At 43.5% G+C, this 68,652-nt stretch overlaps 1 protein-coding gene across 1 annotated transcript; it reads left to right on the top strand.

Annotated features, from left to right (window-relative positions):
- The first annotated feature begins 11,983 nt into the window (after positions 1 to 11,983).
- On the top strand, positions 11,984 to 41,577 carry TM4SF4 (transmembrane 4 L six family member 4). Its single transcript, XM_040428025.1, has 5 exons — positions 11,984 to 12,373; positions 23,122 to 23,211; positions 33,438 to 33,574; positions 35,814 to 36,003; positions 40,943 to 41,577. The coding sequence occupies exons 1-5, from the start codon at positions 12,200 to 12,202 to the stop codon at positions 40,958 to 40,960; spliced, it is 609 nt and encodes a 202-aa protein (XP_040283959.1). The 5' UTR covers positions 11,984 to 12,199; the 3' UTR covers positions 40,961 to 41,577.
- Positions 41,578 to 68,652: the final 27,075 nt, after the last annotated feature.

Below are 68,652 nucleotides of genomic sequence, written 5' to 3'. Positions count from 1 at the left end.
CTGGGGTGGCTCAAAAAACTACATCAAAAACTTCATACACCTTCACATGCAGAAGTACAGCAATATATTTGTGTAAAAGCATTGTTTCTAGGAGAGAATATCTCCCACATACAGAGCCTGATGACACATGGTTCCATGGCACAAGGAGTCACTGCTGCTTCATGCTCCAGAAGGGGCTCAGTGTACCAACCTACAGTTTCATGCTAAGGACCTGTCACATGCATAAGGCCCTACACATGGTGATACCCAAGTGACCTCCATTGTGTACACATTGATTTATACATTTGTATTATGAAATTAGATAAAACTGTGTTTTCTTCAATTATAGTTGTATTTTTACACGGATGTTAATTACATGACGCATAAGGCCTCATTTCACCCATCAGTAAAGTACGGATGTCTGCTGTTTATGTTCTCCATGGATAGCACTTGTGTCCTTTGATTTCAATGTGTTTATTCACACATGCTTGTCCATGGGTCAGTGGAAAAACAATGGAGACATGCACTTCTTTGGTCCGTCATGCAGACCAAACACGTCCATTGAGGTCTGTGGATCCGAGAAAACCACTGACAGAACATGAATGTCAGTGGTTTTCACTGATCAATGGAAGGAGATGCTCTGGAAATCCATATTCAGCCTATCAGTGCACGTGGAATACACATAACCCATGGAAGGCAAACATACAGACCAAACACGGACCGTTCACGGATATTGTCATGGAATGACATGAATGTATGAATGAGGCCTTAAGATGTGTTAAGATTATGAAGAATTCTTATTTAAATATTTTTTTTAATGATCTTATCTGAAATGTTGCTTGTGATTAGAAGAATATATTTTTCTTTTTAGAAACTATTTAGGAAACAAGACATTATGGGAAGAATGCGAAATATATCAAATCAATGAAAAGTCTACATTTGACACACAAGTTATTATCACCTGGAATCTTACCCTCTTCTGCATTCTCTTGATAATTGGTGGAGTACAAGGTGTTCTCTGTGCAATTCAAGCTATCAATGGTCTGATTGGGACAATCTGCGGGGACTGCAAGTGCTGTGGATGCTGTGGCGTAAGTTGATACCATTTCCACCATCGGTCCATAAATAACGGACCACACTTTATGCCTTCAAACTTGTCATCACCTACACATGTATTTTATTCAAGCTACTTACTTTAACTAGAGAAGTGATATTACAACCATGCTGATCTACTGCTCTCATTTTCCCAGCTAGGTCTGTCATCATATAAGATACACATAGGGGGAGATTTATTAAAGCTGGTGTAAAGAAAAACTGGCTTAGTTGCCCATAGAAACCAATCAGATTCCACTTTTCATTTTCCATTTTCATTTTCCATAGAAGCCCTCAAAAATTAAGGGTGGAATATGATTGGTTGCTATTAGGGGTGAGCGAATCCCGCTTCAGATCCAAGATTCAAAGTCGATTTGTACCCCAACTTCATTTTAATGCCGTACTGAGACCTGTCTCTGTACAACATTAAAATGTATGAAGCCCGAAGTCTCGAGAACTTCGGCCTTCGATTCAGCAACTTTAAAAAACATTTTAAAACAGCAAAAGAAAGTTGGCTTTGCTACCGAGGTACCAGCCGGTACCGAAGCCGAATGGGGGATTGCTGTTTTAAAATGTTTTTAAAGTTGTAGAATCGAAGGCCGAAGTTCTTCACCAAAGTCTCCTGCGACGAAGTTAAGCACCAGTCTTGATAAATCTCCCCCATAGTGGAGATTGTAACCTTTATGTTATGTGGAATGAAATGAGAGATTGTGCCTATGGATTTTAAACTCCACAATATCCACAATAGTCCCACAGTGCCCATGGAAAAATACCAGCCACACTGACTCGTTCAAATACCAGGCTTGCAGGCTACAATAAAGTGTAGCACATGTAGTCCATGCATGTTTACAACAATGGCTGCCTGCTGGGACATCAGAAACCTTCAGTTTGTTGGTTGCTTCTGCACAGAACTCATAGAAGTCATGGTAGATGTAACCCCATGTGGATAGAACAAGTCTTGGAAGGCCATATGAGTCCTAAAAGCTCATTATTTTATGTCATTAAATTACAAGCAGGTTTAATATATTTTTCTGTTCTCTTTTACAGAATGATGGACCTGTTTAACCCCGATTTCTTTTTTATATTACATCGCTTGTACTGTCCAAAACAAATGTGACCCACAAAAAGAGGAAGACGAATGAAGAGTTCCAATAACTTTGACTGTACTTTCTTTTGTAAAATAAAAAAGTAAAACCTTATAAAAGAATGAAATCACCACTGCACGAACCACATCTTATATCAGATGCATGATCGTTCATAGTAAGGGATGTTATATTCCATTTATAAGCCATTTGTGCCTTAGGTTGTCTCAACCGGACAACTGATCTAGTAAATAAGTATATGTATGTATGTATACGTTTCTACAATTTGAAACTCAAACCTTGCCTGAATAGGACATTAAGAACAAAATAATAAATCTTTATTGTTAAATTTATCTAAAACTAGGAATCACAAACTCACACTTTTATAGAAGTGATTCAGGCTAGGGTGTAACCCCATTTGCGGGGGAGGGGTACTCTATATTGTAATCCTCCTATCTCAAAAATGGATATGTTGAGACAGAGAGGCGCACCTCTCAGCACCCACTGACGCTGTCTAACACTTTGTTGAGCATTAATAAAGTGACAGTGTTGCTGCAATACAGAGCCAATTGCTCACGGATGTATACAGCAATTGCTATGTTGTCCCTGAGCGCATTAATGAGCAGCACTGCCACCATAGCAAACAAGCAGTTGCCCACTAGTGTATGGAGCAATTACTATGTTGCCAGAAACTGCCTAATCCATCTAGCTGTTTGGGCTAAGTATCTTGTCTCCCTATATAAGCATGGTAATTGCAGTGCCTATACAGGATTTTCCACCCCTGCCAGCTAGCCCTCAGTCTTATTTCTCCTGCTCAACGCGTTTCCATGCGGTGGGGAGCCCGCATTTCATTAGGAGCAGGTGCAGGATTGTTTGGTAAGTGTACAACACTAAGATACTGCACAGAGTGGCGTGCGGTTCGGCAGCATACCGGCACTATGACGGACCGTAAGGTATGCATCCATCCTGGTCATTAGCTGACTGATTCCAAAACCACTGCTGGTGGCCCTATTTTTTGCCTGCAGAAACTGCTGCTGGGAAATGCAGTATTAAGCCAAAATAAGGCGTGGAACATTAAAAGAGTAATCATACAATAGAAAGATTTAAATCTATTCCCGATTTTGGCTTAAAAAAATCAGATATGTAAAATTCTGATCTAATTCTAAAGTGTGAATAAGGTCAAACCTTACAAGTGACTGAACAAATCTCTTCCAAGTGAATGTGTTGTGGCTAACAAAGGGGAGTCCGGCGTGGGTTGTGTTGTATAGCCCTATGTTTTTGTTTGTCTTGGTCTAGATTGAATATTAGTACAGTCAGGCAGATTTAGGCCTAGTTCACACGAACGTTTTTTTTGCGAGTGTACGGGCCGTTTTTTTGTGTTCCGTATACGGAACCATTCATTTTAATGGTTCCGCAAAAAAAAACGGAATGTACTCCGTATGCATTCCATTTCCGTTTTTCCGTTCCGTTGAAAGATAGAACATGTCCTATTATCACCCGCAAATCACGTTCCGTGGCTCTATTCAAGTCAATGGGTCCGCCAAAAAAACGGAACACATACGGAAATTCATCCGTATGTCTTCCGTATCCGTTCCGTTTTTGCTGAACCATCTATTGAAAATGTTATGCCCAGCCCAATTTTTTCTATGTAATTACTGTATACTGTATATGCCATACGGAAAAACGGAACAGAAACGGAAACACAACGGAAACAAAAAACGGAACAAAAAAAACGGACCGCAAAACACTGAAAAAGCCATACGTTTGTGTGAACTAGGCCTTACTTGTACTGTAGAAGCACTGAACGTTAGCAGTGCACATGTATTGAAGAGCACGGCATGGCTGTTGAACATCAGCAAGTATTACAGAGCATTTTACTTCCAATTTTCTGGGCCCTAAAAATACAACTTTTCTGGCAACTATAAAAGGTAACAAAGACTCTTGATCTATATGGTGCTCAAGATGTACGCCATTCTTTTCAATCCTCTTACACCAGAAACGTTTTTCAAACCAGCACGTGGATCTTAATATTTTTGTAATTGCGTGTAATTAAAAATGTAGTATAGCCACTGACTTACTCACTGAAAACTCTATAACTGTAGAATATGTATAGCACCACCATTTGCTGTTTTTCTAATTTCTCTGTCCTCCTGCTCACTGACATGGAAGCACATGCTCAGTTCCATCCATCAACTGCCACCAGCTGCCAGTTTGAAATAAATCTAGCAGAGCAATTGGAGCAATGAGTGGGGGGGGATCTCTGGATCCATGTGCGGTACAGGGCTGATTCTAAGTTTATTAGAAAGAGGATGCCATGTAGTGATGAGCGGCATAGGCAATATTCGTTTTTGTGATATTTTGTGAATCTTTCGCATAATATTTGCAATAAATTAGCGAATTCTAGAATTCGTGATCTCCAGTCATTCGCAATTGCGCAATTAGTCACTAATGATGTGCACAATACATGCAATTTCAAATTTTATCAGGTCTGAGTAGATATTACTGATTGGTGCACTAAGTATTGTTGTGACATCACAGCACTATGTCTGTAGCATGTATGTATGGACAGCAGAGAAACAGTAATTCCTATCACACTACCTAACACCCTGAACTGGAACCTATCAGCTACACTATATCACTATCTAACCTACACTGACTATCTCCCACTGACTATCTGTATTATATATATGAGCTAACTAACTATCTAATGTAATTGGATAAGGCTACTTTGACACCTGCGTTAGCTGCGGATCCATCTGGTATCATCACCGACGGATCCGCACCTATAATGCAAACGCTTGTATCCATTCAGAACGGATCCGTTTGCATTACCATTATCATGATAATGCAAACGGATCCGTTTTGACTTACACTGAAAGTCAATGGGAGGCGGATCCGTTTTCAATTGCACCATATTGTGTCAGTGAAAACGGGTCCGTCCTCATTGACTTGCATTGTAAGTCAGGACGGATCAGTTTGGCTCTGCATCGTCAGGCGGCGTTTTGGTGTCCGCCTCCAGAGCGGAATGGAGGCTGAACGGAGGCAAACTGATGCATTCTGAACGGATCCTTATCCATTCAGAATGCATTGGGGCAGAACTGATCCGTTTTGGGCTGCTTGTGAGCGCCATGAAACGGATCTCACAAGCGGACCCAGAAACGCCAGTGTGAAAGTAGCCTAAGTTCACACGAACGTGTGTGATCTGTGGCCGTATTGCGGTCCGCAAATCGCGGGCCGCAATACACGGCCACAGTTCCGTGTGAATTCCGCATCACGGATGTGGACCCATTCACTTCAATGGGTCCGCTAATCCGGAATCGCGGAACGGCCGCACGGGACGGGACCCCTCGGAAGCACTACGGAGTGCCTCCTGGGGTTACGTCCCGTTCTTCCGTTCCGCAAAAAGATAGAACAAGTCCTATCTTTTAGCGGAACGGCCGGATCGCGGACCGGCGAACAAGCATTGCGGCCCGCTATTTGCGGGCCGCTTCACAGGCACGTTCGTGTGAACCCGGCCTAAGGAATAGGATCCAGATGAAAGCACAGAGCACAGCAATGACACTGCTCTTTCTCAGAACTGCAAAAAAATAGCAGAAAATGGCTGCTGGGGAGGTTCTTATATAGTAAGGGGTAGGCAGCTTTCCTATTGGTTGCTAGGGATGTTGCTAAGCTCAGACAAAGACATTGCAGCCTTCTCATTGGCCCACAAGCAAGAAGGGAGGTTACTGATGAAAAAAAATCGAGAATATTTGCGATTACGAATATATAGCACTATATTCTACATCTTCGACGAAGACGTTTATACATAACATTCTTCAGCTGTCAGGGCATGCTGGGAGATCCACAGGTTGGAGGCTAGTGCCTTAATGTTTTTACATGGACAGATGAATTGCCCCTGACTACCGCTGATTGATCATGTAGGAAATCAATCTGTTTTCACTTATTTTTATTTTTACAGGGTATCTGTGCCCGAATGATTGTTCTTTTAATCCTTTGTTTCAAACCCTTCTTCTCATAGATTACATTAGGGAAATGTGCTGCCGGCAAACAAACATTTTTATGTCCTCATAAAAGAGGAGATAACCAACAAACAAATGTGTTTGCTTGTTTGTTGGCTGATTGCTGAGCAGTGATTGAGAACGAACATTCAGCTGATCATAGACCTATGTAAAAGGATCTTTAGGGTATCACTGCATTCACAGCATATTATACATTTTGCCTTAAAATAAACCTCTCAATTTCACGAGGTTGATAATTATGCATGAGGGCTATTAACACTCAAACAACATGCAATGATATTAGACCACTTACAGGTGAAAGGGGTTTTCTAGGATTTTCATATTGATGGCCAATCCTTAGGATAGGTCTTCAATAAGAGATTGGCAGGGGTCTGACTCCCGACACCCCCGCCAATCAGCTGTTTAAGAAAGCTGCAGAGCTCACCGATAGCAACTCTGCTTGGTATTACAGCTCTGTCTCATTCACTTAAATGAGTCTGAGCTGAACTTTGGTCATGTGGCCGATGAACGTGACATTGCATGGCCTATAAGGAGGCCTAAACGCTCATGGAGCGACGTGGTCTCTTCATGCAGCTGATTGGCGAGGGTCCCCTGAGGATAGGCCATCAATATGAAAATCCCAGAAATCCCCTTTAATCTTTTTAAAGTCATATAGCCAAAGCCAAACTACTATGACTGTCAACACTTTTCATCAGTCAAAGGATAGTACATCAGTAAATGTTCCTTTTCATCATAAAACAACCAGGAATATGACAATTTGCAAATGATTCAATTATTAGAATATATATGTGTTGAGAATCTACTTTGGTAAAGTTTAGTTTTTGTTTCCAAAGACTTTTTACGTCTGCTATTTATTAATAAGACGGCTGTAATAAGCCTGTGTTCTGGAGCAGTGTTTGCCAAGGGTATACCTACCTCAGAGACAAAATATGCCACAGGGTGGTCCACAAAAAAGTAGCCAGTCTCCAGCGATAGTATGACTAGATGAACAAGCAAGTAGATTGTTTTTTAAGTTACCTGCAAGTCACAAAAGATGTGGAAGGTGGTCCCCGTTCACGTCTCTACATCTTTGGGCACGTCGGATTATGTTGGCTGATGCTGCCTGCAGATCTTCAGCAGTGATGCTGCAGAAGAAAAAATGTCCTGCTTTTTCCAACAAGATAGGGCAACATGCCGCACCTCAGGGAACTCACTGGCACGGGTTCATGAACTGTTTACGGAGGAGTGAACTTTGAGCAAGGGGTTATGGCCACCACCTTCCCCAGAAGGGCATGAAGAGCATAAATTAGAAAGCCTGTACCAGCCACTTTTGTCCTGGGTGGAAAACTAGACACTATAACTTGAGCCGATTTTGATGTCTGCTATAGAGCTCTTTCTAGTCAATTTATACCCCTGGTGCCCATTAGTGAATAAAGGGGATGCCAGAGCACAAAGTCTGTGATGTGAAGCTTTAACCAATAGGAAGTAATATGAGAGAAGGGGCGTCTTTTTGCCACCTGTGCAGTAACATACCCATATTGTTTTTTTGCCGTGGCGTTAAGAACTTATATTGTGCCGAGCACATTGGACATTTTCATTTGAGGAATCAGAGGTACAGTATCAACAGCATTGCATCGCCCTCGAAGATCCATTTTAACAAATTATGAAAAAGTGCCTGAGGTTTACAGGTACATGACAGTGAAAATACATGTTACATAAGTGTAGAGAAGAAGAACTGCAGGTTGGGCCACCGGAGCACGAGGGAGGAGAGGCGGGTGAGCAGTGCCCTACAGACAACGCAGAGCAGCGATGAACGCAGGCCACCGATATGTTATGTTAGTATTAAAACTAGGAACAGAAAAAGTTGCTATAAATAATAAAAGTATAGGGGGTCATTTATGACCAGATATACGCCACTTTCGTGGCTTATATTTGGCGCAGATTCTGTGGGGAAGGGGACTGCCCAGTAAGCCCATCTCATTCATTATTTTCTATGCCTGGTTTAGGAGTAGAAAATGGTCTAAATGTAAGATAGCTATCCCCACTTACTAAGACTGACTCCAATCTTTCTCTAAAATCAATTAATTATAAATCTTACTATCTGTTGACTCCTCCTCACTGTGAACACACTTACTGACACTAAACTATCTGTATTCTGTATTTTAATATCTTTCTTTACAGTATGTCCTATCTCTCTTATGTACAACCCCAGAAAACATGCATTTCCTGGCTGGGATGTTATATATTGGCTGTGGCAAGGCCACTGATTCATCACTGCATCACATCTACAGTCCTTTATGATTGGCTCTAGCTGCCTACAGGGCATTATGGGCAAGCCTGCCAGACCGGGGTGATTCTTCTTCAACTTTTTATCTTCTTCATAACAAATCTGTTTTGTGTAGAGTTGATTCACTCATCTCTAGTTGTTTGGATAGTGTAGGGAAAATTCCTGCCCTCGCTCCAACGCTGGCTCTAGCTGGGCAAGCACAGTCACAACATTGCACTAGCACTACGTATGCTGACCAACATGGAGCCCAGCACTGCTCTGATTAATCAAGCATTGCTACTTTCCAGAGGGAGACGTGAATAGTTGGACATGCCAGGTCATGGTAACACACACTGCCTTTTGCATGTACCTTGCAATTTGAGTTAAAAGGTATGATTTGCAGGTAAGATGTGACCTGGAGAAGAAGGCAGAAAAGAAGTAACCAAGCAGAGAAGTGGACAAGAAAGAAGAAACACATCCTTGTTCATGGAGCAGCTCCTGGTCAAGCAGAAGACAATTTATTGCAATTCTCTGCCTCCTCCAACAACTACTAACCCTGGCAAACATCACCCTGGAATCACCACACTTAGAAGATGTTCACCCAGCTAGTTTACCCCATAGCAAATATACAAATCACACACATGGCACTAAATTATGGTTTTGAGAAATATATCTCTTCACAAATATCTCCTTTATGCCGTACATAAAATCATAGTTTGCCAACAGCACATCGCCCTGTGCAGACAAGGATGTGCTGCCAACAAACAATGAATCTGTATGGGGATGAACAATCTCAGTAGTGATCACTTATCCCCATACATGTAAATGCAGAGATTAGGCAATTATCGGTTTGTTTCTGATAATTGTCTGTGCATCAGTTGATGTAAAAGAACCTTAACGAAAGATGTTGGTGTAACTGAAGAGAATCTGCAAGTCACCCAAATTCTGAATATCAAGGAAGCTTCACGGAAGAAAAGAGTCAGTTGACTGCTCTTTACACAGTCAAAATATTCTGTGGTTGTATACCAGTCCCTCAAAATGACATTAATCCTCCAACAGTCACTTACCACCCTAATAACAACCCCAGAAGAGGATAAACGGTGAGGTGGTGTATCAGTCCATGTACTTTTGCTGATTCCTCAAGTTTTCCATCCAGTTTGCTCAAGTAAAATCACATATCTTGCTAAGCTTCTACCCAACCCAGGGTTTCCATCCCTGAAGAAGCCGTAAGAAGAGCAGAACCCTGGTTCAGGTCGAAGCTCAGCAAGATATGTAATTTTTTTTAAATGTACAAACCACTAATTTGTCTCCTTTATTCCTTCCAAGCACCAAAGACCTCAGCTTAGAATACACACTAAGTAGTATAGGGTGGGAAACCTGAGGAAAAAGTGAAAGTACATAGACTGCTGCAGCACCATACCATTTTCCCTCCTGCACGTTTTTCTTCAGGGTGATGAGTGACTGTTGAAGCATTACTGTGATACCAAGGAACCGCTGGTCAGACACAGAATATATTTTATTTAAAAGGATTGGCCACTTTCTGGTTACTGCTGATCAGTGGCGTAGCGTGGGGGGGAAAGGGGGGGGGGGGGCGTGGTGGCTGTTGCCCCGGGTGCCAAATTGCATGGGGCGCCAGGCAGCAGGAATTTCAATGAGGGCCATGTTATGCCTCATAGGCTTCAGGCCACTTGGTCTCCCTCCCACCTCTGCAGCTGACAGAAGTTAATTTTTAACTAAATTTTTTCAATCCCTGTCAGCTAAGGAGTGGGAGGGGTGTGGCCTAACAGAATCAAGGGCATGGCTTAGTGGGACCTGGGAGCAGGGTTTTAAGTTCGTCTTTTGAGGGCGCACATTTTAGCGCACGTGCGTGTCGGGCCCATCTACCAGGCGTCAAGGTGGCTTCCGCAGATGGGTCCCTAACACTAAATATACTGCCTCACTTTGGACTTACCTAAGCCTGCAATTTTCAGGGCAGTTTAGGAACCAGCTACATACGTACTCTGCTCAGAAGTCCCAGGCAGATGGGCGTGTTCAGTCTAAAAGAGGCGCTACCCTCAATATATTGCAAGAAAATTTAGACTAAAACCTTCAGAATCACAGGTGTATATCCATGAAGCAAACATAATTACAAAAAACAAGATGGCTGCACACCGTTATATATACAAACAATAGAGCTAAGAAATGGGGGTCATTCTAGATAATTTTCTTGCAATATATTGAGGGTAGCGCCTCTTTTAGACTGAACACGCCCATCTACCTGGGACTTCTGAGCAGAGTACGTATGTAGCTGGTTCCTAAACTGCCCTGAAAATTGCAGGCTTAGGTAAGTCCAAAGAGAGGCAGTATATTTAGTGTTAGGGACACATCTGTGGAAGCCACCTTGACGCCTGGTAGATGGGCCCGACACGTATGTGCACTAACAGCTTCCATTACTCATTTATAGTCAGTATTATATCTGGTGGCATTAGAGGCAGAGCTTGTTAAGTGCGCATTTACATCCCTTTCTTCCCAGAATTCCAGAGGAGCATGTATGGCCTATAAGTCTCCTCACGCCGACTAAGGTGTTCTCTCCCCAAGGAGAGATAGTACCCCCCCAAGTACAGGGATAATGTACACAATAATTTCACAGTACAGGGATAATGCAATCACTAATGTCACAGTAAAGGGATAACGCACATAGTGATATTACATCAAAGTGAGAATGCACACAGTAATGCCATGATATTGGAATAACAAGTAGTTTCACCATAGTGGGATAATGTAGACAGTGAAGTTACAGCACAGGGATTGTACGCACAGTGATGTTACAATACAGGTATAATGCACGCCATAATATTATAGCACAAGAAAATGGACATAAAGAGAGGTCACCATGTTCACTGTAAAATCATAGTATCGGAAAAAAGCACATGTTGTCCCAGTACAGGAATAATGCGGTGATGTCACATCACATAAATAATACAAAAAGTAATGCAATGGGATACTATCGTAGAAGACCCCTTCAGTTATTCACACTCCCCTTCCAATCATTTTTAGTCAGCAATAACTGCACCATATGTATTAAACAGGTCCCTTAGTTATTAGGCCCTGGTAGGTAGGTATTTGTATAGAAGTGGCTGAGCATGGTTTTTGTGGTGCTGCGTCCTTCTTTCATCACTTGTCAGCACACATCAAAGAATATTATATGAATGGCAGATATTCTCTAATATGGTCTTTGAGCCATCAGTTGTTGGACATCCGGGCATAAATCCAACCACAAGTCGAGAGCTTTCTGACAGTGTGACATTGGCATTTTAAGTTTGTGTTGGGCATTTTTATTCATAGTTGTCCAAGGTAAGAAAGACTTTCACTAGCCATCAAACCACCCACAGAAGTAACCACTGAGATGATTTCACCGTTATTAGAAAGGGAGAGGGCAATCCCTCACAAATTCCAATAGTTAATCATTCATAAAAGATAAAGGTAAGAAAAGGTTATGTATGTTGAAATTTTGGCCTGTAACATGGGAGGTATTTCAATACCTGTATCAGGATAGGAAAGACAGATCAATGAAGGTATCTGTAGAATATTAACAGAGAATATCAGTTGTCATGGCAAAATGTAAGGCTGCTACATGCGTAATTTCATTTATGGGATTCCATTGACTGTGGTCATATAAATGACTAGGTCGTTGAGACCACAGAGAAGGAACATCAGACCAGCTGTATAGACGCATCTCACTGGGATTATTGGATTCTACCACCGGGCGTACTTCAGACACTCCAGTAACAGACATTGCCAGCATGTGTTCTGGGGGTTGTGCAAAATGCCTGGGCATTGCCTTGATTCCCTTAGCTATTTTATGTATTCTTGCCAACATTCTGCTTTTCTTTCCTGGCGGGAAGATTGCCGAGAGCAATGAGCACATCTCAAATGAAGTCTGGTATTTTGGTGGAATATTGGGATCTGGGGTTCTGGTGAGTAATATGATGTCCACCTCCGTATTTAACTGTCTATGTTTCCTTAATATGATGTCATGAAACCTTCCAAATCAATGAATTTCTATTTTTTACTTATGATTTGTCTCTCACATAATTGTGAAATTACAGTATGGGCAATGCACAGGCAATTATCGGGAGCGAACCAAATGTTCCCGATGACTGCCTGATTGTTAGCGGAGGTGATAGCTGCATTTACATGCTGCAATCATCTCCTTTGTATGGGGACAAATGATTGTTGCTGCAGTTGCTCATCCCCATGCAGAATTTTTTGCCTTTCTATTTATACAAATCATGATTTAATGTACCACAGGAAAAATGCAATCTCCTGATAAAAGAGCATTTGTTCATTCTCCAGGTGATCAGCGGCGCCATTTACACGGGACAGTTATCAGGAACAAGCTTCAGATGAACGTTCATCCATAATTGTCTCAATAATCTGTCCGTGTAACCGGCCCTTTAATTATTCAGTATAGTAGGCTGGTGATTCTGTCTTGCGGTGGAATTACCCAATACGTAAGCTATCTGATGATTAGGTTAGATCTTTCTACCTTTCATTTTTAAATTAGTTTCTGATTCAGGCTATTATTCATTTTTTATTTTTCTAGATTCGGCCAGCGCTTGTTTTTAGCTCTAATTTCAAGAGCTGAGTTTAGACTGAATTGTGTATATAAATATGGGAAACAATTACTAGCATTAAAGGGGTTGTACTTGATAACTAAAAATAGGAGTCAGCAACGGTAAATGTCATAAAATAACAAAAAAGTTATAGTCACTCATTTTCTCTCCTATCGCTTCCAGCCTCACGCTTTGGTCCTTCCTGCCAGTGTTTGTTTTCCTGGCTGCAGCGTTGACATCCTGTACACAGCGTGTCACTGCTATGGCCAATCTCTGACCCCAGCAGTCACGTCCAGTTTACCATGCAGCCAATGCAGGGGACATCACCGCTACAGTCAGAAAGATGGCGTTAGTGATGCAGGACCAGAGCGAGATGCTGGAGGAGGCAGGGGAGAAAAGGTGGTAGTATGACAATTTTTGGTATTTTATCACATTTAGGCCTCATGCACACGGCCGTTGTTTTGGTCCGCATCCGAGTTTTGGCAGGTCGGATGCGGACCCATTCACTTCAATGGGGCCGCAAAAGATGCGGACAGCACTCCATGTGCTGTCCGCATCTGTTGCTCCGTTCCGTGGCCCCGCCAAAAAAATATAACATGTCCTATTCTTGTCCACGCTTTGCGGACAAGAATAGGCCTTTATATTAAATGCTGTCCGTGTCGTTCCGCAAATTGCAGAATGCTCACGGATGCCATCCGTGTTTTGCGGATCCGCGATTTACGGACCGCAAAACACACCACGGTCGTGTGCATGAGGCCTTACTGCTGCAGCCCCAATTTTCATTTATCTTAAACAATCCCTTTAAGGTGACCGTATACCTTAGATAGCTGTCGAAAGCGTGGTCAGCCGGCAGCTATTCTTTCTGATCCCCCTATACTTGTGCTCTGGTGTGGATATGTTCTTAACGGGGAGAGAGGAATAAGACACTTCCAGGCATCTTGTGTCTAGTGAGAACAAAGCATTGAGCCTCTTGAAAATTTGATGACAAAGAATGGCATACATTGCTACATAAATGTTGACAAATCTCTCGGGCCTTGGCCTCTCACCCCATAGAGCATTGTTAAACGTTCCTTGGAAAATGGCTCAAACCTACACTTGACAGTAAACTCTTCTGGCACTTGGTACATTTGCTTACGCAGAACAAATATTTGGCCTCTAGAGAACAGGTTGCAACTAAGTCACATGTTAGTGAATAGCCCATGAAGGATTAATGTGGCCGACTCAGCTTGAGAACCCTCTTCTGTATGCCTTGTTAGGCCTCATGCACACGACCGTGCCATTTTTTGCGGTCCGCAAACCGCGGATCCGCAAAAAACGGAATCCGCCCGTGTGCCTTCCGCAATTTGCAGAACGGAACGGGCGGCCCATGGTAGAAATGCCTATTCTTGTCCGCAAAATGGACAAGAAGAGGACATGCTATATTTTTTTTGTGGGGCCACGGAGCACACGGAGTGCTGTCCGCATCTTTTGCGGCCCCATTGAAGTGAATGGGTCCGCACCCGAGCCGCAAAAAATGCAGCTCGGATGCGGACCACAAAAACGGTTGTGTGCATGAGGCCTTAGGCAGAGGTGTAGCTAGACTTTTCTTCATCCAGACAATTTGGTTTGGCTGTCCCCATCACCATCTGAAACTGCAACCCTCAAAATGGTACCAGCGTAAACGCCAAATGATTCTGCAAACAACATGTCCTTACATGGGTTTGATAATGGGGAATTAAAGGAAAAAAGGTTGTGGCTTTTGGACTATGGTGACACAAAACATGTTTTTGGCATTTTGTTTGTGCAAAAGAAGTAAAACATAAAATATATATTTTTATATATATATATATATATATATATATATACAGACAGTATATAATTGCAAGGAAAACAGCAGCACCGTTAGACAATGTGAAGTCCTCAGGGGAGATAGGTATTACCCTCCACTGATAAATCCCCATACACATCGGCAACAGGATCCATCATCATGTGCCAGCTTTAGCTGAAATTAAACAATCACTGTAAGCAAACTCATGTTACTCCCTAAAGATGATCTAACCTAGGCATCCAAATTTCTGCACCCTCAGCGAAAATATTCAGGTCACTCTACTCAGTAGTAATGACCTCTTCTGTACATATACCTGAGGGTATTGACCTTGCGTATATGTTGAGAAGACTCGCCTAAATAACCTTGAGTAGAAGATAGTTATCAATGTCCTTCGTATTTTTTTAACAAGAGGTATATGTTAATAAAAACATTTTTTTTCTCTTATATTGTGCTATCTGCATTGCTATCAAAACTGTCAGAGTAAAGCCTCTTGCACACAACCGTATGTCTTTTGCGGTCCTCAAAAAACGGATCCGCCAAAAATACGGATGATGTCCGTGTGCATTCCGTATTTTGCAGAATGGAACAGCTGGCCCCTAATAAAACAGTACTATCCTTGTCCGTTATGCGGACAATAATAGGACAAGTTCTATCTTTTAGCGGAATGGATATACAGAAATATGGAAACGGAATTCACACGGAGTACCTTCCGCTTTTTTTGCGGACCCATTGAAATGAATGGTTCCCTATACGGTCCGCAAAAAACGGAACGGACATGGAAAGAAAATGCGTTTGTGTGCAAGAGGCCTAAAGCTGAGTTCACACTTCAGTTATTTGATCAGTACTTCCGATCAGTTACTGTGAGCCAAAACCAGGTGCAGGTCAAAAACACTAAATAGGTGGAAATCTCTACATTACACCTGATCTCTGTATAGGCTTCACTGCTGGTTTTGGCTCACAATAACTGATGGAAAAAACTGACCAAGTAACTGAAGTGTGAACATGACCTAAGCCTGTGTGAAAAAATGGATGTGAACAGCTTCTAATTTGTTTTACTACACAAACGTCAGCATAGTTACAAGCAGTGACCAATATCCATTTGACCCAGAACACACCTAAAAACATCTAAATAACAATACAGTAACAAATAACAATACAGTATCTAACACAGGGGTGCACAACCCGCAGTCCAAGGGGCTACATGCGATCCCCAGAACCTCCTCCTCCTTTGGATGCCCCAGTTACAGTGGAAATAGTGCAAAAAAGTCTAATTGTCTCCCAAAGGTCTTTTAGTGACCTCTGGAGAACAAATTATGTGAAAACTATTATATTTTTTATTTTACAGTGTTTTCAATTTTCTTTATAATTTTTTAACTTATAGTTTTTACATAATTTGTCCCCAAGAGGTCATAAAGAGACCTTTCAGGGACACTGACATATTTTATTTTTTTTGCACATTTTTTTTTTACTTTTATTTGTATTTTATTATTTTATTCTATTATTTTTTATAATTGATTTATTACTTTTTTTTTTTTAATATATTTTTGCCACATAATATGCCCATTTTCTTTCATTTGTACTTTATTATATTTTTTTATTTTATAGTGTTTTCAATTTTCTTTATAATTTTTTAACTCCCCAAAAACATAGGTGTGTTTAATGGGCCGGTGCATCTTATAGGGCGAAAAATACGGTATTATATAACAAAACAACCGACACAAACTAGGGAGCTAATTACAATTATTTATTTCGGTTTCCGTTTACATATTTAAAGAATAAGGAGCTAAAGTTTGAAAAAAAATTACTTTTTAAAAATGTTTTGTACAGTTTCTTCCAAATAAAACAAAAAAATAAATTATAAAGCCCTATGTGTCACGTAAAAAGAAAATTGTGCAAAAATGATTTTGGTAGTCCAACAATAAAAAAGTTAAGACTGTTTGAACAACCAGGTGCTCTAAATCACAAAAAAAGTGTCTGGTCATTAAAGGGAACTTCTCACCTGGATTTTAGGTATTGAGCTGAGGACATGGGCTGCTAGATCGCCGCTAGCACATCCGCAATATCCATTCCCCATAGCTCTCTCTGCTTTTATTGTGTCAAAAAAACTATTTTATATATATGTAAATGAGGCTACTAATGTTTCCGGAGCCCAGCCACGCCCACTGTGAAGGAGCCCAGCACCGCCCCACATCCTCCGAATCTCCTCCTTGCTCCCGACGTCACAAAGCTAGAGCGCCGTAATCTCACGATGCGCGAGCTAGCGCAGTGCCGGCATAGTGTTCCTTCCCTGTGCTGGCATCAGCCTCAGGGAACAAACTGCGCATGCGCTAGCTTATGCATCACAAGATTACAGCGCTCTAGCTTTGTGATGTCGGGGAGCAAGGAGGAGATTTGGACACAGTGGCCGTGGCTGGGCTCAGAGTCAGAGAACGCTGGACTCATCTCTCAAGCATGGAGGAGACAGGACTCATCTAAGGTTAATTTACTTATCTATAAAATCGTTTTTTTTGACACAATAAAAGCACACAGAGCTATGGGGACTGGATATTGCAGATGAGCTAGCGGCGATCTAGCAGCCCATGTTCTCAACTCTATACCCAAAATCCAGGTGACAGGTTCCCTTTAAGGCCTTTTCAGCCCTGCTCATTAAAGGGTTAACCAATTTAATAAGGTAAAGTGCTTACTGGTTATTGCAGGGCACCTATAACTGGGGACAGGAGGCGGTAATAACCAGTGAATGAAAGCGATGATTTATGAATAGGAGCAGGATGGAAGGAAATGTCGCCACTTTTCCATTTTTTCCATGAAAAATTATTTTTTAACAAGCTCCTGCAGCATGGCCCCTAAAATAGAAGATTCATTCTTACCTGCTCCACGCTGCTCTGGTCCTTCACTCTGCCTCCACTGCCTCCATTTTCCGGTCCCTGCTCTGTTTACACCTGGCAGTGCATGGGCATAGCCTTACAACGCTCCACTCAATGGCTTCAGCAGTGACATGCTGCTTGTGGCCACATCACCGCTGAGGCTAGTCATTGGCTGGAGAGGTAAATGTGACCATGCCCATGCACTGCCAGGTGAAAACAGCGCAGGCACCAGAAGATGGAGGCAGCAGGGGCAGTGTGGAGGACCAGAGCAGCAGGGAGCAGGTAAGTATAAATCTTCAGTTTCAGGGACCATGCTTCAGGAACTTGTTAAAAAATAGCATCACCTGCGATGCTAGGGAGGCTCTTCCCTGTCACCACCTGCCATTGGCTTCCCTCCGGCACCAGATGTTTTCAGCCGCGCACAGAGAGAAGCAGCGGTGGCTGTGCGGGGACCAGGAGCAACGCGGGTGTCGGGGAGCCAGGTAAGTAGAATCAGTGTGAGGGTCCCGGGCAAATGGGGGGGCTTTTCCATCCTCAGATAACCCCTTTAAGCCCCTATTACACTGGACGATATTTGAGACAATTTCTGGGAACAAGTGTTCATAGGAACGCTCATTCCCGATACCTGGACTGTATAATCGTGCCGCTAATTAGCTGATAAGGAATCACTCGTTTGTCGGCTGATTTGCATATTTTATGAATTAAAGATGTAAAATTATCGTCAGCACATATCCCTGTGTAATCATGGATGTGCTACCAATAATCAATAGAACTAAATGAAGGTGGAATGACTGTGGTAGCGATCATTCCTCCCCATTAACTTTGCATTGGCTTCTGTAATAGGCTGATGCAAATGAGCATTGATCTACATTTTTTTATTTGCGGCCCCTTGAAATAGAGCAATGCGAAAATGCGGCCCTCAGATCAAAAATGGTTGTGCACCCCGATCTAACATATAATAGCTTTCTTTTGTATGCCTTGTTAGGCTAGTTTCACACTAGCGATAATGAGATCCGACAGGCTGTTCCATTAATAATAAAGGGGAACCGCCTTTAGTCAAAAAAATGTTTTCCAGTTAATTCAAAGAAGAGATGGGGAGGGGGATAAACAGGGTGATCTTAGAAAAGCTTCTCAGTATGATATTCAAGGCAGAGGCAAAGCGATAATTTTTATGGCGTCCTGAACTGGACAGGAGGACCCCACTACATATAATTTTGTCATGGTGGATCCCACTACATATAATCTTGTCTTGGAGGATCCCACTACATATAATATAAAAAATATTTGATATCGGAAATGGAGTATATGATAAGGGTTAGCATATAGACAAGTTCTTGTTTCTTAAAGGGGTTTTCCCAAAACTGACCTTTATTCCTTGGCTACAATATAAGTGACATTTCTGCTGGATTGCTGGAACCTACACCGTTGAACCCAGCAGGAGTCTCCCAAGGGAAGCAGCTCATAGAGCACCATAACGCCTTACAGTTTATAGACAGAGTATTATGAGGGGATCAAAGGCCAAAGACACCCCACTCAAAGGTACCAGAACTGTCCAAACGTCCAGCTACCAGACCGAAGCCAGAGTTTAGCACAGCAGAGAAAGTGAAAACCAGGTATCCAAGTTTGCCTGCTAGTTTACCCCAAAACCTGCTGGAGCCAGAGAAAGACCACTTATTGTCTGGCTGCAACTTTATAAAGTCTGGACTTGGATTATTCTCCACCAACTACGACTCTCCCCTTTATTGCTATGGAGCCAACCCTGGGGAGCGACGGTATTCAGGTAGGAGCACCATGACGCACAACACTAATAAAGCCCCTTCACCACTTGGCATTCCTAAAACCTGGGACACAATCGCCCCTAGGGGTGCCACACGTTGCACTCCTCACTGCTTACCAAGCACAGCTCCATCCATTGTATAGTGGCAGTGCTTGGTATTGTAGCTCATCCCCATTCACTTGAATCGGACTGAGCTGCGCCTAGGCTTTGTGACCTATGTGATGTCACTTGGCTATGGTAACCTGTGAGCACAGAAGCCTTCTCAAACAGCTGATCGGTGGGGGTCCCGAGTGCCAGACCCCCACTGATCAGATACTGATGACCTATCCAGAGGATAGGTCATCAATGTAAAAAAGTTGAAAAACCCCTTTAACTCTTTTGTTTGTTTTGGAGTCATAATATTGTGTGGCTTACATTTTAAAGTATACTTTAAAAAATTTGCTACCTTTCATGTGAGGTGGAAATGTATCATTAACTTACACCACTGGTCTATTTCAACTAGATTTAGTTGCAACTGGCACTTTTACATGTGTGGGTGGACCATTTGCCCCAGATCATTTATTATTATTAACAAGGAACTGGCATAAATGACGATTGAAACCTGCACCAGCTACAAGCCGGAGTAGATTTCAGTCTGCTGCACGGACTATCGGAGGAGGCAATTAATATATGGTGAGGCTGTGCCTTGTCATAAATTACATCCAACAGGGTCCATGAAGACTGATGTGGCTCATGCCAATCTTGATAAGGCATTGAATGTTTTTTGATATTTAGATAAAATGTAGTGTTTGACAAAGGGAAATTAATAATTCCTAAATTGTTGGAAAAGCATAATATCTTTCTAGAAGAGTCTGCAGCAACAATTTATCCAGAAATTACAGAATATCCCGCATTATGGCCCTGATTTATCAACAGGGGATAATTTGAAGTTTGTCTTCACATTTGTCTATTTGTGTAAAGGTAATGGGCCATGCACCAAATTTATGAAAGTGGCACACAGCACCAGTTAAATCCAGCACAGACAAACTCTCACATTGCGACTTCCCTGCCACAGCTAAGGCTGGTCATGAGTGGAGAGAAACTCTGACAATTTTTTGTGACTTTCCCAATGATAAATCAGGCCAAAATCCAACGTGCTCCACAGGAACACCTACAAAATAGGCGTATTTCTGCTTTGATGGCACAAAAAACTCATTTTGGCCTGTCGCGGACTATTGATATATTTGTCTTACAAGTTAGGCTACTATCACACCTGCGTTTAGGTGCGGATCCGTCTGGTATCTGCACAGACGGATCCGCACCTATAATGCAAACGCTTGTATCCGTTCAGAACGGATCCGTTTGCATTACCATGAGCAAATTTGTTCATGATAATGCAAACGGATCCGTTTTGACTTACATTGAAAGTCAATGGGAGGCGGATCCGTTTTCAATTGCACCATATTGTGTCAGTAAAAACGGATCCGTCCCCATTGACTTGCATTGTAAGTCAGGACGGATCCGTTTGGCTCAGTTTCGTCAGACGGACATCAAATCGCTGCAAGCAGCGTTTTGGTGTCCGCCTCCAGAGCGGAATTGAGGCTGAACGGAGGCAAACTGATGCATTCTGAGCGGATCCTTATCCATTCAGAATGCATTGGGCTGAACTGATCCGTTTTGGGTCGCTTGTGAGAGCCTTGAAACGGATCTCACAGGCGGACCCAGAAACGGCAGTGTGAAAGTAGCCTAAAACATCATAAATGTCGCACTTTATTGTAAAGACAAAACCAGTTTAAATCATCAGGACCTATGTATGGAAATGTCAATTAGGAGAATAACATAAAGCTTGTCCTCTAATAATAAGTTCATGAATTAGTTGTAATCCACAGCAGCACGTGTGCCGTTCCCCTGCAGCACCACTGCTGGTGAAATAAGGTATTACACTGTTCATATTGAAATCAAAGGACTGTTCATATAATCAATGCTAGTACAAGGTCCTCCAGAGTAAGAAACTTCATATTAGCTAATAATTATCTAACAGGATATTGGACTTGATTTTCTAAACCAGAAAACTCACTAAAGCTTTTAGATGAAGACTGCACATAAAAAAACTCCAGAGTTGTAACTTTGTCCCCTCTATTGACTTATAATGTAAGACAACCTTTTACATCATTAGTTAATAGTAAATACGCTCATTCTTCGGCTAAGGGCCTAATGTCATTCCAGTTTGCAGTATTTCACTGAAACATGCCGTTTTATGTTACGGTTCCACTGTAGACCTTACAGCTCCTCCTGTACATGTTACTGCAGCAAGCTTCATAGTAATTATAATAACTAGCTCATATCTTTATATATACAGAATAGCACATATCAGGGTTGAATTGTTATGCTTGCCCTCCTCAGGGGCAGTGACATGTGAGGTGCAAACAAGAGGAGGCCTCTGAGGCAGCCAGCCCCCAGACCCCGTTGGGGAGGAAGGGAAGTAGAGGGGACGCCACTAGCTAGGAATAGAGAAAGGGTCGCAGAAGATGTCAAAGATTTCCTTCTTGCTGCCTTGTTTCTGACAGATTGCGGATCTGACTTTAACTTCCCAGCTGCTAAATGAAGTGGGTGGGCAGGAAAAAGTGACAAACCATGGAGGCACTTGTAGGAGTTGAACAGGATAAATTATGGGAGCAGAGCATAGGAACACTTTATGTATTTTTGCACAGATTTAGGCTTCTTTCACACGACCGTTGTGTGTTTCGCGGTCCGCAAATTGCGGATCCTCAAAACACGGATGGCATCCGTGTGCGGAACGGCATGGACAGCCATTGATATAACTGCCTATTCTTGTCCGCAAAATGGACAAGAATAGGACAGGTTATATTTCTTTTTGCGGACCACGGAACGGAGCAATGGATGCGGGCAGCACGCGGAGTGCTGCCCGCATCTTTTGCGGCCCCATTGAAGTGAATGGGTCCAAATCCAAGCAACAAAAACTGCGGCTCGGATGCGGACCAAAACAACGGTTGTGTGCGAGAGGCCTTATACAAAGTCTTGGTAGAACCCTGCAATTCTGCAAAAATTGCTGCAAAAAAGAGACATGGTTGGCCTCTGCCCAAACACTGCTCCCATCATTGGCTGCTGCTGCATCCACACCATGATATGGCTGATCTCCCTGAGTGCGCGGGCCATGCCCGTATTGCAGCCCTCAAACATTCAAGTGATATATGGAGTGGTGTGGAGCGGAGGCACAAATTGCTCCTTAGTTTTCGGCAGATTTTGGTCCGTGCATGTTTTGTGGTGTGGACAGAATATTGCGGACTGCTGGTGCATTCAAGTGAATGGGTCTTCATCAGCAAACGGCAGCTTCACGGCCGGTGCCCATGCATTGCAGACCGCACGCACTTTGTGAAGATCCAGGCCCAAGAACTGAACCAGCTGTCTCTATATGTACATATGTGATGTGTGTACATAATGTACTATGTCTCTTTTTATTGTATTGTGCCTTGTCACGTGAATATTAGGCTCTTTTCCCATCTCATTGTGGTTTCCTAGTCACCTACTATCCTTCCTAGGATAAAAGTCTGTTTGGTGGTACTTATACAGTATATTCTGACACGTTTAATAACCTTCAGTCATTCATTTAGGTAGCCTCTGTTATGTATACTGCGGTAAATATCTAATTGTTTCTTTTTAGATGGTGTTCCCAGCTCTTGTATTTCTCGGGCTGAAGAATAATGACTGCTGTGGATGTTGTGGAAATGAGAAATGTGGAAAGAGATTCGCTGTAAGTCAAAAAAAAAGAAAAAATATTTAGAAATGAATGAAAAACTAACAACTTGATAATTTTTTTATTGTACTGTGTATGTGGTTACCTTCTTATACCCTGTATGTACACTGGAGAAGGAAGAGAGCTGGTGATCTGTCCATTTGACATATTCTACCCGGACAGCAGAGAGAAGGGTTGGGCATGTTAGATTTCATGATTCCCAATCTTTTTGTTCTCAAGGAGATAAGCCACTGCCAGCTTAACGGAGGTCCATCATGTTTAAGGAGGCCAATAAAAGGCTAGTCACCTTCCCTTATTTAATATCTTGCCATTATACAATCATTTCTTTAATGGCTCCTGCACACGACCATTGTTGTCCTCTGTAAACTGCGGATCCACAAAACACGGATACCAGCTGTGTGAATTCCGTATTTTGCAGAACGGAAGGGCCGGCCCTTAATAGAACAGTCCTATCCTTGTCCGTAATGCGGACAATAATAGAACATGTTCTATGTTTTTTTAGCGGAACGGACATACAGAAACAGAATGCACAGGGAGTCATTTCCATTTTTGCGGCCCCAATGAAGTTGATGGTTCCGCATACAGTCCGCAAAAAACCCGAATGGACACGGGAAGAAAATACAATACAATCGTGTACATGATCCGAAACTGAAAGGGTAAATTTATACACAGCAAATCTGGTAAAGAAATTTCTGCACCTGTCCTATTCGTCTGAACGGGGCTTGTAGAAATCCATGTGCTAGATGTGAAAACAACCCTATTCAGATGTATGTTCAGGTGTGTATGCTTCCCTTTGCAGGTCTGCCCAGGAGGTGGGGTTTACCAACACCCGACCCCCGCAAATGGTGGCCAACCCCTTTAAGTACTTCTTGTACATCTTATTGTATATATTATGTATGGTACTGTATGTAGTATATAAATAATATATAATATTAGATGGCCCAGAAAAAAATTAAAAGGGTTGTCTGAGAGTGAAAAAAATAAGCATAAAAGTAGGAATCTGATATTTTAAAAGCAAAACAAAAAAAAACATTAAAAAAATTACTCACGAGTTAAATTGTTAAATCCCCCAATGCTACTGTGCCTATGCGCCAGTGGTCCCTGCCAATCTTTCTTTACTTGTCCTGCAGTGATGATGTCACATACATTCAAGTAACCGCTGCAGCCAATCACTAGCCTTGGTGGGCTTGAGAATTTATAGTACATCATTGCTGCAGCAAAGTAAATGAAGATAGGGAAGGGACTACCAGAGTGTTGGCAATGGGAAGATTTACCAGGTGAATAATGGTCAATTTTGTGTAACTTATCACATTCCCTACAGCAGGGATCAGCAACCTTCGGCACTCCAGCTGCTGTAAAACTACAACTTCCAGCATGCACACTTACTCAGCTGTTCTTGTAAGTACCACAGAAGTGAAAGGAAGATTCTGGGAGTTGTAGTTTCAGAACAGCTGGAGTGCCAGAAGTTGCTGATCCCTACAGTTATGCTGGCTGTAAAACTTCATTAACCGCTTGCCGCCACGCTAACGCCGAAAGGCGTCATTGCGGCGGCTCCCCCAGGCTACGCTAACGCCAATAGGCGTCATCTCGCGTGAGCCGAGATTTCCTGTGAACGGAACGGAAGGTAAGAGAGTTGATCTCCAGCCTGCCAGCGGCGATCGTTCGCTGGCAGGCTGGAGATGTGTTTTTTTTAATCCCTAACAGGTATATTAGACGCTGTTTTGATAACAGCGTCTAATAAACCTGCTACCTGGTCCTCTGGTGGTCCCCTTTGTTTGGATCGACCACCAGAGGACACAGGTAGCTCAGTAAAGTAGCACCAAGCACCACTACACTACACTACACCCCCCCCCCCCGTCACTTATTAACCCCTTATTAGCCCCTGATCACCCCTGATCACCCCATATAGACTCCCTGATCACCCCCCTGCCATTGATTACCCCCCTGTCATTGATTACCCCCCTGTAAAGCTCCATTCAGACGTCCGCATGATTTTTACGGATCCACTGATAGATGGATCCGATCCGCAAAACGCATCCGGACGTCTGAATGAAGCCTTACAGGGGCGTGATCAATGACTGTGGTGATCACCCCATATAGACTCCCTGATCACCCCCCTGTCATTGATTACACCCCTGTCATTGATCACCCCCCTGTAAAGCTCCATTCAGACGTCCGCATGATTTTTACGGATCCACTGATAGATGGATCGGATCCGCAAAACGCATCCGGACGTCTGAATGAAGCCTTACAGGGGCATGATCAATGACTGTGGTGATCACCCCCCTGTCATTGATTACCCCCCTGTAAAGCTCCATTCAGATGTCCGCATGATTTTTACGGATGCACTGATAGATGGATCGGATCCGCAAAACGCATCCGGACGTCTGAATGAAGCCTTACAGGGGCATGATCAATGACTGTGGTGATCACCCCCCTGTCATTGATTACCCCCCTGTAAAGCTCCATTCAGATGTCCGCATGATTTTTACGGATGCACTGATAGATGGATCGGATCCGCAAAACGCATCCGGACGTCTGAATGAAGCCTTACAGGGGCGTGATCAATGACTGTGGTTATCACCCCATATAGACTCCCTGATCACCCCCCTGTCATTGATTACACCCCTGTCATTGATCACCCCCCTGTAAAGCTCCATTCAGATGTCCGCATGATTTTTACGGATCCACTGATAGATGGATCGGATCCGCAAAACGCATCCGGACGTCTGAATGAAGCCTTACAGGGGCGTGATCAATGAATGTGGTGATCACCCCATATAGACTCCCTGATCACCCCCCTGTCATTGATTACACCCCTGTCATTGATCACCCCCCTGTAAAGCTCCATTCAGATGTCCGCATGATTTTTACGGATCCACTGATAGATGGATCGGATCCGCAAAACGCATCCGGACGTCTGAATGAAGCCTTACAGGGGCATGATCAATGACTGTGGTGATCACCCCATATAGACTCCCTGATCACCCCCCTGTCATTGATTACCCCCCTGTAAAGCTCCATTCAGATGTCCGCATGATTTTTACGGATGCACTGATAGATGGATCGGATCCGCAAAACGCATACGGAGGTCTGAATGAAGCCTTACACGGGCATGATCAATGACTGTGGTTATCACCCCATATAGACTCCCTGATCACCCCCCTGTCATTGATCACCCCCTCTGTCATTGATCAACCCCCCTGTCATTGATCACCCCCCTGTCATTGATCACCCCCCTGTCATTGATCACCCCTCTGTAAGGCTCCATTCAGACATTTTTTTGGCCCAAGTTAGCGGAATTATTATTATTTTTTTCTTACAAAGTCTCATATTCCACTAACTTGTGTCAAAAAATAAAATCTCACATGAACTCACCATACCCCTCACGGAAACCAAATGCGTAAAATTTTTTAGACATTTATATTCCAGACTTCTTCTCACGCTTTAGGGCCCCTAGAATGCCAGGGCAGTATAAATACCCCACATGTGACCCCATTTCGGAAAGAAGACACCCCCAGGTATTCCGTGAGGGGCATATTGAGTCCATGAAAGATTGAAATTTTTGTCCCAAGTTAGCGGAACGGGAGACTTTGTGAGAAAAAAATTAAAAATATCAATTTCCGCTAACTTGTGCCAAAAAAAAAAAATTTCTATGAACTCGCCATGCCCCTCATTGAATACCTTGGGGTGTCTTCTTTCCAAAATGGGGTCACATGTGGGGTATTTATACTGCCCTGGCATTCTAGGGGCCCCAAAGCGTGAGAAGAAGTCTGGTATCCAAATGTCTAAAAATGCCCTCCTAAAAGGAATTTGGGCACCTTTGCGCATCTAGGCTGCAAAAAAGTGTCACACATCTGGTATCGCCGTACTCAGGAGAAGTTGGGGAATGTGTTTTGCGGTGTCATTTTACATATACCAATGCTGGGTGAGAGAAATATCTTGGTCAAATGCCAACTTTGTATAGAAAAATGGGAAAAGTTGTCTTTTGCCAAGATATTTCTCTCACCCAGCAAGGGTATATGTAAAATGACACCCCAAAACACATTCCCCAACTTCTCCTGAATACGGCGATACCACATGTGTGACACTTTTTTGCAGCCTAGGTGGGCAAAGGGGCCCATATTCCAAAGAGCACCTTTAGGATTTCACAGGTCATTTACCTACTTACCACACATTAGGGCCCCTGGAAAATGCCAGGGCAGTATAACTACCCCACAAGTGACCCCATTTTGGAAAGAAGACACCCCAAGGTATTCCGTGAGGGGCATGGCAAGTTCCTAGAATTTTTTATTTTTTGTCACAAGTTAGTGGAAAATGCTGATTTTTTTTTTTTTTTTTTCATACAAAGTCTCATATTCCACTAACTTGTGACAAAAAATAAAAACTTCCATGAACTCACTATGCCCATCAGCGAATACCTTGGGGTCTCTTCTTTCCAAAATGGGGTCACTTGTGGGGTAGTTATACTGCCCTGGCATTCTAGGGGCCCAAATGTGTGGTAAGGAGTTTGAAATCAAATTCTGTAAAAAATGACCTGTGAAATCCGAAAGGTGCTCTTTGGAATATGGGCCCCTTTGCCCACCTAGGCTGCAAAAAAAGTGTCACACATCTGGTATCCCCGTACTCAGGAGAAGGTGGGGAATGTGTTTTGGGGTGTCATTTTACATATACCCCTGCTGGGTGAGAGAAATATCTTGGCAAAAGACAACTTTTCCCATTTTTTTATACAAAGTTGGCATTTGACCAAGATATTTATCTCACCCAGCATGGGTATATGTAAAAAGACACCCCAAAACACATTCCTCAACTTCTCCTGAATACAGAGATACCAGATGTGTGACACTTTTTTGCAGCCTAGGTGGGCAAAGGGGCCCATATTCCAAAGAGCACCTTTCAGATTTCACAGGTCATTTTTTACAGAATTTGATTTCAAACTCCTTACCACACATTCGGGCCCCTAGAATGCCAGGGCAGTATAACTACCCCACAAGTGACCCCATTTTGGAAAGAAGAGACCCCAAGGTATTCGCTGATGGGCATAGTGAGTTCATGGAAGTTTTTATTTTTTGTCACAAGTTAGTGGAATATGAGACTTTGTATGAAAAAAAAATCAAAAAAAAAATCATCATTTTCCACTAACTTGTGACAAAAAATAAAAAATTCTAGGAACTTGCCATGCCCCTCACGGAATACCTTGGGGTGTCTTCTTTCCAAAATGGGGTCACTTGTGGGGTAGTTATACTGCCCTGGCATTCTAGGGGCCCGAATGTGTGGTAAGGAGTTTGAAATCAAATTCTGTAAAAAATGACCTGTGAAATCCGAAAGGTGCTCTTTGGAATATGGGCCCCTTTGCCCACCTAGGCTGCAAAAAAGTGTCACACATCTGGTATTGCCGTACTCAGGAGAAGGTGGGGAATGTGTTTTGGGGTGTCATTTTACATATACCCATGCTGGGTGAGAGAAATATCTTGGCAAAAGACAACTTTTCCCATTTTTTTATACAAAGTTGGCATTTGACCAAGATATTTATCTCACCCAGCATGGGTATATGTAAAATGACACCCCAAAACACATTCCTCAACTTCTCCTGAGTACGGAGATACCAGATGTGTGACACTTTTTTGCAGCCTAGGTGGGCAAAGGGGCCCACATTCCAAAGAGCACCTTTCGGATTTCACTGGTCATTTTTTACAGAATTTGATTTCAAACTCCTTACCACACATTTGGGCCCCTAGAATGCCAGGGCAGTATAACTACCCCACAAGTGACCCCATTTTGGAAAGAAGAGACCCCAAGGTATTTCGTGATGGGCATAGTGAGTTCATAGAAGTTTTTATTTTTTGTCACAAGTTAGTGGAATATGAGACTTTGTAAGAAAAAAAAAATCATCATTTTCCGCTAACTTGTGACAAAAAATAAAAAGTTCTATGAACTCACTATGCCCATCAGCGAATACCTTAGGGTGTGTACTTTCCGAAATGGGGTCATTTGTGGGGTGTTTGTACTGTCTGGCCATTGTAGAACCTCAGGAAACATGACAGGTGCTCAGAAAGTCAGAGCTGCTTCAAAAAGCGGAAATTCACATTTTTGTACCATAGTTTGTAAACGCTATAACTTTTACCCAAACCATTTTTTTTTTACCCAAACATTTTTTTTTTATCAAAGACATGTTGAACTATAAATTTAGAGCAAAATTTCTATATGGATCTCGTTTTTTTTGCAAAATTTTACAACTGAAAGTGAAAAATGTCATTTTTTTGCAAAAAAATCGTTAAATTTCGATTAATAACAAAAAAAGTAAAAATGTCAGCAGCAATGAAATACCACCAAATGAAAGCTCTATTAGTGAGAAGAAAAGGAGGTAAAATTCATTTGGGTGGTAAGTTGCATGACCGAGCAATAAACTGTGAAAGTAGTGTAGTGCCGATTTGTAAAAAAGGGCCTGGTCTTTAGGGGGGTATAAACCTGTGGTCCTTAAGTGGTTAAAGGGGTATTCTGGTTTTGCAATTTTCAGCATCAATTGACAGAAAACAACACATTATCACTTATTAATGATTGTTTATCTGTAATGCCCAGTTTTCCAGCATGCTATCATGGTCATGTGGCATTTTCTTCTGTATTGTTTCCCTATCCCAATGCCATCACATTTAAGGAGTGGCAAGGCTTGTAAAGCTTTGCCCTGTCAACACAATATTAATTATCTTGCGTCTGACGATGGTGTTCTGCTCATTTCCCTGGACCCTGCCTAGAGTTTTTCCAGCAGGGCTTCAAGCAGGCTTGTAACTAAGATGTTTGAGCTGGGAGGGGAAGGAGAGGCAGAGACCTGATGCTACAGACACTCCCCATGAGCAGGGCGTATCTATAGGGGGTGCAGAGGTAGCAGTCGCTACTGGGCCCAGGAGCCTGAAGGGGCCCAAAGACCCTTGTGCCACATAAGAAGACACCAGTATTACAGAAAGTGCATGCTGGTCAAGTTACACCTTTGGCTAGAGGGAAGGGGTAAGGTCAAGAATTTGGCATGGGGGTGCTGTTTCAATTTTTACTTCAGGCAGCACAAAAGCTATGTGCTTCCCTGACCCTGGCCACAAAGCACTGAGGGAAGGGAGGCCCATGCTGAACTCTTGCACCAGGGCCCATGAGCCTGTAGCTACGCCCCTGCCCATAAGCCTTTAGCTATTCCCCTGCCCATGAGCCTTTAGCTATGCCCCTGCCCATGAGCCTTTAGCTATGCCCCTGCGCATGAGGCTTTAGCTACGCCCCTGCCTATGAGCCTTTAGCTACGCCCCTGCCCATGAGCCTTTAGCTACGCCCCTGCCCATGAGCCTTTAGCTACACCCCTGCCCATGAGCCTTTAGCTACGCCCCTGCCCATGAGCCTTTAGCTACGCCCCTGCGCATGAGGCTTTAGCTACGCCCCTGCCCATGAGCCTTTAGCTACGCCCCTGCCCATGAGCCTTTAGCTACGTCCCTGCCCATGAGCCTTTAGCTACGCCCCTGCCCATGAGCCTTTAGCTACGCCCCTGCCCATAAGCCTTTAGCTACGCCCCTGCCCATGAGCTTTGCGCCGGGATGTAAACACAAGGCATTTACACTGGAGGAGTCAGAATGTAGTCAGAACATCATCATCTGACCTAAAAAATGCAGTAATATTGAATGCTGATGTTTCTTTTCTTTTTGTGTGCAACCAGAAAACTCTTTAACAGATTTAGGCCTCATGCACATAACAGTGTTTATTTTAGTGTGTAATGTTCATGCTCAAGGGAGGGGGGGTCATATGTTTGCTATGGACCCAGCCTTTCCTTGTTACACTCCTGAACAGCCATATAAAATTACTGTTACAATCTTCTAGAGCAGGGGTCTGCAACCTTTAAGACATAAAGAGCCACTTGGACCCGTTTCCGAAGGAAAAAAAAAACTGGGAGCCGCAAAACCATTGCGACATTTAAAACAAATATAACACTGCATATATTGTTTCTTACCTTAATGCTATATACAGGATCGTGCAGTCAGCTGTCAATCTGAAGAAAAAAAGGACTTTTTCACTTAACAATGTAAAATATATTTTTGCAAATTAATAGCTAATTAAAATATTTAATTTACCTTTACCAGACCCCCCTCCAATCATGTGCCAGTAATACCAGACCCCCCCAATCATGTGCCAGTAATACCAGACCCCCCTCCAATCATGTGCCAGTAATACCAGACCCCCCTCCAATCATGTGCCAGTAATACCAGACCCCCCTCCAATCATGTGCCAGTAATACCAGACCCCCCCCCAATCATGTGCCAGTAATACCAGACCCCCCTCCAATCATGTGCCAGTAATACCAGACCCCCCTCCAATCATGTGCCAGTAATACCAGACCCCCCTCCAATCATGTGCCAGTAATACCAGACCCCCCTCCAATCATGTGCCAGTAATACCAAACCCCCCTCCAATCATGTGCCAGTAATACCAGACCCCCCTCCAATCATGTGCCAGTAATACCAGACCCCCCTCCAATCATGTGCCAGTAATACCAGACCCCCCCCCCATCATGTGCCAGTAATACCAGACCCCCCACCAATCATGTGCCAGTAATACCAGACCCCCCTCCAATCATGTGCCAGTAATACCAGACCCCTCTCCAATCATGTGCCAGTAATACCAGACCCCCCTCCAATCATGTGCCAGTAATACCAGACCCCCCACCAATCATGTGCCAGTAATACCAAACCCCCCTCCAATCATGTGCCAGTAATACCAGACCCCCCTACAATCATGTGCCAGTAATACCAGACCCCCCACCAATCATGTGCCAGTAATAACAAACCCCCCTCCAATCATGTGCCAGTAATACCAGACCCCCCTCCAATCATGTGCCAGTAATACCAGACCCCCCTCCAATCATATGCCAGTAATACCAGACCCCCCCAATCATGTGCCAGTAATACCAGACCCCCCTCCAATTATGTGTCAGTAATACCAGACCCCCCTCCAATCATGTGCCAGTAATACCAAACCCCCCTCCAATCATGTGCCAGTAATACCAAACCCCCCTCCAATCATGTGCCAGTAATACCAGACCCCCCTCCAATCATGTGCCAGTAATACCAGACCCCCCTCCAATCATGTGCCAGTAATACCAAACCCCCCTCCAATCATGTGCCAGTAATACCAAACCCCCCTCCAATCATGTGCCAGTAATACCAGACCCCCCTCCAATCATGTGCCAGTAATACCAGACCCCCCTCCAATCATGTGCCAGTAATACCAGACCCCCCTCCAATCATGTGCCAGTAATACCAGACCCCCCTCCAATCATGTGCCAGTAATACCAGACCCCCCTCCAATCTTGTGCCAGTAATACCAGACCTCCCCAATCATGTGCCAGTAGTAATACCAGACCCCCTCCAATCATGTGCCAGTAGTAATACCAGACCCTCCCAATCATGTGCCAGTAGTAATACCAGACCCCTCCCAATCATGTGCCAGTAGTAATACCAGACCCCCCTCCAATCATGTGCCAGTAATTCCAGGGCCCCCCCCCCAAATTCCCCAGTCATGTGCCAGTATAATACCATTATGTGCCAGACTGCCAGTTAAAAAAAAAAAAAATTAACACTTATACTTACCTCTTTGGAGTGATGCGATGCAGGCCTCTTCCGGCCTGTGTCCCGACTCCAGCGCTGTACGGCTCAGGTGGCGCGATGAAGTCATCGCGCCGCCTACGCCGGCCTCTGATAGGCTGCCGGCCTAGTAGTGGTGGCAGCCTATCAGAGGAACAGGAAAGGGACACACCTCCCTGCCCTGCTCATCCGCACAGCCTTCTGTTTGTATCGCTGTCCTGAGGACGGCGATACAAACAGATCACTATGGAGATGAGCGCTTCGCTTCCACAATGGAAGCACTCATCTCAGTGCCTGCCCAGCCGCCGCCGCACAGTGCCTGCCCCGCCGCCGCCGCCGCACACACACTGCTCATGCCCATGCCGGAGCCGCGGCAAAGGTTCAAAAGAGCCGCATGCGGCTCCGGAGCCGCGGGTTGCTGACCACTGTTCTAGAGGGAAGGTGTTTTCAAAGAAAAAGCACAGTATACAAGATGTGTGGCAATTGAAAGTCACATAAGAACCTGAACTAGATTAGGGATGGCGTTTTCAGAATAGTCTTCCATGTATGTACAATTATCTGAAGGATAAGGACATGATGCTTTATTGTTTCTTACGATTATTGCTTTTCCAGATGTTTTCTTCTATACTATTTGCTGCCATTGGGTTTGTTGGAGCTGGCTACAGCTTTATCATCTCTATAGTTGGAATACATAACGGTCCAAAGTGTGATATAGGTTCTGGAAACTGGACATATGCTTTTAATGGGGGGTAAGTACAAAGGTTCAGGTAATAAATCCTAAATAAGTACATGTCTGGAGCAGCATCCATTTGTTTTCTCAGCTATTCTTGAATATCACCACAGTACACAGGAAATACTGTAGCGATCATAATAAAAATGTATACTTCTCTAGCATTTAAGGCTACTTTCACCCCTTTGGTACGAAGCTCCGGCATGGCCGTTCCGGAAGACGAGCGGAGAATCGGTCGGACACAAACCGCAGCATGCAGCTGTTTGTGTCCGGCCTGTTCTCCGCTTGTCTGCTGGAATGCGTACAGATCTTCACCGGACCCCATTATACTTGGGTTCAGAGCTGAACCCAAACATTTCCCCATTTTCACCCATACAGCCTCCCTGATATGAGCATCGGAGCATGGGCAAAGGCTTTTGGCATTTGGAGATCCGGTGATGTACCAGGCTGTCCATGGGGACTGCTAAGCGGAGGCTTCTGCCTAGCATTGAGCCCAGTGATGTCACCAGCACTGATGGGCAGACTTTAGCGCTGCACTAGCCTGTAAAATGGCACAGGGCAAGGGAGAGCATCGGAGCATTAAATGCTCCGATGCTCATGTCAGAGGGGCCGGAGGGTTTAAAATGGGGCCAGCAGACATTCCGTCCGTATCAGGCGGCGCCAGATCTAGAGAACTCCCGTAGGATGTTCTCTGCCAGAACATCCTGCCAGAATTCAAACCGGAGATGTGAATGTAGGCTAAGTAGTTTTAATCTGCTGTCTATGACTCTAGATCAGTAAGGCTTCTTTCACATCTGTAAGTTTTCTTTCCCCAAAAGGAGCTTCCATTACAAAAATTGTCAAAAATAGAATGCATACATGACTTTTTAATCTGTTAAAAAAATGTTCTCCAGAACAGAAACCAAATGGATCACATTATAGTCATTTCCACATCCCAAAACGCCCCTTCTTATCCCGTCCAGTGAACAGCATAATCGAAAAAACAAACAAAATGATTTGTAATTTTTTGTGTCACTTCATCTCCAAAAAAATGGAATAAAATGTGATCAAAAAGTCATGCACACTGCAAAATTGTATCAATAAAAACTACAGATTGTCCCCCCAAAAAATTAGCCCTCATAAACTCCATAGACATAAATATAAAAGAAAAGTATTGAGTTCTGTTCATGTCAGTTATTGCTGAATCCGTCACTTCTGTTATTTCTCCTCTTCTGGAGCAGAAGAACGGACAATAATAAGCTCTGATGTGAAGGCAGCCTAAGAATACTTATTGTATTGGAGGCAAACATTAAACACCTGTCACATTTTCAATAATTCTAAAGGCTTGGACTTTTCTTCTTTCCCTCATCTAACCCTTGTGCTTTACCCTGCAGCTTTGCTAGTGGGACAATTGAACCATTGTGACACATAGTCTAGCGATTTGCTCTGAAGGAACAAAAATTCATAAACTGAAAGTATACCAGAAACATGCTCCTTTTACTCTAAAACGTTTGATTAAACCAATGTATGGCCATAGTGATTCTGCAGGTGCGGTTACCGTCACCATGACTCTGAAACCAGTCATGGTGCAGCCGTTCAGCTACTATACGATAATATAAATATACAGTTGTATGTGTGTACTGTTTGGCTGTGAACTGTACAGGCAGTCATCATACCTCCTTCAGTCACCTTATTTTGCCAATAATTTTGTTAAAGGGCATCTGTCAGCAGTTTTGTACCTATGAAACTGGCTGACCTGTTAGATGTGCACTTGGCTGCTGAAGGCATCTGTGTTGGTCCCAGGTTCATATGTGTCTGCGTTGCTGAGAAAAATGAAGTTTTAATATATATAAATGAGCCTCTAGGAGCAACGGGGGCGTTACCATTACACCTAGAGGATCTGCTCTCTCTGCAAACTGCCCTGTCCTCTCTAGTTTAATTGACACAGGGCCAGGCAGTGAAAACATTATCATACCTGGCCCTGTCAACCAAAGTGCAGAGGGAGCAGTAGTTGCAGAGAGACCAGAGCCTCTAGTTGTAAAGGCAACATCCCAGTTGCTCCTAGAGGCTCATTTGCATATATTAAATCATAATCTTTATCAGCAATGCAGGCACATATGAAGATGGGGCCAACATAAATGCCTTCAGCTGCCAAGCGCACGTGCAACAGGTCAGCCAATTTCATAGGTAGAAATCTGCTGACAGATGCCCTTTAAAGAGATTGTATCAGTGTGACAACCCCTTTTTCAGTCTTTAAGTGATTTAATCTTGTTTTACAGAAATTACCTAGGGCACCCTGATATATGGAGTACATGTCAAGCACCTAAGGACATAATCCCATGGAACCTGACACTGTTCAGCTTGCTAATGATAATGAGCGCAGTTCAGGCGGTTCTCTGTGCCATTCAAGCAATCAATGGTCTTATTGGGACTTTTTGTGGAGACTGCAAATGTTCTTCATGCTGTGGGGTAGGTTTAGGTTACATTATAATTTCTACACAATACAAGTATATTGGATTTCATGTACAGCGAAGGTTAGGGCATAATGACTTCAGCAGTGGAATGTTTCTTTGCATCTGAAGTCAAGTGATGTCATATCACAGTGGTTCGCATTTTGGTCCCACAAAGCAGTGTAGGCCTCGTTCTTGCCTCCAAAACTGATCTAACCTCCACAAGACCTCTGAGATGATCTGTTGTATCTGGCACCAAGATGTTAGCTGTGGATCTGAAGTTGTGAGGAGGGACCTCCAAGAATCAGACTTGTTTTTTTCCACCACATCACACAGATACTTGATCAGATTGAGATTTAGGGAATCTGGAGTCCGGGTCAACACCTTCAACTCTTTGTCACGTTCCTCACACCATTTCTAAACAATTTTTGCAGTGTAGCAGAGCACTGTTTCCAACAGGTTTGTCTGGAACAATGTTTAGGTAGGTGGTACATGTCAAAGTTACATCCACATGAATGCCAGAACCCAAAGTTTGACAGCAGAGTATTGCCCATAGCATCAAACTGCCTCTACCACTTGTCTTAGGCCTCTTTAACACGGGCGTCGTGTGTGAGGGCCGGATAAGATGCGGGTGCGTCGCAGGAAAATGCATGATTTTTCCGCGCGACTGCTAAGCGTTTTAATGTGTTTTGCACGCGCGTGATTAAAATCGGCATGTTTGGTACCCAGACCCGAACCCGGACTTCTTCACAGAAGTTCGGGTTTGGGTTAGGTGTTGTGATGGATCATGTGACGGACCATGTGATGAGCACAGTGACGTCACCACAGGTCCTTTTCCTCCTGGTCATCAAAGAAGAAGACAGAAGAGAAGCCGGGCTGCGCGAACAAGTGGATGAGGTGAGTTAAATTATAATTATTATTTTTTTAACCCCTCCATCCCTAATTTACTTTGCATTCTGTATTAAGAATGCTATTATTTTCCCTTATAACCATGTTATAAGGGAAAATAATAATGATCGGGTCCCCATCCCGATCATCTCCTAGCAACCATGCGTGAAAATCGCACCGCATCCGCACTTGCTTGCGGATGCTTGCGATTTTCACGCAGCCCCATTCACTTCTATGGGGCCTGCACTGTGTCAAGAAAAAGCACAATATAGAGCATGCTGCGATTTTCAAGCAACGCACAAGTAATGCGTGAAAATCACCGCTCATGTGCACAGCCCTATAGAAATGAATGGGTCTGGATTCAGTGCCGATGCAATGCGTTCACTTCACTGATTGCACCCACGCGGAAATCTCGCCCGTGTGAAAGAGGCTTCCTAAAGTGCATCCTGGTGCCATATCCTCTATGTAAGTGACACACACACCTGATCATCTACATGATGTGAATGAAAACATGATCCATCAGACCCGAACATCTATTTCTATTTTCCATGTTCCAGTTCTAATGCTCAAATGTCCATTTTACAGTGAGGAACAGAAGTATTTGAACACCCTGCAATTTTGCAAGTTTTCCCACTTAGAAATCATGGAGGGATCTGAAATTCACATTGTAGATGCATTCCCACTCTGAGAGCCAAAATAAAAATAAATATTTCAGGATATCACATTGTATGATTTTTAAAGAATTTAGTTGTCTTGCACTGCTGAACATAAGTATTTGAACACATGAGAAAATCAGTGTTAATATTTGGTACAGAAGCCTTTGTTTGCAATTACAGAGGTCAAACGTTTCCTGTAGTTCTTGACCAGGTTTGCACACACTGCAGCAGGATTTTGGCCCACTCCTCCCCACAGATCTCCTCTAGATCTGTCAGGTTTCGGGGCTGTTGCTGAGCAACACAGAGTTTCAGCTCCCTCCAAAGATGTTCTATTGGATTTAGGTCTGGAGACTGGCTAGGCCACTCCAGAACCTTGATCTTCTTCTTACGGAGCCACTCCTTGGTTATCCTGGCTGTGTGCTTTGGGTCGTTGTCATGTTGGAAGAAAAACAGCAAGAATTCTGGCTCTCAAAGACCTGTTACTGTGCCTTTAAATAGTCCACCTCTACTCCACTCATTAATCTAACTTAGTAGCACCTATCTGAGCTCTTTAAAGACACCTGTCCACCCCACAGTCAGTCAGATGCCAACTACTACCATGGGCAAGGTATTACTGATGATAAGAAAGGTGAGGAATTAGCCCAGAACTACAAGAGAGGACCTGGTCAATGACATGAAGAGAGCTGGGACCACAGTTTCAAAGGTCACTGTCAGTAGAACGCTACCCCGTCATGGTTTCAAATCATGAATTGCACGGAAGGTTCCCCTGCTCAAGTCATCACATATCCAGGCCCATCTGAAGTTTGTCAATGACCATCTGGATAATCCAGAGGAGGCATGGGAAAAAGTCATGTGGTCAGATAAGACCAAAGTAGAACTTTTTGGTCTCAACTTCACTCGTCGTGTTTGGAGGAAAAAGAAGGATTAGTTGCATCCGAAGAACACCATCCCTACTGTGAAGCATGGGGGATGGTAACATCATGCTTTGGGGGTGCTTTTATGCGAAGGGGACAGGACGACTGCACTGTATTAAGGAGAGGATGAATGGGGCCATTTATTGTGAGGTTTTGAGCAACAACCTCCTTCCCTCAGTCAGAGCATTGAAGATGGATCGTGGCTGGGTCTTCCAACATGACAACGACCCAAAGCACACAGCCAGGATTACCAAGGAGTGGCTCCATCAGAAGCATATCAAGGTTCTGGAGTGGCCTAGCCAGTCTCCAGACCTAAATCCAATAGAACATCTTTGGAGGGAGGTGAAACTCTGTGTTGCTCAGCGACAGCCCCGAAACCTGACAGATCTAGAGGAGATCTGTGTGGAGGAGTGGGTCAAAATCCCTGTTGCAGTGTGTGCAAACCTGGTCAAGAACTACAGGAAACGTTTGACCTCTGTAATTGCAAACAAAGGCTTCTGTACCAAATATTAACACTGATTTTCTCAGGTGTTCAAATACTTATGTTCAGCAGTGCAAGACAAATACATTTTTTTTTTATCTGTCTCTTAGAGTGGGAATGCACATACAATGTGAATTTCAGACCCCTCCATGATTTCTAAGTGGGAGAACTTGCAAAATCGCAGGGTGTTCAAATACTTCAGTATACTTTCATTGGTAGACAGGGGTTAGCATGGGCACTCTGAATAGTCTGCAGATATGCAGCGCTATATGCAGAAAGCTGTGATGCCCTGTGCATTTTGGCACTTTTCTACTATAGTCAGCAGTAACCTTTTCAGCAGTCTGTCCTACAGTAGCTCTTCTGTGGGACTGGATGAGCTAGCCTTCCCTCCCTACACGCATCAGGAGCTTTGGGCTCCTACATTCCTGATGCCAGTTCACTAGTTTTGCTTCCTTGAACCACTTTAGGGAGGTACTAAACACTGCATATGATGAACACCACGCAAGACTTGTCATTTTCAAGATCCTCTGACCCAGTGTTCTAGCCATCACAGTTTGGCACCTTATCAAAGTCATTGTAATCCATCAGCTTTCCCATTTTCCCTGCTTCCTAGACATCAACTTCAAAAACTGACTTCACTTGCTGCCTAATAAATCCAGTTCCTTGACAGATGTCATTGTCATGAAATAATGAGTGTTATAATATTCATTTCACCTATGGCCAGAACAGACCAGATAATATCTTCCTAATAGAGGGTAGATGAGTTTTGTCAGATTGTAAAAAAGTCACATGACTTGAATTTCCTGCAACCCATGCTGGTGTGAATGGGAGTAAGCTGTATTATCGGGTACAGCCACAATAAAGTGGATGTGGCTAACCTTGGTAGACTGTGGCCCCTTCATTCAACTGATTGTTGGTTCCCCCACTGATCAGATATTGATGGCCTACCCTAAGGATAGTCCATCAGTATCACACCCCTAGAAAATCTCTTTAAGAAAATGCAATTTGGCAGAAATCACTTATATGTGAAGGTTTTTATATAAACATGTTCTCCATTTATATCATTACAAGTTAATGTGATCTCATGTGAGAAACGAATTCAAAATTTCCCATTTTCTTGTTTGTAAACTGGTGGTGAACGAGCAGGGGAATAACTACCATAGCGGCAGACCATGCGAATGCTATGGGGCCCAGGGCAAGAGGGGGCCCAGTCTTAGTTGGGATTATCTCCTCTTGTACTGGAACTTGGTCATGACTCTACCCTCTAAAGCAGGGGTGCACAACCTGCGGCCCGGGGGGCCACATGCGGCACTTGATACCATTCTGTGCGGCCCCCAACCATCTGGTAACAGACATGTATGCCTATGTCTTGTGGCTGCTTACATGTATTTCTGCCATTAGATGGGAGTCCTGGAAGTGTAACTAGACATTACTGGTATATAATGTGTGTTCAATATGCCATAAGTACAGTATTTCAGTTGTTAATACACCTTTAAATTTTAATTTCGGCCCTCGTCATTGGTTCATTCTGGCAATGTGGCCCCCAACCAGGAAACGTTGTGCTCCCCTGCTCTAAAGGAACAACTTTTAGCAAATGAGGCAGTGGAAAAATGGCCCAAGGGTCATTGAAAAGGGTTTAGGCAGAAACCCTACTGTCCTTTGTGGGGGGGGGGCCTGGCTTGATCCTTGCTATGGGGTCCTTACTTCTCTATGTACGCCACTGTGAACGAGTCTTCATACATGACCCAGATTAAGTTCAGGCACTGGAAATAATAATCTTTTAGGAATAACTGCTGTAGTCAGACAGTAATGCAGACATGAATCCAGGCTGCACACCACCAAACTAATACAGTCCACATAACCAGTAAAGAATTTCCAAGTTTCATGGTATTAGTAGTACAATTAAGTTTTCATGATCAGTTTAGCAGGCTTTACTATATATGTCAAAGTGTAAGTACCCAATTTATTTACTATGACTTGTTACTGATATTCTTTTTCTTTTTTTTTTTTAATATGCAGGGTGAAGGACCTGTTTAAATTTGCCTGAATAACTGTAGTAACCGTGTACCTCTCATACAAGGATATCAAAGGATGAAGAGCATGTTTACCGCACTGACTGAATATCTTATCCCGCCTGATCACAGCGCAGGGTCACTTACTTTGGTTTGCTTTAGATTTCTTAAAATCCTTGAGGGACTCTTTGGAGGGATCCAGAGGTTCCTGTGCACTGGTACCTGCTCAGTGTAATGCACACACTCAGGAGTCCTCATATTCATGGCTCCCCGGCGCTGATTGTCACCTTTTTCCCTATACACAGGGGGTAGCTGCAGACCATGGATATGAGGACTCCAGCGCTCAGGTCCCACTGGAGCTTCTCAACAGGGATTTTAAGAAAAGTATGACATAAAAAAGAGTAAGTGACCTTGTGCCCTATAAAAATAAGACAGTAGAATAGTCCCACCTTAAAGGGATTGCATCACCTGTAATTAAAGCCAGATACTGATAAATAACCTTTCTTTCTAATCTGTTTTAAATTTCTGATTGGAGATTTTTTTTTTTAACTTAAAGCTGTATTACTCCAACAGATTGTCTGACCAATATCTGTCCAATCAGACCAATAGTTGGTGTGTATAACAATAGATCTGTTTGTGTAATTGGCCATGTGACCAATGATTGGTCAGAAGATCTGACAGATAATCTGTTGGTGCAATACAGAGAGGGAATAGATAAACTGTAACATTACCTATTGTGAATGCACAAGCCTTTGTTATCAACAACTGGGAGTTTGCTATCTTCTGCTGTATTTCTTTGCATCTACAGTACGATATTGACTTGTTGTATAAGGTGCTATTCACCACAGCGACAAACATTTTGTAATACATAAGAATACACCTTGTTAATTCCCAAGGATCCAGTGACAATAATATTGCAAGATGTATAAATGTAGCACAGCAGATTTAATACAGTAGAGTGGGTTTGTTATATGGCACATCTTATTGAGATATCACTATGACGTGTATGTAGGAAAACCCACTTTCACAAGGCATTTGTAAGCGAAAAACAGAAGTGGAACCATGGAAAGAAATCGTATTATGGGAAAATGTGGGCCTTTTACACCCAATCAAGGTTTTGGTTCATAAATACTGCTGAAAAATACTGTCCAAAATATCTCTGTGCAAAAGTGATGTTACTTTTATTATTGTTAAATGAAATTTCAGCTCTGCTACATTTATTTGGATAATTGATGAAGGAGGTCTGTGATTTCATAATGACATTTTTTTTGCCTGTTCACAAGTCACCACATATTTTTGCCCCCATATAAATGTTTTTCATGTTTCTCTTTCCCCTGTTCTCTGTATCCTAGCAGAATGTTTACATGCAGAACTTCCTATTTTCATCAGCTTCCTGTTGGGTTTTCTAACCAAACCAGAATGCTTTGCTCTACAGGGAGTGCAGAATTATTAGGCAAGTTGTATTTTTGAGGATTAATTTTATTATTGAACAACAACCATGTTCTCAATGAACTCAAAAAACTCATTAATATCAAAGCTGAATATTTTTGGAAGTAGTTTTTAGTTTGTTTTTAGTTTTAGCTATTTTAGGGGGATATCTGTGTGTGCAGGTGACTATTACTGTGCATAATTATTAGGCAACTTAACAAAAAACAAATATATACCCATTTCAATTATTTATTTTTACCAGTGAAACCAATATAACATCTCAACATTCACAAATATACATTTCTGACATTCAAAAACAAAACAAAAACAAATCAGTGACCAATATAGCCACCTTTCTTTGCAAGGACACTCAAAAGCCTGCCATCCATGGATTCTGTCAGTGTTTTGATCTGTTCACCATCAACATTGCGTGCAGCAGCAACCACAGCCTCCCAGACACTGTTCAGAGAGGTGTACTGTTTTCCCTCCTTGTAAATCTCACATTTGATGATGGACCACAGGTTCTCAATGGGGTTCAGATCAGGTGAACAAGGAGGCCATGTCATTAGATTTTCTTCTTTTATACCCTTTCTTGCCAGCCACGCTGTGGAGTACTTGGACGCGTGTGATGGAGCATTGTCCTGCATGAAAATCATGTTTTTCTTGAAGGATGCAGACTTCTTCCTGTACCACTGCTTGAAGAAGGTGTCTTCCAGAAACTGGCAGTAGGACTGGGAGTTGAGCTTGACTCCATCCTCAACCCGAAAAGGCCCCACAAGCTCATCTTTATGATACCAGCCCAAACCAGTACTCCACCTCCACCTTGCTGGCGTCTGAGTCGGACTGGAGCTCTCTGCCCTTTACCAATCCAGCCACGGGCCCATCCATCTGGCCCATCAAGACTCACTCTCATTTCATCAGTCCATAAAACCTTAGAAAAATCAGTCTTGAGATATTTCTTGGCCCAGTCTTGACGTTTCAGCTTGTGTGTCTTGTTCAGTGGTGGTCGTCTTTCAGCCTTTCTTACCTTGGCCATGTCTCTGAGTATTGTACACCTTGTGCTTTTGGGCACTCCAGTAATGTTGCAGCTCTGAAATATGGCCAAACTGGTGGCAAGTGGCATTTTGGCAGCTGCACGCTTGACTTTTCTCAGTTCATGGGCAGTTATTTTGCGCCTTGGTTTTTCCACACGCTTCTTGCGACCCTGTTGACTATTTTGAATGAAACGCTTGATTGTTCGATGATCACGCTTCAGAAGCTTTGCAATTTTAAGAGTGCTGCATCCCTCTGCAAGATATCTCACTATTTTTGACTTTTCTGAGCCTGTCAAGTCCTTCTTTTGACCCATTTTGCCAAAGGAAAGGAAGTTGCCTAATAATTATGCACACCTGATATAGGGTGTTGATGTCATTAGACCACACCCCTTCTCATTACAGAGATGCACATCACCTAATATGCTTAATTGGTAGTAGGCTTTCGAGCCTATACAGCTTGGAGTAAGACAACATGCATAAAGAGGATGATGTGGTCAAAATACTCATTTGCCTAATAATTCTGCACGCAGTGTATAATAGTTCAAGGAATTGCTGCGCCTAGCTAATATGGAAAGGAGAGGTGTAGGTGGCGTGATTACTGCAGAAGGAACAGTGTGTCAGGCGGCACAAGCCCCGTGAAACATTACAGAGCAAAACATGCTGGGTTTGGTTAATAAAACAAGAACAGGAAGCAGATCAAAACAGGAAGTTCTGCATGTAAACATCCTGCCCAGATGAACTGATTAAGAGAACGAGGGAAGGAAAAGGCTGACAACAGGTATAGGGGGCAAAATGATGCATTGTTTTCAGTACTGTGGGCACATGGAGGTAACTATAATGATATCACTTTATCACTTGCTATTGGGCAGCTTTTGCTGTTATGTGGGTTTTCTGATATATTATTATTAGGCTACTTTTACACTCGCGTTTTGTGCGGATCCGTTCAGATAATACAACCGTCTGCATCCGTTCAGAACGGATCCGTTTGAATTATTGTTGTTAAAGACATAGCCAAGATGGATCCATCTTGAACACCATTGAAAGTCAATGGTGGACGGATCCGTTTTCTATTGTGCCAAATTGTGTCAGTGAAAACGGATCCGATAAGGCTAAATTCACACGACTGTATGTATTTTGCATTCCACAAAATACAGATGACGTCTGTGTGATGACCGCTTGGCATCCATTTTTTTTGCCGACCCATTGACTTTAGTGGGTCCATGTTCTGCATTTGAGGCCAAGAATAGGACATGTTGTATCTACATGTTTTTCTTTGCAGAACAGACATATGGATGGGGAAAGCACATGGATACCTTTTATGTGCTTTCCGCATCAGTATGTCTGTTCCACAAAAGACAGAACATGTCCTATTCTTGGCTGCAAAATGCAGTTCACTGACCAATGGGTCTGCAGAAAAAACTGATGCAACATTGACATCACATGGACGTCATCCATATTGTGCAGATCTGCGTTTTGTGGGCCACAAAATACTGACAGTCGTGTGAATGCCCACCCCAAGAGTCAATTTACACAATTTCTGTGGTGCAATACATGTGTATAAACCCAGAAACCTTCTCAATGTATGAGGCTGGGTTCACACTTGAGCATTTTACAGCGCGTTCAAACGCGCTGTAAAACGCTCAACACATGAAAACCAATGCTTCCCTATGGCCCTGGTTCTCACTTGAGCGTTTTACAGCGCGTTTGAACGCGCTGAAAAACGCCCTACGCTCAAACAAGTTCTTGAGCTTCTTTGGGGCGTTTTGACGCGCGTTTATGGCCATAGGACACTGCAGTCAATCACACAAACGCGCGTCAAACGCGCGTTTACTATTGCAAAAAACGCGCATAAAAACGCGCAACAAAAACGCGCGTTAAAAAGCGCATATCAAATACGCTCAGGTCTGAACCCAGCCTGAGACAATGTGCTCATAGATGTTTATGAGCAGACATATTCCATTGGCACGCAGTTGCTGGGTATACTATGGGACCCCACAGCCCCAATTATATTGAAAAGTGCGATCCTGTATTTTAAAAGAATATTTCTAAATGGAATTCTTTGGCAGACATATAGAACTACTGTATATAGGTTTCATATTTCTGGACAACCATACAAAGTTTTCCAGCTGAATACAAACTTCAAATGCAGGAGAATGTAACACAATGTGGTATACCAATGAGCTATGACCAACGTCGTTCTGCCACACACAATGGTAATATATTAAAGCATGACAAGTCCACAACATCTACGCCGTGCTACAGAATGCAACCTTTTTCCATTGTTTCTCCCCCCCAGATGCTTGTTAATAAATGGCTTGTGACCTTGAATCCCCAGTCTATCATTTACTATGCCAGCGCTTCCATATTCTGCATTATGTCCCTTTCTGGAGTTTTCCCATGTGTGAATCACAGCAGTAATATTTATTTGTTTTTATATAGACACAGACTTCTTGCTTTTCTCCTCATTGATTTACTGTAATTAAGTTGTTCTTACAGTAATCAGTACATACTGTACAAAGTTAGGCTAGTGTTCCATGTGTCTTATTAAATAAAGATTTTACACTGAATGTGTCCATCAGTTATTAACGTGAAATACTGGTAATCATAAATTGTAAGCTTTGCGGGCAAGGTCCTCTCTTTCTGTGCCAGTCATGCTTAGTGCAATTGTCTGTATTATGTATGTATACCCCTTATCATATGTACAGTGCCATGGAATAAATGGCGCTTTAATAATAAATAATAATAATATATTGTAATACAATACATAGTAATTGTACTGCATTGATAACGTCTATGAGGCTTCAATGACTGGACCGTGTCTAGGAGGTTTACTACCTGGACTATGTTCTACCGTACTATAGACAATACACAGTGTATTCTGAGGACCCTTTCCCAAGCATCAGTCCAATATGCCATGTATGTTGCTAAGATGGCCATACTGATCCTCCGCCTTCATTCTTCCCAATCATTGCCTTGGATTGCAAATGCCCCCCATGCAGTGCCTCCCCTTACACTTGAATATAGTATGCGGAGCAGTGAGTGGTCTGTAAATATTAATACAGAAAGGAGTCCTGTAGATAAAACAGCCTAGAACTGCACACATTATTGTGATATGATGAAGGCCCTAAAGCGGATAATGAGCCGAACCAGTGTTCATAAGATCGTTCCTGATCATCGGCCCATCTAACCACCCCACCAAACAAGCTCATTTGTCAGCTGATCATCTTTTATGTTAACATATAAATAGGGGGTGTGCTGCCAATAGTATGTCAAATGTATGGGTGGCGAAAGATTGTGCTAATGGTTTGTGCTCCATATGGTTTGCATCACCCCGTATAGAAAGCTGTCATTACGGCCCTGCATCTGCCTGTGCAAAAGGACAATACAGTGCAGCCTGTAAATACACACGCGATTGTGACCGTCACCATAGAGAGTAACATAGTATAGTATATAAGGCCGAAAAAAGACATTTGTCCATCCAGTTCGGCCTGTTATCCTGCAAGTTGATCCAGAGGAAGGCAAAAAAAAAACTGAGGTAGAAGCCAATTTTCCCCACTTAAGGGGAAAAAAATTCCTTCCCGACTCCAATCTGGCAATCAGAATAACTAATATTATTACACTGAAGAAATACATCCAGGCCCCTCTTGAACTCTTTTAGAGAACTCACCATCACCACCTCCTCAGGCAGAGAGTTCCATAGTCTCACTGCTCTTACCGTAAAGAATCCTCTTCTATGTTTGTGTACAAACCTTCTTTCCACCAGATGCAGAGGGTGTCACAGTCACAGTCCTGGGGATAAATAGCTGATGGGAGAGATCTCTGTACCGACCCCTGATATATTTATACATAGTAATTAGATCTCGCCTCAGTCGTCTTTTTTCTAAAGTGAATAACCCTAATGTTGATAATCTTTCAGGGTACTGTAGTCCCCCCATTCCAGTTATTACTTTAGTTGCCCTCCTCTGTACCCTCTCCAGCTCTGCTATGTCTGCCTTGTTCACAGGAGCCCAGAACTGTACACAGTACTCCATGTGTGGTCTGACTAGTGATTTGTAAAGTGGTAGGACTATGTTCTCATCACGGGCATCCATGACCCTTTTAATGCAACCCATTATCTCATTAAAAGACAAAAAGGGGGTCAGTCAGCACTTACCAAACCGCAGGAGCACATTGCTATGGCAGGGAACAACATTAAAAGACAAAAACATGCAATGCGACAACTCGCTGCAATATAGAGTACAAAATTGCATAATAATTACAAGTGCTACACTATAAGTGAGAGATACTTGGCAAATCGTTTTGTACAAAATTATTTGAGCCCGTCTGCCGCACGTCAAGGCGATCTCTGTTAGACGGGTTCCTACACTAAATTCTACCTGTTAGGTGCCATGACGGCTACCATACACTTCAGGGAGTGTAGGTTCCACAGCAGGCCCACTCCACAACACCACCGGCGCCAAATGGCCACCAAGGACTGCAGTGAGAGTCCACAAACTATTTCACTCCTGGTGCCATGGCTTCAGTGAGTGAGGGGGAGCAGGCCTGACTATGTACTAACACTAATTAAAATCAGCCTATAGGGCAGACAGGGTGGTCAGGAGTGCATGACTGAGGAGGCAGCCACACCTCCAGTACAAACTGCAAAGAAAGGCAAAAAAGGGGGTCAGTCAGCACTTACCAAACCGCAGGAGCACATTGCTATGGCAGGGAACAACATTAAAAGACAAAAACATGCAATGCGACAACTCACTGCAATATAGAGTACAAAATTGCATAATAATTACAAGTGCTACACTATAAGTGAGAGATACTTGGCAAATCGTTTTGTACAAAATTATTTGAGCCCGTCTGCCGCACGTCAAGGTGATCTCTGTTAGACGGGTTCCTATACTAAATTCTACCTGTTAGGTGCCATGACGGCTACCATACACTTCAGGGAGTGTAGGTTCCACAGCAGGCCCACTCCACAACACCACCGGCGCCAAATGGCCACCAAGGACTGCAGTGGGAGTCCACAAACTATCTCACTCCTGGTGCCATGGCTTCAGTGAGTGAGTTATCTCATTGGCCTTGGCAGCAGCTGCCTGACACTGGTTTTTACAGCTTAATTTGCTGTTCACTAAAATTCCTAGGTCCTTTTCCATGTCAGTGTTATCCAGTGTTTTACCATTTATTATGTGCGGGTGACTTGCATTATTCCTTCCAATGTGCATAACCATACATTTGTCAGTGGTAAACCTCATCTGCCACTTATCTGCCCAAGCCTCCAATCTATCCAGATTCCTCTGTAGCAGTATACTGTCCTCTTCCGTGCCAATTACTTTACACAGTTTAGTGTCATCTGCTAAAATTTATATTTTACTGTGCAAGCCTTCTACAAGATCATTAATAAATATATTGAAGAGAATAGGGCCCAATACTGACCCCTGAGGTACTCCACTAGTGACAGTGACCCAATCTGAGTGTGTGTACTATTAATAACCACCCTCTGTTTTCGATCACTGAGCCAGTTACTTACTCACATATGGGCATTTTTTCCCAGTCCAAGCATTCTCATTTAATATACTAACCTTTTATGCGGTACAGTGTCAAATGCTTTGGAGAAGTCCAGATATATACGACATCCATTGATTTGCCGCTGTCAAGTCTAGAACTTACCTCCTTTGATTCAATTCTTTGAAATGACCGATCCCTCATGAAGCCATGCTGATATGGCGTTATTTGCTTATTTTCATTGAGGTGCTCCAAGATAGCATCTCTTAGAAAACTTTCAAACAGTTTACCCACAACAGATATTAAACTTACCAGCCTACAGTTTCCGGGCTCTGTTTTTGGACCCTTTTTGAACATTGGCACTACATTTGCTATGCACCAATCCTGTGGAACACTCCCTGTCAGTATAGAGTCCCTAAATATCAGAAATAAGGGTCTGGCCATGACATTACTTAATTCTCTTAGGATACGGGGGTGTATGCCATCTGGCCCTGGCGATTTGTCTATTTTAATCTTTTTAAGACGCCGCTGTACTTCTTCCTGGGTCAGACAGGGCACTTTTAATGGGGAATTAGCTTTTACATTGTGCATTTCATCTGACAGTTTATTTTCTTTAGTGAATACAGTGGATAAAAAATAATATTTAATAGCTTTGCTTTCTCCTCGTCGCTCTCTGCAACTCCACCCTAATTGCTCCGTAGAGTGCCGACACCTTCAGATTTATACTTTTTACCATTTATATAATTGAAAAACATTTTAGGGTTGGTTTTGCTCTTTTTGGCAATTAATCTCTCGGTCTCTAGTTTGCCTGCTTTTATTTGTTTTTTACATATTCTATATTTTCCTTATAGCTTTTCAGTGCTTCCTCACTACCATCCTTTTTTAGTGATTTAAATGCTTTCTTTTTGTCATTTATTGCTTTCTTTAGAGTTCTATTTATCTACATTGTTTTTTTCCTTGTTCCTTAACCTTTCATTCCCATAAGGTATGTACCTCACAATTAGATTTTAGGATGCTTTTAAAAATATCCCATTTTGTGGCTGTATTTTTATTTTTGAGGACTTTGTCCCAGTAAGTTAGGCCTATGGCCTCTCTTAGTTGGCTAAATTTAGCTTTTTTGAAGTTTGGTATTTTGTTCCTCCCTGAAGAAACACTCTTTTGAATGATAATTGGAAGGTTATTACTTTATGGTCACTATTTCCCAGGTGTCCCCCGACCTGCACATCTGTTGTTCTGTCAGGTCTATTGGTTCATACTAAGTCCAGTATGGCCGTCCCTCTAGTCGGGTCCTGAACCAGTTGGGAAAAGTAATTGTCTTTGGTTATTGCCAAGAACCTGTTTCCTTTATGAGATATACAAATTTCAGTTTCCCAGACTATATCTGAGTACCCACAGTGACTCCACATGTTCATGTCCCTTACTTATATCTTCCCGGAGTGTGGGCTTTAGACAGGACTTTACATAAAGGCAGACCCCTCCCCCTCTCCGGTCTTAGTGATTCTTTTTTAAACAGACTGTAACCCTGTACATTAACCGCCCAGTCATAGCTATCATCTAGCTATGTCTCAGTTATTCCCACTATGTCATAGTCCTCCTCACACCTGACTAATTCCAGTTCCCCAGTTTTATTAGTCAGGCTTCTGGCATTAGTATACATACAATTAAGAGGTTTATGTATATTTTGTACTCTACACTTTTCCTTCTGAGCTGTTCTAGTGCCTCCTTCCATTTCTCCCCCAGTCCCAATACCTTGCCCCAAGTCTCTATCTGCACTAACCTCCCATCCTATAACGTAATTACCCTCCCCCAGTCCCTAGTTTAAACACTCCTCCAACCTTCTAGACATCTTCTCCCCCAACACAGCTGCCCCTTCCCCATTGAGGTGTAGCCCATTGCTACAATAGAGCCTGTACCCAATAGAGAAGTCGGCCCAGTTCTCCAGGAACCCAAACCCCTCTTTCCTACACCAGTTCTTGACTTGAGCCACTTTTTAACCTCCCTAATCTCCCGCTGCCTTTCTTGTGTGGCTCGTGGTACAGGCAGTATTTTGGAAAATCTCTAAAATAATTTTTAAGGACGCTCCACCTACCTCTAACTGACCATGACTGCTGGATCTTCTCCAGCCCCTCCCAGTAATCTGTCAACCCGATCAGCGATGTGTCAAACTCCAGTGCCAGGAAGACAACACACCGTTCGAGGATCCCGGTCTTTGTGACAGATTGCCCTATCTGTACCCCTAATAATTGAGTCTCCCACTACCAGCACCTGTCTGGCCTGCCTTGCTCTCCTGGTCCCCTGCTTACTGGAGCTGACATTACCCTGACTGGCAGAGGAAGTGTCCGGCTGCAGCAGTACTCTCCCTGAACTGACATCTTTCTTATCTGCCAACCCTGCAAACTTGTTGGAGTGTGTCAGATCAGGGCTAGCCTCCCTGGCACTCTTCCCTCTACCCCGCTTTCTAACTGTTACCCAGCTAGCTACTTCACCTTCCGGAGCCTCCTCATTACCCCCCTTCCCCACATCTACCCCATAGAGCATAAAGTGCCTGCTCAGTGAGCAGCAAACTCTTTTCCAAATTGTCAACGCTTCTCTGTGTTGAAATTTGCCCGTTTAGATACTCGATGTGCGATTCCAAACGGCAATTTGCGCACATTTTTAACAAAGCTATGCACCCTCAAACGGCTGTTCCAGGACTGCATACATTAGACAAGATGTGCACTAGACTGCGCTGTCAATAATGGAACACATACTAAATGGGGATTACGCAAGAAAAGAGAAAAATACAATATAGTGCAGTGATAAGAATCTAACTTAATGTAGTCCCCTCCTAAAGTCCCTGAATCTCAAGTGACATCATCTAAAGTCACACACTTAATACAAACACACACTTGAACTCAAACATACCAACGCTCACAAACTCGCATTATTTGCCTGCTTGTATAAATGCAGCTCTCAAACCAGCCTGCTTTTTTCCTCTGGATTCAAAGGACTGAGCTGCCCTCAAGGCTGGCTATTTAACTTCTCCTAATTAGACGGCCTCACCATAATTACTCACCTGGTCAACACCCTGCTTGTATAAATGCAGCTCTCAAACCAGCCTGCTTTTTTCCCCTCTGAATTCAAAGTGCAATAGAGCCAGATACGGAGTATACACACTGACGGAAAATTATGCAATGACTGGGTCAGGTGTAGATGATAGTCTATAGTTTGTTCATGATGCCAATTGCAGCGTGCGCAGGGTACTATCACAGGGCCCTTCCAAGATGTTATAAATGATGCCCCAGGTTAGGAATGCCAGAGTGGTGTGTTTGCCTATAATGTCTCTGTATGGTGGTGATAATGGTGTCTCCTACCTGGGTGCTGCTGGACTCCTGGTTCACTTGCAATAAATTGAGTGTAGTGATAGTAGGAGAAATAGAGGGATTTTGCAGCAGATATTGATGTCCAGACCTTTAGGTGAAGTTCAAACTTGTCTTTACTGAGGATAACTTTCATCCAAGCAATGTACAGCTTTGGTCTTAGGTCCCAGCAGGCTTTGGCAATGGATGAATGAACCTTCTGCTCTATAACTCTGAAGCTTGCAGGAAATGACGTCTTGCTTAGTAGCTCTAAAACAGTGGCAGGAATTTGGCTTCTGCACTTCTTTATATCTTCTGCTTTATGGGGACAGACTAGCTGAAGAGGAATATGGCTTCTCCTGGGTCTCTGGACTTTACTCACAGTTATATTCTCAGGGAATGCTTTCTTCCTGGAACTGGAGGTTGTCTGCTGTTTCTGTCATCCAGCTGAGGCTGCAGTGCTCAGGCTGGGGATTGTGATCAATGTCTCAGCCGAGACAAGATCCTGGCTTTGTTCCCTATATCGGGGAGCTGCTAACACACACACCCTACCCCTAGCAGGGGGAGGGCTACACTCCTCACTAACATCCTTCTCCACCCAGGGTGTAGGCTGTGGGAATGGTCCACACCTCCACAGAGGGGGAGCTAAGCTGGAATGAACCATTCCAGCTTAGAAATACTAAACTGTAGCTAACTCCTTACCAACGCATTGCTGCCACCTGCTGGTGAACATGGAAAATTACAATAGTGGAATTTAACATGGTTTATGCACATTTGTGAATGACATAATGCAAAATCATATCATATGACAAGGTTAAGGCTCTTAGGAGACAGTATCGGTGTAGAGGCGTGTAGTAACACAACTCTGGGGTGTTACAAAAGGCCCTCTGGATTCAAAATAGCTCATAAATACATACAACCTATTGCAACAAATCTTTACAATCAATTTTTAGACTTTTACCGTTTAAAAATATTCAGCGACAATACTAGAAGGCCACATTCACATCTCCGCTTAAGAATTCCGGCAGTCTGCTCCGGCAGAGGAATAGACTACTGGAATTACTATATCCAGTATAGCCTCACACCGCCAGGCACAGCTGGATTCCCATATAATGGGATCCAACAGGGATCCGGCAGTTTTCTGGCATAAATGCTGGCTTTCTGCTGGATAAATACCGCTGCATGCATAGCGCCTAAGAATTCACAATACACTGACAAGTAAAAAGCTGATTCACACGCTCTTGTGGCATTGTTTAAATAGAGCAGAACTTAGAGATACAGATACTATTGTGATATCCTCAATCCAAAAAAGCATAAGTACATAATGCAGTCTATAAAAAAACTCACAAACTATTAACACAACATGGGCAAGAAACACACATACTATTATCAGATTATCACAGGATAATAAAAAGAATACATATATACACACTATTAATGTGCACCCAGAAATATACAGTTTCACATCTTTATGTCTGGAGCCACCACTAGAAGGAGCTCTCTGCAGTCACGATTTCTACAGCTTCCATTCTATTTAAAGGGCATCTGTCAGCGGTTTTGTACCTATGAAACTGGCTGACCTGTTAGATGTGCACTTAGCAGCTGAAGGCATCTGTGTAGGTCCCATCTTCATATGTGCCCGCAATGCTGAGGAAAATGAAGTTTTAATATGTGCAAATAAGCTTCTCGGAGCAACGGGAGCGTTGCTGTTAGTCCTAGAGGCTTAGCTGTCTCCTCAACTGCTGTGCCCTCTCCATTTTGATTGACAGAGCCAGGCAGCCGTGATCACATTTACAGAGAGAGCAGAGCCTCTAGGTGTAACACAATTGCCCCCATTGCTCCTAGAGGCTCATTTGCATATATTAAATAATAATTTTTCTTAGCAATGCAGCCACATATGAACATGCGAACAACACGGATGCCTTCAGCTGCCAAGTGCACATGTAACAGGTCAGCCAGGTTCATATTATATCAGAGTTCTGGTTTTCCGATGCAGAGCTTCAAATCTTCTGTTTTTAAGGACATTACATAATAAAATTCTGGTAAATTCATACATATGAGACTCCCCCTAGTGGGGATTGCCTGCAGACTGCCTGCAGCAGAGATGCATATAGACTGAGGGTCGTATGACACCTTAAACTTTAATCCCGTTTAAATACTATTGTGACTGTATCACAACAGAACACAACCTTGCGATACACCCAGAAGCTATTATGACATAGCATTAAAAACACATCTTTTTTTTACATCATTGCAGTTTTGGACTGCCGATAAATAGACGCTCAGACCTGTGAGATCATCTGAATATGTCACAGCGCATAAATACAAACACTATTGCTACATCAACATGGTATAGGGCAGGAGACGCTGAACATACAGAGATAGCTGTCAGGACTCCTACATGACTCTTTAAGCCTAGAATAAACAGATTTAAGTGAATAAATTATAAATTTTGCTGAATATTTTCTCATAAAATTATATTTTGATCTTCTTGGCTCCTACTGCTCTATAACTGCTGCCTACATGCTGCGCTGCATTTTCATAGTGGCAGGTTTGCTTTAAAGGGAGTCTGTCACCAACCTGACCGGTTTTAAACTGATCACATAGTTCAGGGGGACACAAAGACATGACACAGATGGTACCTTTGTTTTGTTTTTCAGATCATCCAAATCACCCAAAAAGTCGTTTTTTATGATATGCTAATGAGCCGTCGCAAGTGCCCAGGGGCGGAGATTTTGCTGAAAGTGCCCAAGTTCCCCCGCCTCACTCGTGCCTAACTCCGCCCCTCAGTAAGCTCAGGCCAGCCCTGTGGCTCTGTGACATCATATTTCCCTATGAGAAACCCACCTCCAGAGATCAGATAGCTTTTCAGGGGGCAGGAGCATAAGACAAGCTGCTGTGACGTCTCCCATACACAGCTCACATACAAAAAAGGAGATCCTGGTCCCCCATCTCAAAATCAAAAGAAGCAGCAGGGATCATATTATATAGAAGTACTGAGCAGTGTTGCTGTGAATCCAGTACTGGGGTGAGACAGAAAACTTACTAGAGCATTCAGAGTAAGTAAACAGATAAAGAGGTGAGGGGTTGATAAGTTGTTATGAGCAGCAGGTATCATATTCGAATTTGTGATATTTCGTGAATATTTTGTAGAATATTTGACATATATTCGCAAATTTGTATATTCGTTATATTCTATATTCTTTTTTTTAACATGAAAATCGGCAAGGTAATGATCGCGTAATATGCGAATATTGCACACTCTATACAGGCGTGGGTCAAAAAATAATATATAGCACTATAAAATATAGTGCTATATATTTGTTTTTAGAATATTCGTCATTTTTTCCATCTGAACACATGATTTCTCCCCAGAAGCACTAGTCGTCGGCTTGTTCTTTAAAGTCCCTTACTGTGGAGCAATTTCTTCGCATCCTGACGTACTGCCCCACAGGAAGAACTCATTTAAGGGACAAAGGATGGTGACTCCTCCAATTTAAAAGTGAATTGGTGGACGTTCTGGTCCTGATTTCCCCCCTGGATCACTAGTGATCTCAATGTCAAGGAATCGGAGAGCATTGGTCTTAAAATCAAAAGTGAATCTCATGCCAATGTCATTGATATTTAATTCCCACACAAATTCAGTAAAGTCATGTTTAGTACCTTTCCAAATCAGAAAAATATCTTCAATAAACCTATTCCAGGTAACTACATTAGTAGTGTATATATTTAGTACGTCTCCAAAGACAATGATCCTCTCCCACCAGCCCAGGAACAAGTTAGCGTATGATGTGGCACACGAGCTCCCCATCGCCGTGCCCCTGGACGCTAAGGTAAAGTGTAACAGCTGTAGTACCAGTTTGTTTTGGGCTTGATATTGGCAGCCTCTCATAGTAAGGGCTCTTTCACACCTGCGTTATTGTCTTCCGGCATAGAGTTCCGTCGTCGGGGCTCTATGCCGGAAGAATCCTGATCAGGATTATCCTAATGCATTCTGAATGGAGAGTAATCCGTTCAGGATGCATCAGGATGTCTTCAGTTCCGGTACGGAACGTTTGTTGGCCGGAGAAAATACCGCAGCATGCTGCGCTTTTTGCTCCGGCCAAAAATCCGGAACACTTGCCGCAAGGCCGGATCCGGAATTAATGCCCATTGGAAGGCATTGATCCGGATCCGGCCTTAAGCTAAACGTCGTTTCGGCGCATTGCCGGAGCCGACATTTAGCTTTTTCAGAGTGGTTACCATGGCTGCCGGGACGCTAAAGTCCTGGCAGCCATGGTAAAGTGTAGTGGGGAGCGGGGAGCAGTGTACTTACCGTCCGTGCGGCTCCCCGGGCGCTCCAGAGTGACGTCAGGGCGCCCCAAGCGCATGGATCACGTGATCCATGTGATCACGTCATCCATGCGCATGGGGCGCTCTGACGTCATTCTGGAGCGCCCCGGGAGCCGCACGGACTGTAAGTATACCGCTCCCCCGCTCCCCGCTCCTACTATGGCAACCAGGACTTTAATAGCGTCCTGGGTGCCATAGTAACACTGAAAGCATTTGGAAGACGGATCCGTCTTCAAATGCTTTCAGTACACTTGCGTTTTTCCGGATCCGGCAGGCACCTCCGGCAACGGAAGTGCATGCCGGATCCCAACAACGCAAGTGTGAAAGAGGCCTAAGAAATGCCTCTAACGCCTTCAGTCCCAAGTGGTGCGGTAAGGAGGAGTAGAGCACCTCCACATCAATAGATGCGAGTGCCATCTCCTCTTCCACCGAGACCCCTTCAAGTCGACCCAAAAGGTAACTCGTATCTCTGATATAGGAAGGCAAAGTTTTAACAAATGGTGATAGAATCTGGTCAATATACAGGGAGTGCAGAATTATTAGGCAAGTTGTATTTTTGAGGATTAATTTTTTTATTGAACAACAACCATGTTCTCAATGAACCCAAAAAACTCATTAATATCAAAGCTGAATATTTTTGGAAGTAGTTTTTAGTTTGTTTTTAGTTTTAGCTATTTTAGGGGGATATCTGTGTGTGCAGGTGACTATTACTGTGCATAATTATTAGGCAACTTAACAAAAAACAAATATATACCCATTTCAATTATTTATTTTTACCAGTGAAACCAATATAACATCTCAACATTCACAAATATAAATTTCTGACATTCAAAAACAAAACAAAAACAAATCAGTGACCAATATAGCCACCTTTCTTTGCAAGGACACTCAAAAGCCTGCCATCCATGGATTCTGTCAGTGTTTTGATCTGTTCACCATCAACATTGCGTGCAGCAGCAACCACAGCCTCCCAGACACTGTTCAGAGAGGTGTACTGTTTTCCCTCCTTGTAAATCTCACATTTGATGATGGACCACAGGTTCTCAATGGGGTTCAGATCAGGTGAACAAGGAGGCCATGTCATTAGATTTTCTTCTTTTATACCCTTTCTTGCCAGCCACGCTGTGGAGTACTTGGACGCGTGTGATGGAGCATTGTCCTGCATGAAAATCATGTTTTTCTTGAAGGATGCAGACTTCTTCCTGTACCACTGCTTGAAGAAGGTGTCTTCCAGAAACTGGCAGTAGGACTGGGAGTTGAGCTTGACTCCATCCTCAACCCAAAAAGGCCCCACAAGCTCATCTTTGATGAAACCAGCCCAAACCAGTACTCCACCTCCACCTTGCTGGCATCTGAGTCGGACTGGAGCTCTCTGCCCTTTACCAATCCAGCCACGGGCCCATCCATCTGGCCCATCAAGACTCACTCTCATTTCATCAGTCCATAAAACCTTAGAAAAATCAGTCTTGAGATATTTCTTGGCCCAGTCTTGACGTTTCAGCTTATGTGTCTTGTGCAGTGGTGGTCGTCTTTCAGCCTTTCTTACCTTGGCCATGTCTCTGAGTATTGCACACCTTGTGCTTTTGGGCACTCCAGTGATGTTGCAGCTCTGAAATATGGCCAAACTGGTGGCAAGTGGCATCTTGGCAGCTGCACGCTTGACTTTTCTCAGTTCATGGGCAGTTATTTTGCACCTTGGTTTTTCCACACGCTTCTTGCGACCCTGTTGACTATTTTGAATGAAACGCTTGATTGTTCGATGATCACGCTTCAGAAGCTTTGCAATTTTAAGAGTGCTGCATCCCTCTGCAAGATATCTCACTATTTTTGACTTTTCTGAGCCTGTCAAGTCCTTCTTTTGACCCATTTTGCCAAAGGAAAGGAAGTTGCCTAATAATTATGCACACCTAATATAGGGTGTTGATGTCATTAGACCACACCCCTTCTCATTACAGAGATGCACATCACCTAATATGCTTAATTGGTAGTAGGCTTTCGAGCCTATACAGCTTGGAGTAAGACAACATGCATAAAGAGGATGATGTGGTCAAAATACTCATTTGCCTAATAATTCTGCACGCAGTGTAGATTAACTACATTTTGACTGAGGCTATTTACGCCTGACACAATTGGACGTCCCTTGAGGGGAGTCACTCCTTTATGTATTTTTGGTAAGCTGTAGAAAGTTGCCCCTGTAGGTTGTTTTTTGTACATGAAATAAAATTCATCCTCTGAGATTAAACTGTCCAGTTTAGCCAGGCGTAGCATGTCCAATAATTTCTTCTAATACCGTGTCGTAGGATCAAATGAAAGTTTCTCATATGTATTTTTGTCATTTAGTAAATCCAAACACATCTTTCTTTGTATTGGGGAGTCTCCATAATAACAATATTGTCCATTTTGTCGGACGGCTTTATTGTTATTTGATTATCCGGTTCCAAATTGGTGAGTGGTTTGAATTCCAATTTTGAACGTTAAAACATGGCTTCTTAATTGTTATTGCCTCCAATTCTTGTGAGACCTAAATGACAAAGGCATCTATACATGTAGGATCACTTAGAGGAGGCATCTCAACACTTTTATTTTTCAAATTAGTGAAGGGGCCCTTGCCTTCCTGGGTCTGCTTTCTTCTAAACTATAAAGTAACTGGACCTCTTGCAAAATGTCGGATGGTGTCCCTAGTTCTTTACTTTCCCTTTTTGCTTTTAATGTCAAATGTTTATGCCATCTTAGTTTTCGCACAAAGAGGTTTATATTTTTGATCCAGTAAAACAGGTTAAATGTGGAGGTTGGGAAAAAGGATAGACCTCTCTTTAGAATTGTAGTTTCTGTTTGCTGCAATTGTTTATGGGAGAGGTTCACTATCTGCCCGTTTTGCTCTGGGATATGCTCGTTAAGGGGGGTGACTTGTGTTGATTGCGATTTCGCAGTTGATAGGGACCACTTTGTTCTAAAAAAGTATTATTGTCTCGTCCCCCTGTGCACCTCTACCTCTGTAGCGTACTCTGCCCCTTCCTCGATTTCTCTGTTCCCCTTCCTTTTCTATTTAATTGTGCCAGTTTAAATGGCGCATGTCTCAGTCCCACCGGTCTGTCCCCAAGGAGGCATGTAGCTGGTAATTTGTGGAATGATTTACCCAGTATATCCGCTATGACAGAAAGTATGTTGGTCTAGAATGTGCTAACAACAGGACTTGCCCGCCAGATATGGTACATTGATCCAACAGGATCGCATCCTCGAAAACAGAGAGGTAAGGCTGAGGGGTAAAAACGATGTAACCGCTCAGACACCATGTAAGTCCTGTGGTAGACTTTAAGAGACGTTTCGACTAATGAGACCTGCCAACTTCCCCTACTAATAGTCTCACAACAAGTATGTCATTTGGACAAAGACAGTGTACAATGGATGTCCTCTTCCCACTTAGTCATAAAGGGCAGCTTATGTTCATTTATCGGAGTATTTAGTAAGTTATATATTCGAGACACCAACCCCACCCTTTCAAATGAGTATAGAATGAAATGCTCAAAAGGAGAGGAAATAATGTCCTGAGTGGCCCTCAATGTGGTTTGCCAAAATGACAGGATTTGCAATAATCTATATTCCTCGGATGTGGGAGGGGAATATTGGATTCGTAATTGTTCGGAGGACAATACCTTTTCCCTACTTAGAAAATCATGTAGGCATGTGAGACCTTTGGCAGACCACCAAAAGTATGCCCTAGTATTCATACCCGGGGGGAAATCTGGATAAGGCAATAAATGCAATAAAGTGATGAGGTGGGATGGCTTGGATTGCAATCCAAACTTAAAGTTTTTTTTTCATCATATACAAAGGAGGCATATCACTATGATATGCCCCCATTGTTTGATAGGTGCGGGTCCCAACTCTGGGACCTGCACCTTCAAGGAGAACGGAACGGGGAAATGAATGGAGGGCGCACTGCGCATACGCAGCTGCCCTCCATTCATTTCAGTAGGGCTGTAGAAATGAGCCGAGCGCTGGCTTGGCTATTTCCGTCTGCCCCATAGAAATGAATAGGAGCAAGGGCCACGCGTGCGCGGTGCGCTCCCATTCACTTGTATGGGAACAGAAGGGAGCAGTGCTTGATGGTGGATGGACCCCGGGAAACCCGGGGTCCTCCAGCTACAGCTCTCCCCACTTCGTTCTCTTTGTAGGTGCGGGTCCCAGAGGTGGGACCTGCACCTAACAGACAATGGAGGCATATCCTAGCGATATGCCCTCATTGTATGTGATGGGAATACCCCTTTAAAACATACTGATCTCTACAGCTGGATAGCATAAAAGGTCAGGAGGGCCTTGGTTTCAAGGTCAGTTGGGAGCAGGGGTGTTGCTAGGCCTCAATGGAAAAGAAAGGGGTAGTGACGTATTAAAACCTAACTTTTATTAGGATAATTATAAGTCCCAAAATGGGAAAAGAACCCCTACCAGACAAACAAAACACACAACTACAGGGGACCTGAGTTGACAGGTCACCCGGTGGTCAAATACACGTTCACATCCCCAGGTGGAGCGGGAGGTGGACTGTATGACCTATAGACATAAACAAATAATGGAGACCGTGGCGTCTGCCTGGTCTAAAACATGCCAAAAAGGCAAGATAAGGGTAGGTCTTACCGGTGGTGGACGAGAGGACCAGCAAGTCCAATGCCCTGAAGGAGGTGTTCTCGCTTGTGGATACGTCCTCCAGTTGGCGGTCACTTTGTACAAGAGGGGCACAGGGAAAAATCTGTCCCTGGTAATGCCCTACTTGGCCTAACAAGCCCTAAAGTGCCTGCTAACACGGGGTCCGATCCCCGCAAGGGGTGGCCCCGTCCGGAACCTAGCCCTAGAAACAATGACCCTAGATAGCCCTGTGAGGACAGGGAAAAGGCCCTGTGGGGCTTTTTGGCCTAGGTAGGCCAATAATGTGGGGGTATAAACTAGTATGGAGATATGCTCTAAGTCCCTACGTGTTTCGTTTGAGAGTATAACATACTTTATATATCCTGCAGTAAGGGAATAAAGGTGACTACCTATAACAGACCCCTTAACTCGTCAGGGGACAGGGGTAAAGGGTAGAATATAAACCCCCACTCACAACCTATCTGTGTGGTTATAACAGATATAGGGGGGGGGGGTACTAAGGTGGCACAGACTTAACAGGAATTGATAGTCCGAGATGACCCAGATTCCTACAAGGTAAAAGACATACATAGTGGTACAGTCAGGCTGGGGCGCTCGCTACCCTTAATACAATGGCATGTTATGTAAAATTACTTACTGTTTAGCATAAGGGTCGTATGGCTTTTCCTCATGGGGTGCGGCGCAATGGATGCACGTGCCGACCATCTGCCGGCGTCTCACAGCGCATAAGGGCACGCTGTATGATTTAAATGAATGGTGAGAGGAGGCTTGGCGCATGCGCGGTGGGCACGGTCACCGCTCACGTGCTTAGGTGAATGTCACGTGACGCGGCTGGTCGCGTCCTAACTTGCGCATGCGCAATTGCCAGAACGGGCAGCAGCATCGCAGCGCAGCCTCACTGCGCTGCTAGATAAAACTGCCTGCCAGCTAGATAAAACTGTATTGTCATCGACAGGACGGCAATACAATTGAATCTAATGCGGTGGAAGAGCTGAAGGACCTGTGGTGACATCACAGGTCATGTGACCAGTAAAACAGTCAGTGGTTGAGAAGGACCTGCGATGATGTCACCATCATGTGACCAGTGCAGGAGAGGGCGGCAGTGAAGAGGGGAAGAAGCTCAGGTGATGTCTGCTACATCAGGAGAGGTAAGTGAAGCGAGAGGCAGAGCAATGCTGGGAGTTGTGGTTATTTAACTGGGACTGTATGTTAGGGCTGAAGGGAGGGATGTTGGAGGTTATTTAACTGGAACTGTGTGTTGGAGGTGGCTGGGGAGGGGGTCATGTTATTTACATGGGACTGTATGTTGATGGTGGCTGTAGAAAGGATTGATGTTATTTACATAGGACTGTATGTTGGAGGGGGCTGGGGCAGGGTGATGTTATTTACATGGGACTGCATGTTGAAGGTGGCTGTGGTAGTGGATAATGTTATTTACATGGGAATGTATGTTGGAGGGGGCTGGGGAAGGGGGATGTTATTTACATGGGACTGTATGTTGGAGGTGGCTTTGGGAGGGAGTGATGGTATTTATATGGTGGATAATGTTATTTACATGGGAATGTATGTTGGAGGGGGCTGGGGCAGGGTGATGTTATTTATATGGGACTGCATGTTTAAGGCGGCTGTGGTAGTGGATAATGTTATTTACATGGGAATGTATGTTGGAGGGGGCTGGGGAAGGGGGATGTTATTTACATGGGACTGTATGTTGGAGGGGGCTGGGGTAGGGGGATGTTATTTACATGGGACTGTATGTTGATGGCGGCTGTGGGAGGGAGTGATGTTATTTACATGGGACTGACTGTTACAGGGGTCTCAGGGAGTAATGTTATTTACATGGGACTGAATGTTCAGGGGGCGATGTTATTTACATGGGACTATACACTCACCTAAAGAATTATTAGGAACACCATACTAATACGGTGTTGGATCCCCTTTTGCCTTCAGAACTTCCTTAATTCTACGTGGCATTGATTCAACAAGGTGCTGATAGCATTCTTTAGAAATGTTGGCCCATATTGATAGGATAGCATCTTGCAGTTGATGCAGATTTGAGGGATGCACATCCAGGGCACGAAGCTCCCGTTCCTCCACATCCCAAAGATGCTCTATTGGCTTGAGATCTGGTGACTGTGGGGGCCATTTTAGTACAGTGAACTCATTGTCATGTTCAAGAAACCAATTTGAAATGATTCGAGCTTTGTGACATGGTGCATTATCCTGCTGGAAGTAGCCATCAGAGGATGGATACATGTTCTCATTCTGTTTACGCCAAATTCGGACTCTACCATTTGAATGTCTCAACAGAAATCAAGACTCATCAGACCAGGCAACATTTTTCCAGTCTTCAACAGTCCAATTTTGGTGAGCTTGTGCAAATTGTAGCCTCTTTTTCCTATTCGTAGTGGAGATGAGTGGTACCCGGTGGGGTCTTCTGCTATTGTAGCCCATCCGCCTCAAGGTTGTGCGTGTTGTGGCTTCACAAATGCTTTGCTGCATACCTCGGTTGTAACGAGTGGTTATTTCAGTCAACGTTGCTCTTCTATCAGCTTGAATCAGTCGGCCCATTCTCCTCTGACCTCTAGCATCAACAAGGCATTTTGCCCACAGGACTGCCGCATACTGGATGTTTTTCCCTTTTCACACCATTCTTTGTAAACCCTAGAAATGGTTGTGCGTGAAAATCCCAGTAACTGAGCAGATTGTGAAATACTCAGACCGGCCCGTCTGGCACCAACAACCATGCCACGCTCAAAATTGCTTAAATCACCTTTCTTTCCCATTCTGACATTCAGTTTGGAGTTCAGGAGATTGTCTTGACCAGGGCCACCCCCCTAAATGCATTGAAGCAACTGCCATGTGATTGGTTGACTAGATAAATGCATTAATGAGAAATAGAACAGGTGTTCCTAATAATTCTTTAGGTGAGTGTATGTTGAAGGTGGCTGGTGGGGGGAATGATGTTATTTACATGGGACTGAATGTTGAGGGGGTGATGTTTACATCGAAATGCATGTTGGAGGCGTCTGGGGAGGGGTGATATATACTTGGGACTGTATGTTGAAGGCGGCTGGGGAGGAGGTGATGTTATTTACATGGGACTGTATTTTGGAGGGGGCTGTAGATAGAGAGGGATGTTATTTACATGGGACTGTATATTGGAGGGGGCTAGAGAGATGGTGTGATGTTATTTACATGGGACTGTATGGCGGAGGGAGGGAAATAGCATTATTTACATGGGACTGTATGTTGGAGGGGGTGAAGGGAGGGGAGTGATGTTATTTACATTGGACTGTATTTTGGAGGAGGCAGGAGAGATGGTGTGATGTTATTTACATGGGACTGTATGGTGAATGCGGAATATAACAATAGGGGGCACTGCAAATCCAGGGGACATTATAGGCGTTCTTATTACTACTGAGGGCTCTATAGGAGGGACTTATAGATCCGCCTTATTTCTATTAAGAGCACCATGGGGGCCTTATTACTACTGAGGGGTCTGTAGGGAGCTTTATTACCACTGGGGGAACAATAGGGTACCTTATTTGTTCTGGGGGCTCTGTGAGGGTATTATTAATACTGGGGGCACTCTTGGGGAGCATTATCACGGTTGGGGGCACTGTAGGGGGCTGTATTATTATGGGGGCACTAATTCTTCTTCAGGATAGTATCTGGGGGTATTGGGGGGCACAGCGAGCAGCAGGATAACACTGTTGGTACACCAGGTTAAGAAATGATGATAGAAATGTGACGAGGTGAAGTTGTACAGATCGAATGGAGAAGATGATGACAGAGAAGATCTACATCCGAGGAGACATCACCTGGGAGGAACTGTATGTGAGAGGTATGTGCTGCTGTATAGCAAGTACAGCAAAATGCGGTGTGTGTGGAAACGGGGGATGACTTAGAGAACTGGGCCATATTCATTGGGGCTTGATCTTTTGAGACCCTAGCAATGCCCCTGGTTGGGAGTGAGCTTGAACCCTAAAATAACATATGATAACGGTAAGGGGGGGTAGTCACTGAAGATAAGGAAAAGGCAGAGTTACTAAAAGGTTTTTATAGCTCTGTATATACAAAAGAAGAGAAGGGTCTGATATCTGTGGTTCTGGGGCTGTTAGTACATCCAGTGATATACTCAATTGGCTAACTGTAGATATGGTCCAAGACAAGTTAAATAGGGTAAATATGAACAAGGCTCCGGGTCCAGATGGATTACACCCAAGAGTGCTTAAACAGCTCAGTTCAGTCATTGCACTACCCCTGTTTATAATTTGTAAAGATTCTCTAGGTACTGGCACAGTGCCAAGTGATTGGCGGAAGGCAAACGTGGTGCCCATATTCAAAAAAGGATCAGGGTCCTTCACAGGTAATTATACCCCTATAGGCTTGGAAAGTATAGTTTGTAATTGGATTGAAAACTGGCTGAAGGACCGTGTCCAGAGAGTTGTGGTCAATGATTCCTATTCAGAATGGTCCAGGGTTATGAGTGGTGTACCCCAAGGTTCAGTGCTGGGCCCCTTATTATTTAATTTATTTATTAATGATATTGAGGATGAGATTAATAGCACCATTTCAATTTTTGCAGATGATACTAAGCTATGTAGAACTGTACAGTGTATGGAAGATGTCTGTCACAAAAAGGGGTTAGGGAGTAGTGCACCACTGACTCCACCCACTCCTCTGTCCCTGCCTACTTGCACTATCCGTCCTAGGCAACGGAGCGCAACTGGGCGGCGATCCCTAACCTGCGTAAGTGCAGAGGGAAGGACAAACAGAAAAAACAGGGAGGTCAAACAAGCAAGGTCAAAACCAGGATATCACAGCGGTACCAGGGAACAAGCAGAAGCAGCATCAAACAACAAACCGAAAGTCAATACCAGAAGAAGCTAAAACAGGACAAAGGGAGCAAGCGAGAGAAGTCAAGGTCAAAGTCAAGCTGAAGATAAATGCCAGGAGATACAGATGTGCAAAAGGAGCAAGCAAATACAAAGTCAAGTAACTAGCCCAAGTTCAATACAAGGAGAAATGCCAACGGAGTATATACTAGGTATACGACCTTAATCTCAGGCAATCTGTGGCCAGCAGGCTGCCTGTTAAATAGGGGAGGGCAGGAGTCATGTGACATGGCCAGCATCACATGACTCATCCTCCTGCATACAGCTGAGCGCCGAGTGCCCAGTTCAGCGTTTAGACACTTCGCAGTCACTATGGGAGCGTAGGATGCCGGCCACGCTAAGGAGGCGTGCGCGGCCGGGTCCTCCCCGCCCCCCGCTGCTCTGGAGACGAGGACGCAGCGCGCATCCTTGCTCCGAACATATCGCAGGGTGCCGGCGGCACTGAATGGATGGAGTGCGAAGTCAGCACCCTGTGACAATGTCCATATACTACAAGCTGACTTGAACACTCTGAGTGATTGGGCATCAACTTGGCAAATGAGGTTCAATGTGGACAAATGTAAAGTTATGTATCTTGCTAGTAATAATCTCTGTGTAAAATGCACTCAAAAGACAATGGGGCACTGCGTCCGACTGCACAGGAAAAAGTTCAGTCTCCGGAAGCGTCAAAGCTTCTTTAGGGTCCATTCACACGTCCATAGAATGGGTCTGCAGCCGTTCCGCAAATTGAGTAATGGGTGCGGACACATTTATTCTCTATGGGGCAGGAATATATGCGGTCCACTGCTCCGGAAAAGAATAGAACATGTCCTATTCTTGTCCACAATTGCGGACAAGAATAGGCAGTACTATGGGGGTGTCGGCCGGGTGTATTGCGGATCCGCAATGCACTACGGAGGTGTGAATGGACCCTTACTGTAAGAGCTGTGAATCTGTGGAATAGACTTCCTCAGGACGTGGTCACAGCAGGAACAGTGGACAGTTTTAAAAACGGTTAAGATTAATTCTTAAAAGTAAACAACATTAATGCTTATGAAAACGTGTAGAAATCTGAGTCTCAATTCCTTCTGGGATTCGCATCCCCACCTATCCCTTGGTTGAACTTGATGAACTTATGTATTTTTTCAACTGTATTAACTATGTAACTATGTAACATGGGCCAAGTTAAAGGTGCTATGAGGGTAGACTCATTCACCCAGATAGGAGATGGGTGACGATTATAAATAAGTAACAGCTGGGCTAAACGAGCCACTCTATAATATTTTATTAAGTTAGGAACAGAGAAACCGCCTAACCTTTTATTCAAAAAGATAGTTCAAAGTTTAATGTGTGGACGCCGACCCGCCCATATAAAAGTGGAGAGATCACAATGTAATGCCTGGAGGTCAGCTGTGGGAACAGGGGTAGGGATAGACCTAAATAAATACAATAGACAGGGCCATATTAATAGAATGGATCCGTCCTATCCAGGAGAGTGGCGGGGACTCCCATTTAACAAGGTTGGCTTGGATATCCAGTAAGAGGGGGGTATAATTGGATCCGTATAGGCCTAATAAGTGTGGTGTCAGATAAATACCAAGATAGGCAAGATTAGCATGACATGTGTGGTAGCTAAATTCACTTTCTACAAGGGCAATAGTGGAGGGAAGGGTATTGCAATACATAACCTCTTATTTTGTAGGGTTTATTGGAAGACCAGATACTACAGAAAATTCCTTCAGCAAAACAGTGAGACTAGGGAGTGAGACTGCTGCATAAGTGATTGTCAGCAAAAGATCATCTGTAACAACCCCTTGAGTCTTATAGGTAAGAGAGGCCGAATAAAAAGTTATGTATTGTGGATGAAGAAATGTGGGGGCAGAGGTGGTGAAAAAGCATGATTCCTGCAGACAGATGATATCAGGAGCATACTTCACGTAATCTATTGAAACCCCATACATTATGGGACAGTATACGACACATCACAGATTAACAAAAAAAAAGCTATCTGTATAGACGCCCCAGTCCTACACCCTTCCTCCTCTTCCCCACCACCCCATCATGTACTCCCTTGTCACATATTAGAGAAGTACGGTAGATAGCTTGGGACCATAACAACACCAGAAAAAAGCCTGGATAAAGGAAACACAACAAAGGACAGGTAGCATATAGCAAAAACTGAACAGTTTGTCTGGAATGGGGATCCCAACACATAGAGTCCCAAGGCCGAGATATGGGAAAGCAACATGGTAGTCCATATTACTGCTTGTAGTCCCATGAATAAGAAATCCAACTATGGGACTACCCCTTATGTCCCCTCTTGGTTAGACAAGTGTCCCAGGGCCATAAATTATGGGGCCAAGGCAGGAAAAACTAGAAAATAAACCAAAGAAGAAAAAATAAAGGAAACAGCAAGTAAAAAAACCTGTGCAAAGTTAGGTGATCGTTCAAACTAGTAGAATCAGGATATGTCCATCAAGCACAAGTCAGCAGGGGATCAGGCCATGAGGACGTTGTTTAGTAGTCCACGAACGTGCTGGCCTAGGCGTCTGAGACGGGAGAGGCGCT

This window comes from Bufo bufo, chromosome 4, assembly GCF_905171765.1.
Source record: "Bufo bufo chromosome 4, aBufBuf1.1, whole genome shotgun sequence".
Lineage (NCBI taxonomy): Eukaryota > Metazoa > Chordata > Amphibia > Anura > Bufonidae > Bufo > Bufo bufo.
This window is presented reverse-complemented; position numbering and strand designations above follow the sequence as displayed.

What these genes read in the sequence shown, in the direction of transcription:
- TM4SF4 (XM_040428025.1), top strand. Translation starts at nt 12,200, where the DNA reads ATGTGTTCTGGGGGTTGTGCAAAATGCCTGGGCATTGCCTTGATTCCC. An exon ending in AATGTGGAAAGAGATTCGCT is followed by an intron (nt 23,212 to 33,437) that starts GTAAGTCAAAAA and finishes TTGCTTTTCCAG; the next exon opens with ATGTTTTCTTCTATACTATT. An exon ending in ACATATGCTTTTAATGGGGG is followed by an intron (nt 33,575 to 35,813) that starts GTAAGTACAAAG and finishes CTTGTTTTACAG; the next exon opens with AAATTACCTAGGGCACCCTG.